Genomic DNA, 72,089 nt, shown 5'->3' with positions numbered 1-72,089 from the left:
TGAGTGAGGGTGATGTGTTGAGGGTGAGTGTGGGTGAGTGAGGGTGAGGTGTTGAGGGTGAGTGAGGGTGAGTGTGAGTGAGGGTGAGTGAGGGTGAGGGTGAGTGATGGTGAGGGTGAGTGAGGGTGAGTGAGGGTGAGGGGTTGAGGGTGAGTGAGGGTGAGGGTGAGTGAGGGTGAGTGAGGGTGAGTGAGAGTGAGGGTGAGTGAGGGGTTGAGGGTGAGGGGTTGAGGGTGAGTGAGGGTGAGGTGTTGAGGGTGAGTGAGGGTGAGGTGTTGAGGGTGAGGGTGTTTGAGGGGGAGTGAGGGTGAGAGGTTGAGGGTGAGTGAGGGTGAGGGGTTGAGGGTGAGTGAGGGTGAGGGGTTGAGTGTGAGTGAGGGTGAGGGTGAGTGAGGGTGATGTGTTGAGGGTGAGTGAGGGTGAGGTGTTGAGGGTGAGTGAGAGTGAGGGTGAGTGAAGTGTTGAGGGTGAGGAGTTGAGGGTGAGGAGTTGAGGGTGAGTGAGGGTGAGGTGTTGAGGGTGAGTGAGGGTGAGGGTGAGTGAGGGTGAGGTGTTGAGGGTGAGTGAGGGTGAGGGTGAGTGAGGGTGAGGGGTCGAGGGTGAGTGAGGGTGAGGCATTGAGGGTGAGTGAGGGTGAGTGTGAGTGAGGGTGAGGGTGAGTGAGGGTGAGGGTGAGTGATGTTGAGGGTGAGTGATGTTGAGGGTGAGTGAGGGTGAGGGTGACTGAGGAGTTGAGGGTGAGTGAGGGTGAGTGAGGGTGAGGGTGACTGAGGAGTTGAGGGTGAGTGAGGGTGAGGGGTTGAGGGTGAGTGAGGGTGAGTGAGGGTGAGGTGTTGAGGGTGAGTGAGGGTGAGGGTAACGTATTATGTATGCACTGTTTATGTTCTCTTTGTGTGTTGTTTTTTTATTTTCTACATTTCAGTGAATGAGCTGCTACGATCGACAGGTAATTACTATTTTATTTTCATATTATTAAAGAGTGCCTTTGTGAGTTGTTACACTTTTGTCTATGAATTTGCTTTTTGTGATATGAATCTAATTATTGTTTGGGGTCTTGCTTTGCTCGCACTTTGTTTCTGTCCGGCTCCTTTCTTAAGAGTGTGTTTTTTCATGTTATCAATGGCTGCTATTTAGTTCGTTTTTTTGCCATGCATTGAGTTATGTTTGCGCGTGTCGTTTTGGTATGCGGGTCCTGTAGTGTACTTCCGTCTGAACTCGCCTCCTGTAAAAAAATATTTTTATGTTGCTGTTGGCTATTTTTGTTTTGCGTTTCGCCGTACGTGTTTTGTTTCGCCGCTTTGCATTGTCCTTTTGTTGTTCACATTGAAGTATTTTTATTGGTAGTATGTATGCACTGTTTATGTTCTGTTTCTGTGACGTTTGTCTGGTGAGTAATGTTGTAGTGCTGATGAGTGTTGGGGATGAGTGGTGCAGTGTCGTGGACTGATGCCTGTTTGTGTGGGTGTATGCCTGGTGAAAGGATGCACTGATGACTGTTGTGTATGTACGCCTGGTGAAAGCGTCCATTGATAGCTGTTGGTGTGTGTGCCTGTTAAAAGCGTACATGTTTTGATTGTATGACGTTTGTCTGCTGAGTAATGCTGTAGTGGTGATGAGTGGTGCTGTGGTGGTAAGTGTTTGTGTCTGGTTGTAGTGTGATAGTGTGTTGTTGTTGAATGATGCTGTTGTGGTGGTGTAGAGTGATGTTTGTGTGTTGCTGAGTGATGTTAGTGTGGCGCTTAGTAATGCTGTTGTTGTGATGTGTTGTTCTGTGCTGGTGATGAGTGGTGCTGTGTTGGTGTTCAATGATTACCACCACAGCATAACTCAGCACCACAACAGTTGCACTTCTCCCAACAACGGCATCACTGATGTCCACCAATGCAACACGCAGCAATACCACCTTATCATTCTGCACCCCCACAGTACCATTGAGCAACAACACAGCATCACTCTGCACCACCACAGCCGTATTTAGCACACCAACAGTCTCATTCATACATACTACTGCAGTACTGATGACTGTTGTGTGTGTACGCCTGGTGAAAGCGTCCATTGATAGCTGTTGGTGTGTGTGCCTGTTAAAAGCGTACATGTTTTGATTGTATGATGTTTGTCTGCTGAGTAATGCTGTAGTGGTGATGAGTGGTGCTGTGGTGGTAAGTGTTTGTGTGTGGTTGTAGTGTGATAGTGTGTTGTTGTTGAATGATGCTGTTGTGGTGGCGTAGAGTGATGTTTGTGTGTTGCTGAGTGATGTTAGTGTGGCGCTTAGTAATGCTGTTGTTGTGATGTGTTGTTCTGTGCTGGTGATGAGTGGTGCTGTGTTGGTGTTTAATGATTACCACCACAGCATAACTCAGCACCACAACAGTTGCACTTCTCCCAACAACGTCATCACTGATGTCCACCAATGCAACACGCAGCAATACCACTTTATCATTCTGCACTCCCACAGTACCATTGAGCAACAACACAGCATCACTCTGCACCACCACATCCGTATTTCGCACACCAACAGTCTCATTTATACATACTACTGCAGTACTGATGACTGTTGTGTGTGTATGCCTGGTGAAAGCGTCCATTGATAGCTGTTGGTGTGTGTGCCTGTTAAAAGCGTACATGTTTTGATTGTATGACCTTTGTCTGCTGAGTAATGCTGTAGTGGTGATGAGTGGTGCTGTGGTGGTAAGTGTTTGTGTGTTGTTGTAGTGTGATAGTGTGTTGAGGGTGAGTGAGGGTGAGTGAGGGTGAGGGTGAGGGGTTGAGGGTGAGTGAGGGTGAGGGTGAGTGAGGGTGAGGGGTTGAGGGTGAGGGGGTGAGTGAGGGTGAGGGGTTGAGGGTGAGTGAGGGTGAGGGGTTGAGGGTGAGTGAGGGTGGGGTGAGGGGTTGAGGGTGAGTGAGGGTGAGTGAGGGTGAGTGAGGGTGATGCTGAGGGGTTGAGGGTGAGTGAGGGTGAGTGAGAGTGAGGGTGAGTGAGGGGTTGAGGGTGAAGGGTTGAGGGTAAGTGAGGGTGAGGGTGAGTGAGGGTGAGGGGTTGAGGATGAGTGAGGCTTTGAGGGTGAGTGAGGGTGAGTGAGGGTGAGGGTGAGTGAGGGTGAGGGGTTGAGGGTGAGTGAGGGTGAGTGAGGGTGAGTGAGTGTGGGTGAGGGTGAGTGAGGGTGAGGGTGAGTGAGGGTGAGGCTGAGGTGTTGAGGGTGAGTGAGGGTGAGTGAGAGTGAGGGTGAGTGAGGGGTTGAGGGTGAAGGGTTGAGGGTGTGAGGGTGAGGGTGAGGGGTTGAGGGTGAGTGAGGGTGAGGGTGAGTGAGGGTGATGCTGAGGGGTTGAGGGTGAGTGAGGGTGAGTGAGAGTGAGGGTGAGTGAGGGGTTGAGGGTGAGTGTGGGTGAGGGTGAGTGAGGGTGAGGGTGAGTGAGGGTGAGGGGTTGAGGGTGTGAAGGTGTGTGAGTGAGGGTGGTGGTGGGTGAGGGTGTGTGAGTGTGAGGGTGTGTGAGGGTGTGTGTGTGAGGGTTAGTGAGGGTGCGTGTGTTCTAAGGGTGGGGGGGTGAGGGTGGGTGTGAGTGAGGGTGTGTGAGGGTGTTTAAGTGTTGTGTATTTGTGTGATTGTGGTGTGTGTGCTTGTGTGACTGTCCCATAATTATATTAAACGTGTGTCAATGCAGTTATGAAGACGATCGAGCATACACCTTCCAGATGCCAGCACAGAAGCTGTTAGACCACTTACCCTGTGAATAATTCCCGTGGGGATATGAAAAATCCTATTGATTATGTAACCATTGATCACGTTGTCTGGCTTCTGGCTTTAAGTGAAAGGACCCTAAGGGAACAGGTCATGAACGACACACTTGCATGATCGCTATTTAAATGCTGCCACTTAAGGCAATCCTTCATTTATTGAAATATTCTGTCAGTTTATAATCCTGGTTTTCCAGCACCTGAGATCCAAAATGACAAGGCATGTTTTAAAAAAAATCCACTCGGGTCAGTGATGGTAAAGATTTGTGACTCTGTGCAGACAGTTGCATCCTCAATGTGCAGCCACGGCTCTCTCCGCGTGATTGGATTTGCCAGCTTGTCAACATTTTTCAAACCATTACATTGATAGTGCGGGGTGAGAGAGGGGAGGTGCTGGCGGCTGGGGAGGGGGAACAGATGGCGATGGCAGGAGATTACACAGACGGCGGCCTATAGTTTAGCCCTGGACTGCACAGTATTACTCTCCCGCACAGCGGAAGGTGTCAGAGCGATCTACATGAGAACTGGTTGCAAAGTATAAGGATTTAGGATTACGAGCGTTACAAAACAGATACAACAGGAGGAGGCAGCGAGTCAAAACGGAGGGCATTGCTGTGGGGAGGGGGGAGGAGAAATGCGACGCGACATGGCAGGCAGGGGAGGGGGCGGAGCGGGGGGGAGTCAGGCCAAGAAACATCTACCCCATCCGCCAGCCAACAACAATGCCAGGGAATAGCCAGCCGTCTGAGGCCTCAAGAGCGGGCAGATCCGCAACAGGCGCCTTGCACTGTGGAGGGATATCCTGAAGTGGCTGCTCGCAGAAATTTTTATTTTATTTATATTTTTTTAATTATACGAGTTTATATAGCGCAAATTTTAACGGAAGGTGTCAGAGTGATCTACATGAGAACTGGTTGCAAAGTATAAGGATTTAGGATTACGAGCGTTCCAAAACAGAAACAACAAGGAGGAGGCAGCGAGTCAAAACGGAGGGCATTGCTGTGGGGAGGGGGGAGGAGAAATGCGACGCGACATGGCAGGCAGGGGAGGGGGCGGAGCGGGGGTGTGGGAGGAGTGCGGGAACAGACGGCGAGGGGAGGAGAGTAGGAGGAGGAGAGTAGGGGAGGCACGGCCTAGCGGCCGTGCAATCAAGAAGTGAGGGGGCGGAGCTGGGGGAGGCTGTGAGAGAGAGAGTAGGCAAGGCAGGCGGCTGGGGGCATGTGCACGCGCTTTTAAGCTCAATGCGCATGCGCATTGAGCTTAAATTTCTCGTGCACTGCAAGGAATCGCCACGATTCCTTGCAAGTTGGTTAAAGAGTGGATAAGCCCCCATAGTCTCGCAAGCTCGATGCGCATGCGCATCGACAGGCGAGACCTAACCATTGAAATTCACTGAAAAAACCATAGGTTATAGACCATATATAGTTAGGAATTAGCATTTACCAAACCTTGAAAATTCACTGAAATAACCATAGGCTATAGAGCATATATAGTTAGGAATTAGCATTTACAAAACCTTATTTTACTCACACAAAACCATTGAAATTCGCATATATAGTAGTTGCACTAACTATATATCGCGCACCCGCAATCCACTGCTGATCATGTCACATATTACATCATTCATGACAAGGTCAGTGACATCACTGATGACATCACTGATGACATCTCAAATGACATCACTGATGACAACATCCAGTGACTGTATGTTTCTGTAAAGTTAAAATATGTCTTACATATTGAAGAATGAGTGGATGTATAAGTGTCTGGATAAAGGATTTAGTAGGTGCATGACTGACTGTATGAGTGAGTGATTAAATGTGTCTCACTGAGTGCATGGGTTAGTGACTAAACTGTCTTAATTTGTGCATCATTATGTCTGTTGTTCTGTAAACTGCTGCATGTGTTGATCAGTAGCTATATGAGTAACCATATGGGTTATTGATTGGTTGCCCAAGTATTTGTATGGGAGACTGAGTGTGTGTGTGGGTGGCTGGGAGGTGTATGACTCTGTGCATAGATGTGTGAGCAGTTGATTCACTAGATGTTGGGTTCAAACGTGCATGTGGAAACAGCTGTATGGGCGGTTGACTGTGTGCATGAGTGTATTGGTGAGTGAATGGATATCTCAGTGCTACATGTCAAAGTAAGTACATATGTAAAACACAGTATATGTGAGAGTTGACATATATAAATAACTGTGCATAAGAGCCAGTGAATGTGTGAGTGGCTGTATGGATCATTGTGAACTTGTATCAGGGATTGTATAAGAGAGTAAATATGTGTTAGTATATGTTTGAATATGTAAGGTGTGTATAACTGTATAGTTGAGGAAATGGAGGTGTGATTGATTCTTTGCATGACTGACTAGGTGTGTGAGTAACTCCATGGATGAGTGACAGTCTGTGAGTGTCTGTTTACACTGAGTGTATCTAAGGTTATATTAGAGTCTGAAGAGGTTCATCATATTATCACATGAATGATGTCATCAGTGATGTGATCAGTAATGTCAAATGAGATGTCATCAGTGATGTCATTTGAGATGTCATCAGTGATGTCATCAGTGATGCCATTTGAGATGTCATCAGTGATGTCACTGACCATGTCATGAATGATGTAATATGTGACATGATCAGCAGTGGATTGCCGGTGCGCGATATATAGTTAGTGCAACTAACTATATATGCGAATTTCAATGGTTTTGTGTGAGTAAAATAAGGTTTTGTAAATGCTAATTCCTAACTATATATGGTCTATAGCCTATGGTTTTTTCAGTGAATATATATATATATACACACACATATATATATATATATATATATATATATATATATATATATATATATATATATATATATATATATATATATATATATATATATATATATATATATATATATATATATATATATATATATATATATATATATCTTGAGGAACTTTTCTGAAGAGTATACATATTGACTACTGTGTGCAATGAGGGCTTCCCATATATCTATGTGGTTGATTATTAATGTACAGTAGGCCATCCATGAAATGTGTCGTATAGGGTCAATGTTGCACACAACACATGCTTGCTACACCTAAGGGAGTTGTATCTGTAATGGCATTAATTCAGTTTTATATTATTCTGAGCTATTTTGTACTTACTTTCAGGCCTCCTATGCCGTACCAGTTTATAGTGAAATGTGTACAAACGAAGCTTGGAGAAAGTCATCAGTGATGTCATCAGTGATTTCATAAATGATGTAAAAGAGCATGTCATGAGTGATGTAACATGTTAGCAATTCTAGCTATAACTGGTGAAATTGCACCTCTCCCGCAACTTCTTTACTTTTGGGGAAAGTCCATAGTGGACCATGGCTGACTGGTGGCAGTGTAGGGTCTTTGGTCCAGCGAATCCTTATTTACTGCACCTTCCCTGTGGTGGTGTTTGGTAATTATGTTGTTTAATCCAGGGACCAATCAGATAGCAACGACAAATCAAGCTATTGAGCTGTACATGGTAAGTCTATTTGTAGGAAAAGACACAAAGTGCCACACAAATATTTTACCTTTCTAATACAAAGTACATTTTGACGCTTTTCCCCAGAGTTGTCACAATTCTGCATTTAGTAGTGCATTTTTGTTACATTTGGAATATGTTCTCATGCTGAAATAGAACAGTCCTTCTCAAAAGCTAGATGAGCTGCAGAATGTACACTGTCTGATGTTTTATTAAACAAAGCCTATCCATGTCTTAACATAATTATAATATCATGCCTCATGGTTCTAACCACACAACCACAATAAACTGAAAGTTTCCTTGCACATTTTCCATGAATCAAATATTGCAGACTTAAAAAGAGTACAGATGATGAGCAATTGTCCAATTGTTTATGTCTTTGCTTTGAGAGAGTTAAGGATAAAAAACTCTTACTATTAAGTGGTTTGCTGAAGACCCGAGGGCAATGCTTAATTTGTGCTGGTGGTTGCATGTGGTGGGGGGCTGGGCTTATTTTCCACTGTCAGACTTTGACCCAGAGCTGGGATGAGAAATGGAGAAAGGAGGAAGAAGATAGAGGGAGAGACAGGAACAAAGAGACAAAGACTTAATGTAGGGTTAAAAAATAACCCGCTACAGTAAGTTAAAGAAGCAGGAAGTGTAGAGTGGGGCAACAAAAAGGCATGAGGCGGAATCAGGACCCGGCAGTCTTGCTTCTTCTGAATTCCGACATTCAGCAACAATGGTGGCAGACTTCTAAGAAACATTTTGGACTCCTGCACTTGACTTACCATTTAAGAAATGTCTGAGAATGGTGGAAACACTGATTTATCTGGGATATTGAGCCAGCTTTGAAGCTGGTATGTTGCAAAGGGGTCTGGTGCATTATCTTACATAGGGGCAGATGTATCATCACCATCATTTGCGATTCTCAAATAGCGATTTTTTAGAAATCGCTATTTGATAATTGCAATTTGGGATGTATGTAGAAAATCGCTATTTTTTAGCGATTTCTTAAAATTCCTTAATTGCGATTAGCAAATTGCTAATCGCAACTTAAGAATAATTTCAAGGATGCAAGGGTGGCTTAAGGACACCCTGCTGCATCCCTGAAATTTACATGTGTGCGCATATGGCACACATACATGCCCTAAGGGCATGTATGAGCACCACATGGCACCTTTACAAATGCCAAAAAGTGCATTTGTAAAAGTATTCGCAAATTACCACCAACTACAAGTTGGTGGTAATTTGCGATTTCTTAGTGTGAAATCGCAAAACATTATTGTTTCTTACATAGCATTTAAGGAATCGCTTTTTGCGATTCCTTAAATGCTTGTGCAAAATTAAGGTCTCGCAAATTTGGCGATTCCTTAAGTTTGCGATGCGATTTTCTTCATACATCGCATTTGCTGGTTTTTTTACGCAAACACTGCTTTTTTGCGAATCACAGGGTTTGCGACAAAAAAACGGTTGATACATCTGCCCCATAGTGTCTCCTGTATTGCGACCTTTGTGTGTTGTTTTGCTGATTCTCTCTGTCTCTATTCCCTACCACTGAAGAGGTTCACTACAAAGTTTCCAGTGTGACCGAAACAGTCACACAAGAATCAAACCGTAACCCATGGACAGCTTTATTTATTTTGGCATAGATGCATCAAGGTAAAATCCGCTCGCAAAGGGGCAGATTTTCAGAATCTGCCCCTTTGCGACCAGTATTTTTGCATTTGGGATGCATCATCCAAAATGCAAAAATCGCAAATTAAGAAATCGCAAAATTGCGATTACTTGCATTTAAGGAATCTCAAATTGAGATTCCTTAAATGCAATGCATTAGAGTTTAAAAAATAGCGATTTCGCTAAAGGGGCTTGCAAATTACCATGAAGTTGAACTTCATGGTCATTTGCAAAAACTTTGAAAAACGCACTAAAGTGCATTTTTCAAAGTTTCATGTTGCGCACAGATCAATTTCAGGTGGTGCAACAGGGTGTCCTTTGGACACCCCTGCACCCTTGAAATCGCATTCTCAATTTGCGATTTGCTAATTGCGGTTCGCAAATTGAGAATGTCTTCCCATTCATTCCTATGAGCCTGTAGGCCCATAGGAATGAATGGGGAGGTATTCCTTAATTGCGACTCGCAATTTGCGAGTCGCAATTAAGGAATTTTAAGAAATCGCTATTTTTTAAGTGATTTCTTCATGCATTGCATTTTGCTATTCCTTAATAGTGAATCGTTATTTTTCGCTATTAAGGAATAGCAAAATGGGTTCTTGATGCATCTGGGGGTATATGTTTTCTTTGTTGTCAACGGGTGGGAAGGTGACGCGAAAAGCTGCTAAAATATACTATGCTATAACCAAACATCTAGAATGAGGCTTGTCACATACTTGTTTTAGACAGCATTATTTCCAGTCATGATTGAATATATCTAACTTCAATTTTGTTGTTTATGTGGTAACTGTGAACCCCGTTGGTGACTAACCCTGGTATTAACCCATTCGGTGCTCATGACTTAATGGTTCCGTCTTGAGCGTCGGTTGGCCTGTGCTCATGACGGAACCGTTCCGTCATGAGTCCATAGGTTCTTTAGAACCTTCAGCACCGCAGCGGAATTCGCGCAGCACTGAAGGGGTCTTAATACTCTTTTGCTCGATATTTGATAATTATTGAAAACTATCCAGACTCTCACCGATGACTATCATGGCTCGATTTAAAAAAGTTCTCCCATGTTTCCGAAATACCACTTTCTCTTCACGAGGCGTAAGCCCAATTTCTTAGTTGCATGATGTGTAATTTGGTTTTGTGCAGAGGTTAAGACTCTACTGCTTCTCCTCTACAGCAGTGCACCTGTTCTTTCTTCTCTGGAGACCACAAACACCACTCATCTACTTCCAAAACCTACCACTAGTCTAGGTCCTACAAATAATTGAGGTAGGTTGTGAGCAATATAAGTCAGCGTTATTATCTTGTTATGGAATAATGACAACTTACCCTTGAGGAGAAAGGATTGTAGGAACCAGTTAGAATGATCTTACTTCAATGAGAACCCGTCCGCTTCCTGATATTGAATCAATGTAATTATCTCAGATGATATGGATAGCCTATCAGGGCCAAGCACCTAGTACTTTTTTTCCTCACATGAAATATGAAATGGAGTTGCGTACCAAGGCTGAGGGTAGCCAAGAAGTTGTGTCCTGGATAAATAGTTCAGACAGGTGAAGAGGCCGCCCTGGAAGGGGGAGGGGGGGTGGGATGTTCTCTTGACTTGAGGGGCACATGAAACCGTCACTAAACACCTCTGCCTCCCGGAATATTCTGTGATGTAAAGTCATTGTGTTCAACCCCTTGGGCGCGGCCGCTATTCTGCGCCTGTGCGGCACTTCTGAAGAGTGGGCGGGATCATGACGGCCCCCAGCCGTCATCAGCACACGCCCACCGTGTTGCATGACGGACGGGGGTCGTCATCAGCATGGATGGGGTTAAAAATGAGCTGACTTCCTAAGCCCTAGACCAGGGGTACTCATAGTACAGCCCGCGGGCCGCCAGCGGCCCCCCAAGCCTTCCTGGGCGGCCCGCGGACCTTGCAGACACTTGTGTTTAAAAATGAATACATTAAATAGTGTTCGTAATATAGCCGCAGCAGCGCAGACTCAGACTCTGCTCTGTGGGGGCCGGGGGATTCCAGGGATTGTCAGAGGGGAGCTGCAGGGGCCTAAGAGGGGAAATTCAACAAAGCCTCATTAACATGTAAATGGTCTTTTAAAGACCATGTACTTGGTGGGGCTGTGTGTGCGCGAGCTGAGGAACCTGTCGCTGCCGGGCTGACACACACACACAGGTGAGAGGACAGAGAGGGAGGGAGGGAAACAGAGAGTGGGAGGGAGACACAGAGGGAGGGAGACACAGAAGGGAGGGAGGGAGGGAGGCACAGAGGGAAGGAGGGAGACACAGAGGGAGGGAGACACAGAGGGAGGGAGACACAGAGGGAGGGAGGGAAACGGAGAGGGAGGGAGGGAAAAAGAGAGTGGCAGACAGGGAGGGAGACACAGAGGGAGACACAGAGAAAGGGAGGGGGACACAGAGGGAGGGAGGCACAGAGGGAGGGAGGGAGACACAGAGTGATGGCGGGAGGGAGACACAGAGAGATGGAGGGAGGGAGACACGGAGGGAGGGAGGGAGGGAGGGAGCCACAGAGGGAGGGAGGGAAACAGAGAGGGAGGGAGGGAAACAGAGAGTGAGAGACATGGAGGGAGCCACAGAGGGATGGAGGGAAACAGAGAGGGAGGGAGGGAAACAGAGAGTGGGAGACAGGGAGGGAGACACAGGGAGGGAGGTAGACACAGAGGGAGGGACGGAAACAGAGAGTGGGAAACACAGAGGGAGGGAGGGAGACAGAGAGGGACTGAGGGAGGCACAGAGGGAGGGGGGCAGGGAAACAGAGTGGGAGAAAGGGAGGGAGACACAGAGGGAGAGTGGGAGACATGGAGGGAGACAGAGTGGGAGACAGGGAAGGAGGGAGGCACAGAGGGGAGTGGGAGACAGGGAGGAAGACAGGGAGGGAGATACAGAGGGAGAGTGGGAGACAGGGAGGGAGACACAGAGGGAGGGAGGGAGGGAGACACGGAGGGAGACACATAGGGAGGGAGACAGAGTGGGAGACAGGGAGGGAGACACAGAGGGAGGGAGGGAAACAGAGGGAGGGTGGGAGACACAGAGGGAGACAGGGAGGGAGACATTGAAGGAGGGAGGGAAACAGAGTGAGAAACAGGGAGGGAGACACAGGGAGGGAGGTAGACACAGAGGGAGGGAGGCAGGGAAACAGAGTGGGAGACAGGGAGGGAGACACAGAGGGAGAGTGAGAGACATGGAGGGAGACACAGAGGGAGGGAGACACAGAGGAAGGGAGGGAAACAGAGAGTGGGAGACAGAGGAAGGGTTGGAGGGAGTTAGACACAGAGGGAGGGAGGCTGGGAAACAGAGTGGGAGACAGGAAGGGAGAGTGGGAGACAGGGAGGGAGATAGGGAGGGAGACAATGAGAGAGTGGGAGACAGGGAGAGTGGGAGACAGGGAGGGAGGGAGACACAGAGGGAGAGTGGGAGACAGGGAGGAAGACAGGGAGGGAAACACAGGGAGAGTGGGAGACAGGGAGGAAGACACAGAGGGAGAGTGGGAGACAGGGAGGGAGACACAGAGGGAGGGAGGGAGACACGGAGGGAGACACAGAGGGAGGGAGGGAGGGAGGGAGACACGGAGGGAGACACAGAGGGAGAGAGGGAGACAGAGAATGGAGACAGGGAGGGAGACATTGAGGGAGGGAGGAAAACAGAGAGTGGGAAACAGGGAGGGAGACACGGAGGGAGGGAGATACAGATTGAGGGAGATACAGAGGAAGGGAGGGAAACAGAGTGGGAGACACAGAGGGAGGAAGACACAGAGGGAGGGAAACAGAGAGTGGGAGACAGGGAGGGAGACACGGAGGGAGAGTGGGAGACAGGGAGTGAGACAGGGAGGGAAACACAGAGGGAGAGTGGGAGACAGGGAGTGAGACAGGGAGGGAGACACAGAGGGAGAGTGGGAGTCAGGGAGTGAGACAGGGAGGGAGACACAGAGGGAGACAAGGAGGGAGACAGGGAGAGAGTGGGAGACAGGGAGGGAGGGAGACACAGAGGGGGAGTGGGAGACCGGGACGTAGACACAGAGGGAGAGTGGGAGACAGGGAGGGAGACACAGAGGGAGAGTGGGAGACAGAGAGGGAGACAGGAAGGGAGACACAGAGGGAGGGAGAGAGGGAAGGAGGAAGAGAGAGAAAGATGTGTGTATGCTGGGTCTGGTGGCTCAGTGGATGACGGCGTCTGCTGCAGGGACCTGTGTTTAACCTCATGGTCGCAATTGTTTTTTGCTTTAGCCCTGCCCCCTCCCCTACTGACCCCACCCCCACTGCCCCCATCGGTGCGGCCCTCGGACACAAATCATACTGTAAATTTGGCCCCCGAGAGAAAGTTTGTGAGTACCCATGCCCTAGACTGACACCACCTACTTCCATGGCTGTGCATGTTTGATGGAATTGATCCCAATGATTGTGCAGTGTGGGCCGCTACCATCTGGCCGAAACAGCTACTCCCAACCTCAAGGGGTAAACGGCACCTGGGAAAGGTAAGTGCCAGCCAACTCAACACCCTGGTCCTCTCAGCAGCTCTTTCTTTGACTTGATGAACCTTACAAAGGGCCTATAACTCATTGTCAACCCCAACCATTGATATGGACATGTCTCCCTGTAGCCAGTCTGAGCCACTGCCTTGTCCCTTGAGAATGTAGAAGATATACTATACGCAGTCTCTGCTCCTGCTTTACGGGGCTCTCCTCTTGTGTGACACTGGAGGGGTACACAATGCAACTCATCAATGGGCCCCGTCAATGAGTGTGAAGCAAAGTCATGAGCGGGTTGCCAAAGATGCGTGGTACTCCCCTTGCTTGGAGTGCCCCTGCTCACCTGTATTGAATATTTAAATGAAACCTTTCGCTATCCCCACATCATGTTTGTCTGCATTATGTTGTGATACTTTGCCTGAGCTAAATGAAACCTACGTACATCAGAAGAATACACACTGATCACAAATTACTTTGAAATGATTTTGTCTATCTTTCACGCCTATCCACTAGCCCATTTAAGATTGTAAATTATAAAGGGCTCATCAATATCCCATTTACAGTACACTGTTCAGTTAGAGGCACATACAAGCCCCGTGAAAAATGTATTCCGCCACATATCGTCTCATGACGTCAAAAACTCAAAATAAAGAAAATGTGGAAATCAAATACACTAGAGTAAAACACCTGGGTGAGGATTACAGTTAAGAGTTAGTGTTGGAGTTAGAGTTAGAATAGGACCAAATAAAGGAACCCTAGAAAAATAGGGTTAATGTTAGACGTAGGAGAGTGGTGAGATTATCATTAACGATACATTTAGGACCAGAAGTGGTGAAGGACAAACTATAAGGCTAGCAATAGGATTAAGTTAAGGATTATGGTGAAAAATTAGATTCTCTTGTAGAAGCACAGGGCACCGCATCGGTTCCAGCAGCTCTGCTTGGTCATGAAGTCAACTTTGAAGTAATTCATGACCTGCCGTGTTCATCACCTCTTGCAGCCAGTCGGTTCATGTGGATGCCTCTTCTATCTTCTGTCTCTGCAGGATCCACAAATTTGCATCCACTAGCAATGTCGCCAACCATCTTCTACAATGGACGTTGAGGCCACGACATTGGCAAAGTTGCGTAGAAGGGAGGGACAGACATCTGGAACAGCAGTCCATTAGAAACTCAGAGCTTCCCTCAAACCCTATGAACACAAATATGTGGCTACTGCAACAGAGACCCCTCCGGGGCAACACATTACTAGAGGTCAGGTGATAAAGGGTATTTAAAGTAACATATTCAATTTAATGAATAGAGATAGTAACCATCCCAAATAATTGTTCAGTTTGTAAGTATTTTGCTTGAGGTCAGATGTCAATTTCTGTAATGCACTAATCAGGTGACGGGCTGGATTGTTGCATACCAGTCCATTGAAGAACTACTCACAGGTCCACATTCCTAGAACCAACAACAGATGTGCTAATTACAGACAAGACTCAAGATGGTCACACAACCTGCCTTTAATTTTGTTTGAGACAACACAAATAGCAAAATGCTTCAGGGCGCATATGCAAATAACAACAATAAATCACTTATTTCAGTCCCAGTACCTACAATATATAAGATACAAATGAGAATATAAAATTATATAAAATATCTTAAAAGCTAAACTATGTCCCCATATAGACTCTGTTTTAAAAAAAATATTATTTGAGGTTTTGGATGCCCAGAGAATGATGAATCTTCAAAACACGGATTAAAGAAATAATTTCTCACAGGATATTTGCATGCCACACACATGCAATTTTTATCTTGGCCAATCTTGAATGCTGAAAGTAATCAGAAACCCATGCTGTGTATTATGGATGTCTAATTCAGTGCTCAATTTGTAAACTAATAAGTGCAGGGCCCAAACAATGAGTTCTGATGGGCACCACTGGCAACCCCTGGCTCCAATTAAGGGCTGGCCTGGTGCCTCTGGAAGAGACAACAGATAGAAAGTCTTCCACGGTAGATTTTCAAGTTGAGCAGCTCCAGATGTTTTCTACTGGATGCAACTGGAAACATATGGGGCCTCTGCGTAAGCTGTTTTGTGTACACGTCATTTGAATTTGTCAGTGGTTTAGGCTGGATCAAATAAGAGTTTTGAGTGGAGCAGAATGTTGTTTATTGAAATTTGACTATCAACAATGAAAATTACATGATATTGCCCAACATGGCGCTAACATTACGATCTGTGCTGTTTACTGTCAACAAACTCACATACACCCTAGAACCACCTGCAAACTCAAATAACGCCAATAAATCGGGTTGCCTGATCCAGTCAATATGAGAGATAAATCAACAATAAAGTGGCCAGGGGTGTTGAACCTGCAATGAACTGTAATGGAAACATATTCATATATTTTCAGTTACATACTGGAGCTGATTGCTGATGGCCAAGTTGCTCATGGGTTTCGGTTGGTATTTACGTCTTGCTCTTTGAGGAACTCTTGGAACAGCTCAGGGGCATAATACCAAGGAGGCGATATGAAATTATCGCCGCTTTTGCGGCCGTTTCCGTCCGAAAAGCAGCGATAATTTCATCGCCTTATCAGCAAAGACACGCTATTGCGTGTTTTGATGATTTAGCGAGCCTTTCAACAACGCCCAGCTTTGCATCTCTAATGAGATGCAAAGTGGGCGTTCCAGAGCAAAATAATAGGAGAAATGTCGCTAAGCGACATTTCTCCTATTATCAAGCTGCACGCTAACAAGCAGAGCGTTCGGAAAAGTAGCACTAACCACAGTTAACGCTACTTTCCTAACACCTGCTCGTGACCTGATTTAGCCATGTAATCCAATGGAAGGTGGATTACATGGCTAAGATTACCTTGCCCTATCAACAAGGTTATCGCCATTTTCAATGGAATATCACTGGAAAACCAGCGATATTCCATTGAAAACGGCGATAATCCCCGCTATCGCTGGGATTTTTATCTCGATGGTGTTAAGCGTTGTTAATACAACGCTAATATGGAGATTATCGCCAGCGATAGCCGGCGATAGATTTACTCGCGCTAACAGCGGTCAGCGATAATTATCGCTGCCGCTTGTTAATATGCCCCGTAGTCCTTAAATATATTCTTCAGTGTGTTCTTAACGCAGTCCACTAACACACTCATGAATCAACCCAACACAGCAGAGACCCATCACATAATTACCTAAACCCGCCCATATGGCACTTTGCATCAATTAGAACATGACACACAGAGCTACACCAAAACACAAAAAGATAGAACTCTGAATACACCCCCAAAAAACTACCTGCCTACGTAGCAAAGCCCCAACTTGGGCACCCAAATGGTCGATGTCTGTGCTAGCTACCAACCAAACAGCATTTTGACATCTGTTTGCAAATAACAGGGTCATATTAGAAAAGCTTTGTTCTGGAGCAAAAAAAACAGGGAAAATCCACTTCATCAGTTTTGCTTCTTCAGTAATGGGGTAGCAAACGGTATTTGTCCAAAACCAGGGGCCTTATTTATGAGGCCTTGCGGCAGTTTTGCGCCGCCGGTGCGTCCCTTTTTGTGACGCACCAGCGGCGTAAAATATGCGCCTTGTTGCGCCATATTTAAAAAGTGACGCATCTAGGTAGATGCGTCACCTTTTAAACCCCTGCGCCACATTATACCTGCGTCAGGTATAATGTATGCAGAGGGGGCGTTCCCCCGCAAAAAGCCTCGTAATAGTGACGCAGTGAAATCTATGAGATTTCACTGCGTCACTTTTAGGATGCTGTTGCGTCAAAATCTTGCGCCTGCCTTACAGCAGGCGTAAGACTGACGCAAGCCCTTTCACATGGGGCTTGCCCCATGTGAAAGGACGCATTGCTGGAGTTGCGTCACTTTTGTGACACCCTCCAGCAATGCGTCCCTTTTGCGCTTACAGATACGTCAGAAATACTGACGTATCTGTAAGTCCTTGCGACATGATGCGTCATACATTAAATATGACGCATCATTGGTGTCGCAAGGAGTGCGCAGTGAAAAGTGACGCATCGCTGTTTTCACGCAGCTATGCGTCACTTTACATAAATGAGGCCCCCGAGATTTAGATGAGTGCAAAAATAGGGGCAAAGCTGACTTCAAACACTTTTGCTGGTTTCGTTTAATAATAAATGTCGAGAAAACACTACTAATTTTAAAAGTCAATGGGACTATGCTTGAGGCAAAATTGTCCTTTTAAAAAAAAAATCATTGATTAGTGAAAAAGAGAGCAAAATCAGCGTGTCTATATATTTTTGGTTATAAATAGTTTAATCGTTTGTTAATATCCCTAAAACACATACACCTTTTATGAGCCACAACCATACAGCATGTGTCCAACAATAATTCGGTGCAACAGCCCAAAATCCTCTGCAATATGAACTGAATCCAAATGTGTTTGCTCCATTCCATATGATATAAATAGCAAAATAGTGCAAATTGGATTTTCCGTCCTTTTTTTCACCCCTGAAATGTTTCTGTTACATGGCCTGTTCCTCTGGCTTCCCGCTGCAGTCGCCGCGCTGTCGATGATGGACTGCGCTGTCCCCCAGGGCAGGAAAAGTCCTGCTAATTCGCCATTGTGTGCTGGACGTCTCTTTGTGTGTTTTGGACAGGCTGGGGAGACAAGAATACCTCTGGCAGGGACTGTCCTGCGAATAACCCCGAGCCCTGCTGCTGCCCCAGCGTACCGGGGGAGCGCGCTGCTGCTATCTTCAGAGACGATGCTTACTCAGATCTGGTCCTTGTAGCCTTTACCACCGGAAGTCATTACTCTCCTGCTGCTTCAGCTTTGCAAGCATCATCTGGGCTGTGACCTGCCTTTAAAGGGCTTTAAAGGAGCAGGTACTGGCAGGCCTTATGGGTTGCTACCAAGGGCTGGATGTCAAAGTGGCACCACTGACACTTCCAACATCTCTCCCAAGTACCACCCCTCTTCTTCTCCTCACCTATCTTGTAACACACTATGGGGCATATTACCAACAACTAGCGATAATTATCGCTATGTTGGTTTAGCGGCGATTTTTTTATCGCCGAGCTGCGGCGATTTTTATCGCTTAGGAGCCTTGCTATTATCAAGGTTAATCTCCTAAGCGATAAAAATCGGCCGCAATGCATGAATATCGCTGTAAAGTCAGCGATATTCATGCATTACCGAGCTAATGCTCTTAGCCATGTTATCCACCTCCCATTGGATAACATGGCTAAGAACTGCTCAGGGGCAGGTGTTAGCTTTAGGAGATATTCGCGCTTAGCGCGAATATCTCCAAAAGTTGGTAATAGGAGATAGCGATGTTAGCGACTGTTTCCAGTCGCTAACATCTTGGCACGCCCACTTTGCATGTCATTAGTGATAAATATCACTGACATGCAAAGCGGGGCCCAAGATGGTCGCTATCTCCTACTAGCTGTCGCTAACTGGTGTTAGCGACAGCTAGGTAATAGGGAGATAATTTTATCTCCGCTTTCTTGGCTTTTAAAGCCAAAAAAGCGGAGATAAACCCCCTTGATAATATGCCCCTATTTTTGGTCTGGCTTTAGCCAGAGTTTTTGATTTTACTAAAACGACATGCATAATACTTATAAGGGCTTCCTGCCAGCCATCCATTGGTCTGTTATTGTGTCATTCACATTTTCTTCCGCCCGCTACAGCATACACTATGGGGCAATGGGTCAGCCCACTCCATTGGCTAACTTCACTGTGAGTGACACCATTCTGCTCTATTCTGCGTATTTATATTCAGTGCTAGGGTCTACTGCCAAAATGTATGCTTCTTGAGACCAAAAATTATTTTTGCTTTTAATCAGTCTTCTTTTTTATATTGGGGAGGGCCCAGCCGCTTCCCTAATAAAAATGTTTTACAAAAACTATGAAAAAAAGGTATTGAAAAAGGTAAAAAGCTGGTAGCCAGCACCTGACCTATTGGCTTTGCCAGTTCTTGTTTGACTATAGTATGCTACTTGCCATGGAGCCCCAGACCTATTGCCTCTGGCAATGTTTGTTTGACATTAGTATGCCACTGGCCACTGAGGCCTCATGCCTACCACAGTAATGGCCAAATATTTGGACCGTTAGGCCATTATTACTAGTCGGACGAAATAGGATGTGGCATTGACACCTTACCATAACCCCGTTGTGCGGCATTTACAGGAATGGTAAGTACCTCCTATTACAAGTTTTCAACTTGAAAATTGGGCAGTTCATGCAGAATTGGTATTTAACACAAAACTGTGCAGGTTTTGCCTTTAATTCACACCTTTGTCCCCAAAAAACATTTTGGCAGGTTTAACCGGCTGAAGTCAATCAGGGAATCTGTGGGTTATACAATTATTAGACCACTCCTAATTTGGATTCTTGTGCAGACTGCTGTGAGGGTGGACATTTATCTTGGCCCTTCTGCTAACGAGTGAATCTGTCTCAACACCATGAGTAGTTTTATTCCCAAATCCTAGTGGGATCTGGTTGGAGTCCAGAGCATGTCCCCAGCGGCTGTGACTCTGTGTCCTGATGAAAACCATTGGGATGTATGTCACACTGTAGAAAGTCTGAATACCAATGTTGAATGGAGTTGCTGAATATGTTTTTTGGACACTGGATTTTTTTAAGTGCAGAGGAAAAAACAAGGGAAATTCACCTAGTTGAATAAAACTACCAAGTAAATCCATAAGATAACATTAGACCCACAAGTCAGTAGACGTGACAACCAAACAATTGAACAAGTGGGTCCAGCAAACTATACACTATTTGTAGCTGGTTTACTGGAGTTCCAAACTGGGACAGGCCTGGAGGACATATCACAATGATGCCTGGACTGGACATGGTGAATTTAGTGATAGTAGTCCAGAGTAGTGCCCTGAAGCCGCAAAGGTTGCGACGTAGCAAAGAAATACTTATTATTTAAATGAGGGAGGATGCAAGCAGAATATATGGATTTCAAACTGGGATCCATCATCCGAAGGTTTACACATTGATAATGTGTTTTTTGCAAAAATCCGAGAGGCAACTAACAAAACATGCAATAGATTTCTATCCAAATTGCTAAATACAGAAAGATTAATCGAGAGACGTAATATCTTGAATTATTAAATCCTTTATTCAATGTTCATTAGAAAGAGGGAAACTTCTGTACAGCCAAGACGTTTCGCCCGTATATGGGCTTCTTCAAGGCATCCAAGAAGAAAAGTTGATAACTTCTTTGGCTACCCCCAGTGCGGAATGTGCTGAGTCAAGAGCTGTGCGACCTGTCTTCGCTCCGCGCATATACTATTAAAGTTTGCGACGATCTATATCCTAAGCGCCTGCTGTGCGACCTAAAATATCTGTGCACGCTTAAATTTTTGGAAAAGAGTTTTCTGCATCACCAGTGCAAGCCGTGTCCGGATCCAATGTATGGCATGTGCAAATTGAGTCTTCTGATTGAGCAGCGTCAAGATATTGATAATGTGTTGCTTGGGGTGAATTCTTCATTTCCTTCCTGAAGAGTTGACCCATCAGTAGTGGGAAGCAGAGGCGGTCTTTTCATGCGAGGCCCCACACATTTTTGAGGGCCCAGGGCTTGTGCTGCAACATATCTACAGATTTTAAAGCAAAGCTGCCTTATTTATTACTGACGAGGCAGGTAATATGGCTAAAACCACTAGATATGCCTGATACTAGAATTGCCTTTCCCTATAGGACATCCTTTAAAACATTCAAACAGGTCCTTGTCCTATGAAGGGCCTAGATTCAGTTTATTTTGTCCGGTTCTCTCAAAAACTCCTGTTGTGCCTGCTGAAGATCAGTACAGAGGGACCTTGACAGATCGGGGTAGTGATGGTGTTTCAGATCCTAGATAGGCGGCAAGGGGAGGCTTGGAATCTTGTCTGCATAGCGACCGGATATCAGGATGTTGCCTGCCGGATACAGCGTGGTGATAGCATCATCGTAGGTGATGTAGCAGATTTAGAAGGTGATGTGGGCTAGTAAAGGGAGCCGGTGGTGTCCTTTGAGGGATTCTGCCCTTTGGAACTAAGAATGGCGGTATGGGGGTCACAGGTCCAGCGGCGGCTCCTCTGTTTTGGCAGAGGAGCGTCACCCTCCTGCTGATGGCTAGCAGAGGCAAACATGAAAAATAAAATGACAATAAAACAATTTTACTTTTCGCTGCGCCAGAGCCAGCTGAGTCTTAGGGAGGGGCGGGGCCATCCTGACAGAGAATGAGCAGCAGGGAGGAGGAGTGGTGGGCACCATAAGTGCGCATGTGGTCTCTAAGGACGGCCAAACCGACATGCGCACTTAGCATTTCTCCAACCCGAGCTGTGTTGCACAGCCCGGTGGAGAACAGACACAGGCTCATATGCCCTGTCTGAGCACCAAACGAGGCCGCTCAGACCAATCCCGGAGCTTCTCTCACGCTGGATAAAAGTATTCCCGGCAAGAGAGCAGTGTCTGGATTGGCAAATGTGAGCCTGGGCAGTGTGAACCAGTCCGTGGACTGTCATTGGGAATCGGGACAGGAGCAGTCAGCGACTGGCAGTGGAAGGTAAGTACTGTTTTATTTTTATTTTTCATTATTTCGTCCATATCCTGCGCTGCCTCACCACTTGCCACTGAAATCAGCCGCCACTGCACAGGTCACAGTCCAAGGGGCACTGAAGGGTCACCGCCAGTCCTGAGGGAAGCAGACTTCAGCAGCTGTCACAGGAAGTCAGTACCATCCCCTCACTCTATACAGAAAGAGTGAGATACCATTGATCCTTGCACCTCAGCATTTCAACTATTGACTGAAGTATGAAATGCGGAGCTGGTTCTCCGTAGGAAGCCCGTACTGCCCGAGAGAGTACTACGCCCATGCTACACCGTTTTCATTCAACAACAGCTCCTTGAGGGCCCAGCCCAGGTCCTGCAGCTAACTGAAAGCTAAAGCTTGTGCCAACAAGGCACCCCATCTCAGGGGCAAATCCGCACGCCAGTCTTCTGTTTACCTTTGCCTTATTTGCAAAATAATAACAGAACTACACCCAGCTGCCGAGCCCCGAACACAGCACAAGCTGTCGCAATGTTGATATCTGCAACCCACGGGCCATTGTTGGGCGCTTGGCAGTTGCACAAATGCGAAAGGGACTGTTTGTTTTGAGAATTTGTATGCAAAACATGTTATGGGGGTTGCCCGCCAATAAGGACACAAAGACGGTTATTAAAGTAGAAATTGTTGAAGTCAAAGTGTGAGTCATATCTTCAAGCCTTTGAGGATACAACTCAAAATTAAACAGCGCGCTCTGGAGAGACTCAGTGCCCGGAGCGTGGGTGTGGCGGCACGCCGTACACACAGGTGTGAAGCGTGACGTGCGTGACCGCCATGCTGTGGCAGAGTTAGGGCCAACCAAGCTTACGTTGCCAGTCCAGAACGTCCTGGAAGCACTTCCGGTCTCTGTAAGATTCCGTATGAACTGCAACACCTCACGTTAGAGATGAAAAGGCTTTAAAGTGACATGGATCCATTAAATGAATTGCAATTTATTTTAAAGTAACAGTGTCCAATTGATTATATTTTAGAATAAATCATTTGAAATGGATTCAGCATAGCTGGTAGTCCTAAAGCGTATTCACAGCTGACCCTAACCAGTGGCTCTCCTGCTTTTACCCACCATGTTGTTCCTTTTGTTCTTTACTTGCCAACTAGTCAATTTCATTATATTATTTAACACTGAGGCATGTGAAAAAACACACCAGGGGCCTAATTTTTACCTTGGTGGACGGGCCGCCTTACCACCATGGGGATGGAGTAAATATCTCTATACCCATGATGGAGGGACCACCCACCAAATTTATAAATAACCACCACGCAGATAGTTATTTATAAAGCATTGGCGGTGATGGAATGCAAAAAAATGGCTCTTGTCCGCCTGTCCTGATTGGGCGAGCAGACTTGCAGCCATTTCTCTGATGGCCCGTAGTCCGCCGGGACGTATAAGAGTTTTGGCTATGGCAGTGAAGGAGTAGTTGCCGTCGTAACCAAACCGAAGATCTGCCCGCATTTAAATCGGGTGGGCAGTTCTTCATGTTGGCACCAGATATACTCCGTTGCAGTGCAGCCAACATATAAATGAGGTCCAAAAAGTGCAGGACTTTAAGAAAAAAAAAATGTTGGCCAAAGTGTGCAGTGTTAACCCGTGCTCGCGTCAGCCAACGGCCGTCGCGAGCACTACCTCGCTAGTGCTGCGCACATCTGTTGGCCGACGCTTACCCGCCCACTCATTAGAACACCCGCACCGCGGCAGTATTCGTGCCGCGGTTAAGGAATTAAAAAACAAAAGTGTTGAAGAAAAAAACCTGATAAAGTTTGTGGTTGCGAACTCCTAGCCTCCTCTAGAATCTTTGTTTTACTAAGAGAATGATCTCACAAAAATGTTTTAGTGGGGCACTTCACCAGCAGTTGTGCGGAGTTTGCAAATTCTAGAGATGTAGATTGTTTCAACTTTGCACAATTTGAATTCCTCAAACTTCTCAAAAAGCTCTCCTTGAATCCAAGAGTGAACAAACAAGCACAATAAACTTTTTACTTTTCAAAGAAGTCACGAGTATGACAAACCAGACAAAAGTTTTATGTTACTCATGCACTGTTTTCACCAAATCACAGGCGTACTATTCAGTCACAGTATTATTGTTTTTAAATGACTTACAGTGGCGTAACCAAGAGAACTTTTTGAGTTTTTACCTTTTACATAACTCCATAAGCTCTTCAGCTGTTGCATGTTTACTAGACCTCACCGTTATTTAGTTGTATCATTCTCAACAGGTAAAGCAAACCATAATATCACACGAGTTAGGGACTGTCCTTAGAATCTTGTGAGATGAGGAAAGAACAACAAGAAAGACTGCCCTGAGAGGTGCCATCTTTGTCTGTCTTTCACTCTGCTTCTAGAAAACAACCTTGTGTTCTGGTATTATTTGTGTTATGAACATTTAGAAAAAAAATGTGTTCATAGATTTGATAACAGGTATGAAGGAACTTTACCTGTTTGTGGCCTAAATAAAGTATCGTAGTGAGAGAAACTAGGGGAGAGTACACGCTTGATGAATAGCGCAAGGATATGCATAGAAGTATATATGTCCAAAGTAACAAAGTTTCCCCAGGTTCCATATTTGCCATAGAGGACAGAGTTACTGGGATCCGTACCCAGCAATGGAGGGGCACCATGAGGGTCATCTGATTTGTCGGTAGCGATATTTAACTGAGAGTGTCAGTGGGTTATGGGTTGCAAGACCCAGGGTCTGAAGGATGGCGTGAAGGCAACCACGTGCTATGTGATTGTTGAACTGCCATGAGGGAGCATTGGACGTATTGACCCACCGAAGTGCAAATTCCACTCAGGTCAAACAAATAAAATAACAATCTCCTCTGATAAGTATAATATTCACATTTTGGTCTTATAATTAGAGGTCTACAGGGGCAATATCCGCTACTTAAGGGATCCTTCCTGGTATTATTGGCTCTACACTGCTTACCTCTGGCCTCAAGGGCCATGAAGGCAGCAACAAGATCAGGAGGCACCCAGGGCTCCAGGCGCACTGTTTACTCACTTCATTCTGTCCCCTTAGCTGCAGAGCAGTAAGTAGGGGGCGATTCAAGGGTCAAGGGCAGGACAAGGACATACATTTGCAGTTCATTCTCGGTCAATGGCTGAGTGATGTCACCTCTGCTGTACCTGGCATTTTTGTGATTTGAGGTCCATGACTGTTTCCTTGCCCTCCACCAGAAGCTTTAACCCCTCCCATGCTCGTGTCGGAACCGTTCCGTCACGAGCCTCGAGTGGGCTGTAAAGGTGACGGAACGGTTCCTTCACGGCCCGCTCAACGCGCCTGCGTGGCGCGAATTCCGCGCCTGCGCTGGGCGTTCTAAAGAGCGGGCGGGGCCGTGACGGACCTGTTCCGTCACAAGCACAGCTCACCCGAGGCTCGTGACGGAGCGGTTCTGTCACGAGCACGGGAGCGCCGCGCGACCCCGCCTCCCCCTTAGCGCTGCAGCGGAATAGCCATCGCACCGAAGGGGTTAAGTCCCTTCAACAGCAGCATGTGTCTTGATCACCTTAACTACCACTTCCGCTTTCGCTTCCTGATGTCCACAAGGCCAGGCAGGACCTTATATTTTTCTGACCCAGAACCCTGATTAATTTCCTTTTCGAAAAATCAACTGGAATACTGCATCAGCCGCCAGATACGTATCACAAACACCATATCCTACCGAGCAGATACACCATTTAATTACTCACTTCATTTCTCACTCCTTAGAAACAAAAACATTAATTATTACATACATCTACTTTTTTATGTCCTACTCTATAACACTACACAATTCACAACCCACATCTAAAATTTTAAAAATGTACTTCCCTAATTAACATAATTACCCCTATAATCCCCACAGCTAAAATTAAACTGTAAAGAAAATTAATTACATAATTAAAACCTATTTTCAACAAAAAAAAATAGTATTTAACAACTGATTATAAAGTAAGTAAAATGTATTTACTCCTCACACTGTACCCCTACAACAATACCCCCCCCCACACACAAATCGTCTGAGATTGGACGCGCCACACCACGTTACACCAGTCCACATACAATAACCTAACTTATCATAACATACCATATCCAGGATTCTCATCACACACACAAACACATGCACATATGCACACCATCACATACACACACACATCCAAACACACACACACCCAAACACACACACACACACACACCAAGAAAATAGTTAATTCAGCCCCTTCAAAAAAACAAATCCCCCAGCATGACTAATTGAGGCAACCAGCTCCACTGGTTGATAAAAACCTTGCGTGCATGATGTAAAATTGAAGGGAATCACTGGAGGCGAGTATCACTAAAGAATATATTCAGAAGCAAGACTAGCTGGCAGCCAAAACCATTGAGGTTTAGTGGTAGAGCAGTAGCAGAATTTGGGAAAACATGGTCACCATTGGTAGTAATCTGTCCAGTCATGTTTTCAACTGACTGGAGATGGAAAGGGTGAAAATAGTAGCACATGAAATTGGGGAAATAGTACCAGTGAATGTTTGAATTAGGGAAAGGTCTTGTGTCTGTGTGGGGTCACCAAGTCATGAAACTGTGTAATAGTTTAAGTTTGTAAGGAAAGAAGCATCATGACTGCTGTCATCCCTGGGACACTGGGAGAGGGTGGTGCAAACTGTACACATGATCTCAGCTATCAAATCTGTGTGGAGTTATGGGCAGAGAAAAGCCACCGGAAGACATAATTCACGTCTATTGGGTTTCTCGCAAGTTCATCTTCAGTGCAGAATTTAGTTTGTATAATAGACTCTATAAGGTTATCACATTTACATAATTCCATATGACGTCCTCTTGACTAACTTTATGGTTATTTTATGAAACTCCAGTTAAAGTGAGTAAAGGTGTTCATCATAATTCTTCGCATTTCCAATCCTTTTGGTCTCCTATAGATTCATATGTACAGTTATGACTCCTGTTCTTTCAATGTTAATATTTTATTCATTGATTACCTTACTGTTTTTAACATATTATTGGTAACTCTATTTATATAAGTTATTATGCTATGAAATGTATATCCCCCCTTTTCCCTTCTCCCCCTCCCTTCTTTCCAACCCTCCTGATTGTTTAGATATCCTTTGCTTGACGAAAGTACTTTGCGTTGTAATCTATTTATGACTGCTTATTTATGATTGTTCCTATTCGCTTCTATGTAATTTAATGAATTAATTTATCAGTTTTCTGTATGTACTTTTGTGTCTTTTCCATTGCCAAAATTCAAAAAAAACATTCTGAACTAGAAAGTGAGTAAACTTGAAGAATATACTGGCATAGGCTTGGGACCACTTTTATTAAAGACAAATGAAGGTGTTGTGAAAGGGCATGACTCTTCAGGCTCCCAATCCAACTAATATCTTCAGATATGTCACCCCTATGAATTATTTGAGAGGATGTGGTGTAACAGCCCGAGCTGCCGACTTTGGAGCTGGGTAACTAGGTTCGAGTTTCGGCATCCGTTCCACATACTGTGGTTCTGGGCAAATCACTTAATCTCCCAGCGAGTACCAACAATGAATATGCCCTTGTGTAATGTAACTGGTGTGCCAATACCTTCAGGTCGAGCTTGAGCTATATAAAACAGCAAAGAATATATTATTCTGCTTTTTTTCTTTCTCTGACACCTGTTTAACAAAACCTTTGATTAGCTGGCTTTTTTCCAGACTTGTATCATTAGGACAGTTCTGCCTAGAATCTTCTCCTAGGGTCTGAACACACAAACACAAGAAATCCGTTTTGCCTGAGAAACAGATTACAAAAACATATATATTGACAATTGGCCATAGGCACTACTGCAAGCAAGGAAAATGGCCGCTGATACTATTGTTTGGATAGTAAAATACAGCAATAACTTTGGGTCAATAGACTCTCAAGCATTTTGGCCCCGGTGCCACTACACCTGCTGCACTATTGCAAGCTAGTCCCCTGTTTGGCCCATGCTGGAAGCCTCTTAGCATGGTGTAGTTAAGTATGGATCCCACTAAAGTACAAAATGCTGTCATCTGTCATATTAATTTTCCTGCTGGGTGGGCGGGTAGTGGGTTAATTCCGAGTGAATGCTATCTATAATATCTTTTTATGGGAACTAATTCTTCGCCTGCTGCAGGCTCAAAAATAACTGTACTGGAGGGGAAAGGAACCACTCAAGATAACTATAAAAAAGTACCAGATGGCAGCACAATAAAAGTGTGTGTTTAATATTGTCATAAAGCTATTCAGAATCGGCTCAAGCTGAATTTTGAATAAGTGAGAAAATACTTTGCAGCACTTTCCCCAGTAATGGAATAGTGTGAGAACATGACAAGTGTTTTTTCAATTATAATGTTCTGAAAAAGAGTGCTTTGTCATTGTTAAACCTTAAAACATAAAACTTATTGGGAAATGGGAACAGCAACTTTGAATAGAACTAAAGAAAAAGAGATTTTGCATATGTGCATACTCATCGGTAATTAAAAGGGAGAACTGTGGACTCTGCTCTCAGACCAGGAGGGGACAAGAACAAACCCACTTGTCTTGGACAGTCACCACCGAAGAGATTGCTCTCCAATAAATCAACTATGCATTCACCTCCATCAAGGATTTCAGATCATTGTTTAACGTGGAATTGTAGAGAAAACACACTTGCTTTGCCTTGGCCAAGTGCATAACGTTAGGATGATTTGTCCTTTACAGAAGTGGAGCTTCAACTAGGGCACCTGCTATGGTCATATTTGTAAGTGTTTTCCATTGAGGATTAATTTCTGTGAAAAGAGCATCAGGGCCAGAATGGAATCTCATCTGTGTACTTATGCAAAAAGAGTCCACAGTTTTATATAAACTGTATACCCAACTAAAGGAATTTCTATTGGTTACTTAGTAAGTGCTACCTCATTGAGTGAATGTCTAGTGCATGGATACTCACTAACTTTCTCTCGGACAAATTTACAGTGCGGTTTGTGGCCGAGGGCCGCACCTGTGTAGGAGGGGACGGGGGAGGGGGCTAGATAAAATACACAGCCCTTTTCTTTCTCTGAAGGCACTCGAATAAACAAAATAAACCTTGTCTGCTCAACCTAACAGGATAAAATCAGCAGGTTAAACAGAAAGAATCTCACAATCGACAGAAACAAGAATAGTACCTGCATAAATACAATTCACATTAAAGCGGACTCCTGACCAGCAAAAATACCTCTGATTAGTCTTTTTATGCACATGCAACGAGAAGCAAATTACCCAAATCCAAATTAGACACGCAAACCCTGAAAAGAAACTTGTTATTAAGAAGAATCCCTGTTTGTGTGGATGCAACACCTCGGAAACTACACTACCCTGCAGACAGGTTCCAAAACAATATTTCAAGATCTTGGATTACAACGAATCTGATTACATAATCACCAAATAACAAAACTAAAAGTGTTTTTTACACAAATTATAAATATGACAAATACATCAAAATCACATTAATCAAACCATGAACCAGCAACGCTAGTGTCAATCACTGATGATATTATATTAGATTACTGCAAAGGTATGACTAATGTGGTGCATAAACTCGTCCTAGTTGGCTTCTCTTCTGCTCCCCAAAATTGTATCTCACAGATATACATTGGCCATGGGCTGAATGGGGGTCCCTTGTAGAGTTTGGAGCCTCTTCAAGGGTCAGGCTCCCCCCACCCCATGCCACAGAGTCTTCTGGGGTCTGGGTTAAACTCCTGATCAGGCTGTGCTGCTGGGAGTCTTTCTGTCCTGTTTTAGGTCAGTGGACCATGGGGTTTCTCTGGGTTCTTCTTGGACCCCACCTCGTTCAATCTACATGATCAATCACTGGAGGGATTTATCTGGCCATTTGGATTCAAATTGGCCTGCTGCAGACATTGATCAGTTTTGGACTAGAGGCACGGAGACCCAAGAAAAACTTTCAGTGAGTGTCTGGTGGCTGTGGCTAGTTGGATAAATAGGAACTACTTAACCTCTTCGCCGCAGAGGACATTCTGCCTCGGTGCTGAAAAAAAAAAAAGCATGCGCGGTTCGGACGGCCCCCGGCCGTCCTCCGCACACGCCCACTGTGATGTCAGACGGGCGGGGGCCGTCCGATGCATCAAGAGGTTAAAAGTTAAACTCTAAGAAAACAGAGATTCGGGTGATTGGCAGTAAAAACTTCCCAAAAACCCTTCCACATGAGCTTTGACCTGCTTAGTTGGGGTCGCTGCCCATTCCTTTCCCTGTGGTCCAAGATCTGAGGATCCAAAAAGACTGAGGGCCTCATTTATGAGAAATGACGCATCGCTACGTGAAATCAGCGATGCGTCACTTCTCAGTGCGCACTCCTTGCGACATGATTGATGCGTCATATTTATAATATGACGCATCATGTCGCAAGGAGTTACAGAAACGTCCGTATTTCTGACGTATCTGTAGGCGCAAAAGTGACTCATTGCTGGAGTGTGTCACAAAAGTGACGCAACTCCAGCAATGTGTACTTTCACATGGGCAAGTCCCATGTTGTTACTGCCCTCGTCAGTCTTACGCCTGCCTTGAAGCAGGCGTAAGATTTTAACGAATTACCGGTCAAGAAATGGCGCAGTGAAATCCTACAGATTTTAAGGCGTCACTTCCATGATCCTTTCTTGCATCAATACGCCCGCCCTTGCATACATTATACCTGGCGCAGGTATAATGTGGCGCAGGGGTTTACAAAGTGACGCATCTACCTAGATGCGTAACTTTGTAAATATGGCGCAGCAAGGAGCATTTTTTACGCCACTGGTGCGTCACAAAAAAGTGACGCACCGGCAGCGTAAAAGTGACGCACAGCCTCATAAATCAGGCCCTAAGACCTTACTTAATCAAGGCATGTTAGTAGGATGTTGGCTAGGTGTATTAATCTTATGAGAGTGCTGTGTAAGGTCTTAACTTTCGAGCACAAACTAGAGCCCTGGTTGTCAAAGCCACCATCCTAAGCCAGCTCGCCTATTGCAATGCTTGATCTTGGTTCATCTTCCACCATTGCACTGTGTTTACAGCTAACTGGAAATGCTGTGACTCGACTAGCTTTGGCTTCCCCAAAATGTTCCACTGCTTCGCAAGCACTTAGAACCCTGCATTGTCTTCCCATATCCAAACGGCCTGAATTTTAGACTTTGTGAATGTTTTTTTCGGGCCCTTCATGGCACGGGTTTCTTATATTTGTGCACAAAATATCAGTTCATTGTGTTTCTTGAGTTCCTGATTGTAGGTGCATTCCTGGAGAAATCTTGATTCCTGTTTTTTTAAATCTGGTTAGGTTGAGGTCTAACGAGGCTTTACCCAGGGCTTTAAGTGGGCCAGGTTCTGCCGGTGCTCAGCACCGCCAGTTAAGACTGCAGATGCCTAGATGGGTCCCTATCGGGCTCGCCATTTTTGTCCTCATCTGCTTATTTGTCTTACGCAATAAACAACCATTGAGAATGCCAATAGTCTTGACTTGTTGTAGGTGCAATGTTACTTGTTGTATTATTTATCTGGTTGCAGAAGCAGCAAAATACCAGTCGGGTGGCGCACTATGCTAAGCACATACTGTTAGCTTATGTGTTTTAAGCCACACCTTTAGTTACATTGACCACGCCCCTTTGAGAGACCCTTAGTTTATTCATCCCACTTAAAGCTCTGGGATTACCTCCCAGGTTCCTGATCTCTCAAGACTGAGCCACTTTGGTAACCAGGTATTCACATTTTTTATATAACAACTTATGATATGCTTTTTTTATGAGGCTGCTCCTTGGACGTTTCGCGTCAAGAGTGACATCCAGGGGTTTTGCTGAAAAGTCTGGAGTGGGAAGACCACACCTTTCAGTTTCTTCAGACATCAGGTGGGAATCTAACGGCCAGCGTTAGAAGTGAGAATAAGGAATTTTGGGGGATATGTACAAGGTAGTAGAGAAAGGTGTTAGCCTTCCTAGCTTACAAATCTCTCCTCCACTTCTGAAACGCAGGCTGGACCATATTTACAAGAAGGTGGTGCAGCCTTGTGTTTTCCCCTGCGATGGCGCTAAGTTTATCAACTTAGTGCCAACGCAGGCCCCCTTGCACCAGAGTGCAAGGGTGTCTGCGTGGAGGGAAGGATTGTCTATCTGTAGGAAGGTGTCCCTTCCTGCACATAAGCAAGCCTCGAAATGCCATCCTGTCACTTTCATGCATGCCTCTTCATGCAGCACACATGAAAGTGACAAAATGGCTTTTTTTTAAAGTTTTTTTATGTACAGGAAGGGACACATTCCTACACAAAAACAAACAATGGCATTTTCTTTTTCCAAAGCAAAAACGAGGAGAAATAATGCATTTCTCCTCGTTTTGCCATCTTAAGATCAGTTTTTACCTGGTCTTAATTTTGGCGCTGCCTCCTATGTACGCCGCCCTTGTACAAAGGGGGCAGCGTTAAAATGAATGGGTGTTTTCGGTGGAAGGCCCACTGCAACACCCACTGCCCACCCCTTTCACGCTAACCATAGAGTGAAATGGGGCCTTATGTACAAGACGGCGTTAAGCCACGTTAAGTGCCTTAAGGCTGCCTCGTACATAAGACGCAGCCTATAGGTGACGTTGTGGTGGAGAAGGGGGCTTGTACATATGCCAGTTTGTGTTCGGGGCATTAAGTTTTATTTTCATGTTATTCAACCATTTTTGATGGAACACAAACATTACACAACACTATGATGTAACATTCCTGTGCTTACTGTTGGGCACACAATTACTAATGATGCGTGTGTGTGGTTTTCTGGCGGCATTTAATGTTCATAAACAAAAGAATTCAGATAGAAATAATGGTATGCTGAAAGCACGTCAGATTAATGGCAGACCTGCACAAAATCGGCACACACTCTGACAACGCGCCAAGGAAGGCCGAGGGAGGGCGGGGGCTGAACGGCAGCTGCCTGCGCACACAGCTGGCTCGGAAAGATGCCCAGCCCTGCCCCGAGGGCCCGTTTTTTGCAACGGAAGAGCCAGCCGGGTGCTCCCAGCCTCTTCATCCGTTAGCTCCCTGCTGCTGCCGACTCCCTGGATGAACCGTTTCCCCCAGGGCCCAAACCGCCTACCTGAGCCCGGGGACTGCCGCCTGGATCCCGGCGCACCCCAGGTGGCGCACTGTGCTGCCGTGGGCCGGCTCCCTCAGGAGGCTCCCATTTCCAGCCGTGTCCCGGCCTCGAGGGCCTTGCTTTACATCTTGTGCACGAATGTGTTATTAACCACAGCTCTGGCGCGAGACCAGGCGACGAGATCAGATTCAACTTGAAAGGGAGAGAGGAAGTAAGAAACAAATCCTCCTTAGCTATGGCGCGGTTATGTTCCCGCGCTCCATTATTACCGTGAGTTGGGATTTCCAGAACTGGCCCCTGGAACACAGGAGCCCTGCGAAACAATTGTGCTGTGTGTGGGGCGAGGCATGCCAATCTGTTCTGCGTGCCTAGCGCGCGCCGGGGATCATGCCAGGAAGCGGTGCCATGGGCATACCGGGGTGAGGTGAGAAGGTGTGTGTGGAAATCACCCTTACAAACTGAAGATGGTTTAAGGAACTTATTACCTTCCAATACAAAAACTAAGCGTCAATACTGTTCCCACTCTGAGTGTGTGCTGTTCAATGCAGCATACATGCAAAGTTAGAGGTATGTGGTCAGGGCTTCAAGTGGCCCGGGTCTCACTGGTGCTGAGCACCGGGAGTTTTTTAGGTTTAAAGCATTTTTATTAAGACAAAAAAAACATGGGGGAGGGGAATAGGAGGTCAAGGTTACATACAGCACAATAAAGGAAGAAGTGCATCTCGGGAGCGTTGGCGAAAAGTAGTCCGGTGGTCCAGAAGAAAAATACAGCAAATGTAAGGCAAATAAGCAATCTGTGTGACCCTCGCGTGCACCTCAACACCCCATCTAGAGCCGAGCGCGGATAGCCATCAGTGACTCATCAAAGCACAACCCAGTCCCTCCGATCCCCCACCCCCAATAAAAGAAAGAGAAGGAAAACAACACCCCAACTCCCCCGTCCAATGGCCCTGTACTAGGATAACCCGCCCCAATCAGCCCACACCCCAACCCCTAAAATCCTGTCCCCCGTGCAGTCTAAACCACCGGGGTCGTCGGTGGCGTCAGCCTAAGAAGTCGAAGGTACCTCGGGCAGGTGAGCTCCCGGAATTCCGTGGACAGTAATGCTAGGAAGGGTTGCCATAGCTCCTCAAATTGATCTACATCCCCAGCCACTGTAAGCGACATCTTCTCCATTCCCAACACCTGCCAGAGCCTTTGCAACCAACCTGTAATGGAGGGGACAGTGGTGGTGCGCCAGTGGACAAGAATGTTCTGGACCGCTGAGCCCAGCGCAATTGCAATCTGTCTACCCCTGCGGGACTTCAACGGATACATTAGATCATTGGGAAGGCCTAACAAAACATACGCTGGGAAGCGCGGCAGCTCAATCTCAAAGTGCTTATCCACCTCATCCAAAACCTCCTTCCAATAAGCGGTCAGCACCGGGCAAGCCCAAAGAATGTGTGAGAGGGTTCCCTCCTGTCCGCATCCCCGCCAGCACCCCTTGTCAGTGTGTCTATGCATTTCATACAGCCTCTCCGGGGTGTAGTACCAGTAAGTAGACACCTTAGTAAAGGTCTCCGTAAGTCCCGTGTGATATGCGGAGTGCCGTGCCCGATATGCAATTTTGTCCCACTCCTTATGGCTGAGTGTCCTACCCAATTCTCTGTGCCAGCGCTCCCTCCCCGGGTTATAATAGTGGAACGTCGGGGGCTGAAGGAATTTATACAAATCGGCAATCAGCTTGGCATCCGAGGTCCGAGTCACCAACCACCGCTCATACGGTGTGATTTGGCGAGCAGCGGTGTCGCGCACCTGGGGTTGGAGAGCCCAGTGTCGGACCTGCATATAGCGCAGTCTGTCCATCTCCGTCAGGCCGAAATCCTGCCGAAGTTGTTGAAAAGGAATCACGCCTTCCGGCCCGTAGATCTGAAAGAGCGCCCTACAGCCCGCGCTCACCCAGTGGGAGAAGGCTCCCGGCTCCATCCCTGGGGAGAAGTCCGGGTTACCCACTATGGGTGTGAACGGCGAGGGGCCGGGAGTTTTTTAAAGGGGGCCTCGGAACGGGTCTCTCTCGGGCTCTGGTTTGTGCCCTGGCACAGGCGGTCCGTTTTTTTTTCCGGATGTGCGGGTGCTCACACTGCTCACTTCTCACTAGTGGAGAAGTTACGGCATGACGTCATGCCAGGTGAGCGTTGTAGGGGAAGGGAAATCTTTGAAAGAGAGTCATTTTCCCTCTGGATTTCCCTTCTCTTTTTGACTCTTAGGCGCAGCAACGTTGTCGTGACGTCCCTTAGGGCTTTAAGTGGAAGCTTTTTCAATACTATATACAAGCCATAGTTGCTGCTTATTTGTCTAACGCAACTAACAACTATTGACAAAGCTAATAGGCCTGACTTGTTGTAGGTATGGTATTACTTATTGTATCATATCTATGGATGCAATGACAGAAACAGCAAAATACAAGTCGGTAGCATAACATGCTAAGCAGACATTTTTAGCATATGTGTTTTAAGCCACGCCCTTAATTACATTGGCCACACCCCTTTGAGAGACCCCCTCTGTTTTTTCATCCCCCGTAAAGCCCTGTATGTTGAGACTTCTAATAGTTGGTTCATTGCAGGTCCGGACTGGCCGTAGCGGGCATCAGGCATCTTCCCAAGAGGCTGGAAGGGTGGTGGCTGGTTTTGCAGCAGTGGGGGCTCTTTTTTGGTTACTGGGGGCCAGTTTTGCAGAAGTGCAGCGATATCGGTCCCCAGTAACAAAAGCAGCAGTGCTTCACACTTGACACACCCCCTGCACCCCCCTCTCTGGGGAACGGGGGTGGGGGGGGGATAGGCTGGTTCTACAAAATTGCCAGTGCAACTTTGAGGTCCCAGTCTGGCCCTGGTCCACTGTTAAACCTGTCTCAAAGACAGTTTATGAATAAATCCATGTCTACTAATACCAGTTGATAGGGATTTGCATCAAAACCCATGGGTGCTTGTCTGGGAACGACTATGTGCCACCCGATACATCCCAGTAATGCTCCTTTAGACAACAATTTGCAACGGGCAAGAGCACCTTCTGTCATGCAGACTGCACCAGCACTAGATTTGCATAAGGTTGACCTTTAGTAGGCAATGCCCGTTTGCATGTGTGCCTAGCCCCATTTAAATGCGGCAACACTTTGGGTTTGTGCCAGCACCTGATTACAGATATTGGCATAGAAGGAAAGGAGCATTTAGGAGGGGCACTGACTGTGTGCCACATTGAGGTGTTACACAGTCAGTGTGTGCTCCAATAGTATCCCTTGAAAGGGGAGGTAAGGGGGGACCCATGGACTCCCCAGGCATGCCCCAGCAGGCCACTGCAGTCACTCACTGAAACCCGTCAGCGTGGGGATTGCTGCACTGAACTCAAATGCTGGCTGGGTTGCCACTTGTACAGTGAAAGTCAGATTGGCAACTTCAAACAACCAGACCAACTTTCACTGACGCGCTGCCACCAGGGCAGATGCGAGCTTGCTTCTGCTCTGTTGGGAGCACATTTACTGTAATATGGCACACTGTCCCAGTGCGTGCCCGGCACACCGTGGCACAGAGTGGAACCATGTACCCTAAACATTATATGGCTGCTAGTGCTCACTGACCGTACAAACCCAGGAGGGAGCATAGTTTGTGCTGCTCTCAGGGTGGGCGGTAGTTTCAAAAACTCACTGGTGTTAACCAGTGGTGTAGTTAAGTTGCTCTGTGCCCTAGTGCAAGCAAAGTAATTTGGCCACCTCACTAGAGTGACATCTCAGTCTGTCAGCTGCCCCAGCCCTTCTGAGCTTCCTTCCACAGAGTTTGCATTTGACATATCAAAACTCACTGCCATTCTCCTACACAGTCTATTTTATTTGCACTTCCTGCACTGCATTTCTGCACGTCAAAGCCATAACCATAAAAAGCATTAACAAAGCTAATCGGGTGGGCCCTTGTAAAGTGCATGCACTCAAAGGCATTAACAAGCAGAGACCCCACATTTACACTGCTACCCTCACATAGGCACATCCCTCACGCTGTACTCACGCAGGAATATGCCTCACTCTGCACTCATACAGGCACAACTTTCAACCTGTAGGCCACTTTCCCTGCACCCACAAAAGACAATGTTATTCCTGCAATCACGCAGACAAACCCCTCACAATGTACGAACAAAACACGGGAGCATATGTACACGGAAATGTCGGAGCGTGTAGCTGCGCCAAATGTGGCTGCACCACTCTCTGACATTTCCAAAATGTAAGGATGTGCTGCATTTACAACAATACAGTGCACCCCTGTGTTTTCCCTGGTGCTGGCAGTAAAATTAGCTGCCTAGCGCCAACGCAGGCGCCCGTGCACAATAGTGCAAGGGGGAGTCGTTGTCTATGTGCAGGAAGGCGTCCCTTCCTGCACATAAACAATCCATAATGGCGATTTGTTACTTCTATAGAAGTAGCACATTGTCATTATTTAATGATTGTTTATGTGCAGGAAGGGACACCTTCCTAAAAAAAAGACATTCATGGTGTTTTGCTCTTTCTATCTGTGCTGCAGAATGCGGCACATATAGAAAAAAAAAAACAAGTAGAGTAAAGGTATTTCTTCTCGTACCGTCATTCTGACGCCTGCTATTGCATGGCATTCATTTTTGGCACTTCCTCAGATTAACACATCCTTGTAAATCTGGGGCAGCATCATAAGGCATGGGTGTTGCGCTGGATCGCCCACTACAGCATCCAATGCATGCCACTTTCAAGCAGATACCTGTGTGAAAAGGAACCATATTTACAAAGAGGCATTAAGCCACAAAAAGTGGCTTAATGCCACTTTGTATATATGGAGCAGGTCATTGCGCCACAGGATGCTGTTAAAATTGATGTTCCTGTGGTGCAATGCCCTTGTAAATATGCCCCGTGGTGTCTTACCCACAGGTACACCAGTTACTAGGAAGGAGCAGAGTTTTGACACACAAGCTACACTGAAGCCTGAATGTACACCGAGGTTATCTTATCTCCCATCAGCCACACTTGGACCCATACTGCAGAATATGTGAGTCTGATCTTTGTGGACTTTTGTGCGGAAGAGCCTTGGCAACAAAAAAAGCAAGGTGGTGGTTTTCTTTGCAGTGCAAGCATAGGGTAAAATAAAGAAAGAATAAAAATATACCCACTAAACTTTGAGGAACATTGACAAGTCTGATCTCTTGCCTAGGGATGAATGCATGATTTATTCAGCATTCCATCCATCATTTGTTTGGGTTGCACCTTTCACCCTCAGTTGGATGCTTATGCCCAGAAGTGCGTCCCTTGCTCTCTGTGCCACTGGATTCAATCTAGCCTAGCTGATGAGGGGTAATACCCCAAAACCGGTCCCAGGATGCTTGTTTCCAGTCCTGGGAGGACCTGGCTTGGCAGTTCGGGCTGGACTGTTCCCATGGGGCACAGGGTCAAGACTGATTTGCATATAGCTGGGTCTAAACTGGGGTGGCACGGTGAGCAAAAGAACAATGGATTTAAGCCAGATCTCTTAAATGGGGGTGAATGCATGATTTATTCAGCATTCCATCCATTATTTGTTCGCATTGCACTACATTTTGAGGGCATGTGCTTCAATACAAAATAAAAAAGTAGAGCTTCACATTGGTCTGCCATCTTGGAACAGTAAATAATATATGCAGACTATGCATAACACTGTTTCAAGATGGTTGTATGGTTTTGAAGCTTGCAGCAGTGATGCCTGGTGTTCTGCATAAAAAAGTTGCGGTCCAGTAGGAATGGCAGCGCAGCTGCTGTTACTCTCATTACTCAATTAGCACTAGTCTGCATTTGCAGGTGAGATGCTGGAGGATGAACTAAAGGAAATATTTTCAGAGGTCACCTCCTGTGGATGTGGAGTAACACAGTGTAAGACTGCAAAACAATGTTATTCAGTTGGCCTGGCATCCTAAAGATCAGCGGTTGTCCACTAGGCAGAGAAATACATTGGCACCAAGGCCAATGGCTGAAGAATGATGATTCACTGTCGAATTGTAAGTATGCTGTTCTGAAAAGCTGAACTAATATGTGAATGACACTGTCTGATGAATAACTGAACTTAGCTGTAGCCCATTTTCTCTAAGCAAGATTATGTATTATTTTAGAGAAAACATGAGGCTGGTGAGACAGCTTAACAGATGTTTGGTCAGACCTAAAACACACAGAAACAGCACGGGGGCAGGAGCGCAGGGAGAGCACCACAGTCTTCCCTGATAGACATGGAACAAGTGTGGTACTGCAGGACCAGTGCAACGTTCCTTTAAAGACATGGAACAAAAGTGGTCATGCACTGCCAGCCAGTGCAAGGCTCCTTCAAAGACATTGAACAAGCATGCTATTGCAGGGCCAGTCAATGCAAGCTACCTGCAAAGACTCGGAACTAATAAGGCACTATAAGGCCGGTGCAAGCTTCCTGCAAAGACATGGAACAAGTGTGGTACTCAGGGCCACTGCAAGCTTGCTTCAAAGACATGGAACCATGGAACAAGTGTGGTACTCAGGGCCACTGCAGGCTTGCTTAAAAGACTTGGAACAATTGTGGTACTGCAGGACAAGCAAGTGCAAGCTTCGTTCAAAGACACAGAACACGTGTGATACTGCAGGACCACTGCAAGCTTCCCTCGAAGACATGAAACAGCTGTGGCACAGGGCGGCATCTTTTAACACCTTAAATACAATGAACAACCAGCATTTCAGGTTAAGTACAAGTGTAAGCAACAGCACTGGAGTGTATGAGTGTGAGCTTGGCTCACGCATAGCAAGCTTTTCCCAAACAAAGCAGGTTCAGTGCAGGATAGGAGTAAACACTTCCCCCACATCCATAGAACACACGCTGATCTGGTCAGAAACAATTTAAGCATCCCTTGCATGCACATAACATGGACAGCATCTGCAGCAGCAGTCCAAGCCTGTGTGTAAACACACACACAGAATGATCAGCATTTGGCAGCAGTGTAAGCTCCCCTCACACACATCACTGGTACAAGTTGGTCACCAATAGTGGAAACTAAGAGATCCTCTCACACAAAACAGGCATCACACTGGCAGCAGCATCTGAGCTTATGTCAGGCACAGAATACTCAGAGTAAAGTATAGAGATGATGACCTACTGTAGGCTCGAGGCTGATGCTAGACTCTCGTTCGGCTTCAGAACCCCTTGAACCTTCTGCCTGCTACCCAAAGCTCTATCCATACTCATGCACCAAGAATGAAAGACAAACCATTACCTTTTGATGTTAAACATGAGCAAGAAAGGGATATTGATCAACTTGCTGAATTCCACAATGTGAACACAGAAAACTGTGATGAACCCAGGGTTGGCAATTTGATCAAATTGTGTAATCCTGGGCATTTATTTTATTTTGTTGTGCCTCTTATTTTTTCATTGCTGCATATGCTAAAACCTTGAAATATATGAGGATATGTCCTGTATAAAAATCTCTCTTGTGTTTGACTTAATGGACTATAATGTTGCTCGGCATAAAATTAGAATATAGCCCACATAAAGGGTGCACAAGACAATTAACTTGCTTCTCAGTTCACTAATGACATTGTTGTCGGAGTGAAGGATGGGAACATGAATGTTTCTAAGTTCATGTTTAAAAACTATCCTTTTTAATAAATGCCTCTCAATGCAGTGATATTATCTGATGCACTGAAATGCGTGTTGAAGAAATATATAACATTTTGAAGTCATTTCATCATTATGTTTATATATTATCTGTGACATGATTTCCATGCCAAAGGTTCACATAGCTCAGCTCTTGCCTGGGCCATTAGAGCCAAGACGGGCTTTTGCAGCCAATGCAGACCCTTGACTCGGCTTTCCCTGTTAATTTGTTGGCATGCCCATCTCTGCTTTAGTACTGTATATAACAGTTAATCAAGTCTCCAGTCTCTCAGTATCTTGCTCTGGGGAACAACATCTTGTTTTCTGAGATTCTGGCTGGTTTCCACAGGTCTCAGAAGAATAACTATTCCTAAATCTGGTATTAATAAGAAGAATTTTGCATTAGCAACACCAACAACTTGTTTTAAAGATATCTGTGCAATTGTTTAGTATAAAATGAAATGAACAACAATCAAATCATTCATTTTCCCAGTTCCAGCAGACTGCCCTAAGTTTATTTTCTTTTACTAGCTGCCAAGGTTTGCCATCCACCCGTCAGGCTGAATGTAATGATTACTATGACTGTTGTTTCAGGAGCCACCCAACAGCATGGGCAAAACGTCTTCTTTGACCTCTGCTGGCGTAAGGCAGCTAGGGCCAAATGGGGCACTCTTCATTTACAAAAGTGAGCATGCGCAGTGTTCGGCAATTCAGTACATGTGCAGTGCCCCCGGAGATGCTTTAGTAGATTCTGTTGCAGAACTGAGGGAATCGGACAGGATTAACAGCAGAGCTCCTGTGTTCCGAGTAGCAATAGTGTTGGAACAAGTTTCAGTCTGGTGACGCTGCCATCAAAGTTACGTCACTGAACTCACAGGGATTCTGAAAGATCCAAGAATCACACAAAGAACAAGTGTCACAAATGAGCCGTGCCCAATCGGCAGTATTTCGGTGGTTTAACGCACCAAAATCCCCATGGTACGTAAATACTGTATCAATCAATCAATTTAAGCTCATAAAGCGCCTGGTTGCACAGCCTGGGCGTCCCCGTGCTGCGACAAGGTCCCACCTGAAGAAAATAAAAAATAAAAATCAGACAATGGAATGTATGACATTTCCCCATAAAATTTCGGCAGTTTGACCTACCGAAATTTAACAACATTTGAGGTATTTAATACATCTGCTAATTATTGGATGCATTAGATACCAACCAATTTGTAGTTCCGATCCATGCATAAACATGTGTTTACTCATGGGTCGGAATATACCGACCATCTTGTAATCAGGGCTTAAGAAGGCTTCTAAGATGTATGTCCATAATTACAGCTCGAAAGGTGATACTGCCTTTTTCAGCATGCACAGTGCTGTTGACTGAAAAACTAGGACCGGATGAAATGAAAATGGATTTTATAAAGTGCAGATAGCTGCCCAGGGGCGTCCCAGCGCTGAATGCTAACAAGTGTTCTCAGTGGGGCTGAAATGAAAAAAGAGAACAAACTATTTATTGAACAGAAAAGTTTTTAGGTGTTTCCTAAAAGAGGTAAGGTCCGAGTTGGACCTAAGATGGAAAGGTAAACTGTTCCACAATTTGTCCGCATTCAGGGAGAAGGAACGACCACCTGATCTAGACCGTTTGACCTTTGGCACAACAGCAAGTAAAGCGTTGGTAGACCGTAGCTGTCTGCTGGGTAAATAAGGAGTAATTAAAGGGCGACTAATCAATGGGCCGGATGAAAGTCATCTATTATGATATCTTGTGGTGGAGATGATAGTATTAATAAAACTAGTGTACATGTGCTGTCGTACAAGGCTAAATTATTAATTGATGAAAAATATTTTCTATTGGATCTACTGAATGTGTATATTTTTTTCTTAAGAAACCCATGTGTTTTTATAGCACTCAAATTCATTTTGTACCAGTATGTTGAAATGACAAAATATGTGGAAAGAAATGTCACACATTTTGTTGTACAATTTGTTTCTAATCATATAAATATAAAAATATATATATAACGTAGTCATAGTGGGTGCCCAATTGAAAATTGAAATATACTATTTGCAATTATTACAATGATAGCATTGTACTGTTTCAACCTAGTGTTCGAAGACATTAACAAAGACTTTTTGGGGGAAACAATGTTATCCCAAGGCAGAGGGTCTGACTACCACTGCTCCCGCCAATACTTACGCCTGTACAGTTTGCGAGCAACTCAGAAATTGTAAAACACTGTTCAGAATGCGCGGACCACAATCCTTCTTATAAAAAGCAATTAACTAAAGTTATCTTATGACAATGGATCTGAATACACTGTCCGCTCACCAAAATCATGTGGCCCTACTTATCATGTTTGTAGTCATCGGACAAATTAAGGACCAAAACACTTTGAGTGGCATGTGAGAAGAACTCCAGCAAGACATTATTACATAATGTCAAGCGTTTCAGTGTCTGTATTTGAAGGTCTTTGACCGAGAAGCGCGCTTTGTCTCCCAGTTGCGGACTTGGGTATCAATTCACCTAAAAAAATGTCCAACTCTATATTGGTATGAGCAAGAACCAGTGGTGCAGAGTCCAGAACTGACTTGTTTTGCAAATGATGAGGGTAGAGGGGTTCAGATAACACCATGACCCTCAGTGGAGATTGGCATGTGTGGCCGCAAAGAGCACAAAAGATCCACTAAGCAACTACCTTCAACTCTGGATCAGGCTAGTGTTCATGTCATTGCTGCACAATCAGGCAAGGCCTACGTGTGACCAAGAGCCTAGCATTCCCAAAACTAATGGCAGCAGTGCTTAATTTGAGCTGGTGGTTTCCGGTGCTCAGCACCGGCACTTAGTTGTCAACACTGAACTTATGACAGTCTGCCACATGGTGGTGCTACTCATCTGATTTAGAGATGAGCAAAACAATGGTTGATTATGAATGCAACGTAGATTATAAATTACTAATACATACCTCCCAGCCATTCCTTTAGCTTTGGGGATGTGGAATATTCTGAACTGTCACACTTGCAGGTGAAAGAAATGGTTAGTAGATCTTTTGGCAGTTGTGACGGGGTGCTGGGTGGTGCAAGCTGCAGTGGCCTCCTGGTCACGGCCCTGGCACTTATTATTTTACAAATTAAGCACTGGCCACGGCAGGAATGTGTTCAATGTCTTGCTGAATGGAGGCTTGTAATGACAGGGAATGAGGCACGGTAGAGGGTGTGTCTCAGACGAGCAAAGTATGTGCAGGCACAAGGAGTCAGCACTCACTACACTCACCATCCAGCTCATCTTAAATTATTCGTAATCATTAGGCAACCTAGTTCTAGTCCTTGGCGAGGGGCTTAGAAGGCTTTTTGGGGCTCGGGGTACGCTGCTGAAGGTATCTCTTCTGGTAAGGTCAGCACTCACATGAGGACAGGCCAGCAGAGCTTCTGACCAGACCTTTTACAGAAAAACAAGGCTCCCAACCTTCTGTTTTTACAGATTTTAGCAAAATCACTATTTCGCGGATTACCTTAAGACCGCTTTCCTGAGAGTGAGTATATATATATATGGACATCTCGAGCCTCTACACGAGCATCAGACATCATGATGGAGTTGCAGCAGTTAAGACTTTTCTGAATCTACGACCCGCCCGATACCTGGAGCATAGCAAAATGATTTTGGATTTTATATTCTTTTGTTTGAATAATAACATCTTTATTTTCCAGAATCAGAGATACAGGCAAGTGAGGGGGACTGCGATGGGCACCTGCTTCGCCCCCAGCTACGCGAACCTTTTCGTGGGCTGGTGGGAGAAGCAGGTGGCCTGGGCAGACGACAAAACCCCCTGGGTGGATAATGTGATATGCTGGAGAAGGTATATCGACGACCTCTTCCTAATTTGGAGGGGGTCTGCGCTCTCAGCACAAGAGTACATTACGATTCTCAATCAAAACGATCTCAACCTGCAATTCACATACTCAATGAGTAAAAGAGAGGTTAACTTTTTAGATCTAAGGGTATTCGTTGATTCAGGCAAGATCCAAACCGCCCTCTATAGGAAAGAGACGGCGGGTAATTCTGTCCTCCACGGACGCAGTAGCCATCCGACCTCCCTGGTAAAAAGCATCCCCTACGGGGAACTGTTGAGGATCAAGCGCAACAGCTCCCTGGAGAGAGATTACGCAGAGGCCGCACAAAAAAGCGTGAAACGCTTTAGATCTCGCGGCTATTCTGCATTTACCCTCCAACAAGCTGAGAAGAAAGCAAAGCAAGTTGAGAGACATACCCTCTTACAGGACAAGAAGATTGATATTCCCAAAGGTGGGAGTGGCATTATAAGACTCATCACAAACTACTCGGTGGCAGCGAACAAAGTGCGAGCCATCATGCGAGCCATCATGTCAAAAAATTGGGGGATCCTCCAATCAGACACTGTAATTGGAAAGGACCTACAGAAACATCCTATGATAACTTTTAGAAAAATAAGATCACTAAAAGACAGACTGGTCACTAGCCACCTATCGAAGGGAAAGTCCAAAGGAGAACTGCAGGCTATGCATGGCTCATATCCATGCGGGAAATGCAAGGCCTGCAGCAACAGCCAGAGGGTATTGAGCTATCAGGTACCACACAAGGAATCCAAGATCAGAATTAACAAGTTTATTACTTGTTCAACCACATTTGTGGTATACTGCTTGAAGTGCCCCTGCGGACGGATGTACGTAGGGAGCACCACGAAAGCAGTTAAGCTCAGGATCTTAGAGCACCAACGGGCCATTGCTAACAAGGATGAAAGCTATCCGATGGCCCGGCACTTCGCAAGTCACCACAATAGTGATAGGACTCAACTTAGCTTCTTCAGCTTAGACTGCATCCCTCAAGACATCAGAGGTGGAGATCTGAAACAGAGACTCAGACGTTTGGAGTCACAATATATTATCGACCTCCAAACTAAGTCACCAGGAGGACTTAACGCAGGGGAAGAGCTATTATCACACCTATAAACACGATCCTCGAACCATGAACCGTGTCACTGTCTGTAGAAGATCTACACTTACATCTAAATGCTTTTAGGAATCATTTTGGTTTACAGTTCAACCCCTTTCATTAATTAACATGGGATCTGATTAATATGGTTATGTAAGTTTTGGTTAATCTAAATTGGAGTTTGATTAACATGGCCATCCAGGCCTTAATCATTGCCAACTATTCGAAGATGTATGGGGAACAGAACTTTTGAATTGTTGACCAGCGCAGGAATGTTTAGTCGAGCAATGGAATTGATGCTGGTCTATGATTTTGGGTTGCAATTTGAACTGAATAATTGCCCATCCAGGGCTTAATGTTTGGAAACAGATATTTTATTAATTCAATCGATTGAGAAATGATCAATTGTATAGCTATATATGCATTGCTCGAGAAAATTAACTTTTGCACTGTAAATGGCGTTATTTCACCACTCCAAGATGGCGCTTTAATTTGTATTATGGCCCGTTTTTACTTTTAATTGTAATGCCTTTATTTACTTCCGCCTTCCCTTCGCCAGCTGACACTGACGAAGGCAAGTGCTGAAACGCGTCTGGGTTTTGATTGTTTGCGCAAAATAAACCATATCTGGTTTAATCTCTGCTGTGAGTGCCGATTTGTTGCTGGTTGCAGACCTGCGGAGCTTTAATGTATATATATATATATATATATATATATATATATATATATATATATATATATATATATATAATGTTTTCCTACAAGTGTATTGATGCAATGTATAAGGCTCTGTGTAGTCCTAATACTTAAAAAGACTTTCAAATGTGGGTGCTCTATTGCCAGTTAAATTAATGTGGGAATACTCCAAATCCAACTTTGTTTTTACAGAACGAAAAATAAATATGAATAGATACAGACATAATAAGTAAAGAAAATAAATTTGAATAAATACATACAGAAATATTAAAACAAACACTGTTCTAATTTGGGCCCTAGATAAATTGCAGGCTGCACATTTACCTAGTCTCCCTTACTAAAATGTATGTTTTTCTTAATTGATCAAGCCATATAATTTGTATCATGGTGACAGCCATTCTTCGTGCCATGTGGGGTACATGAGAGAGTGCTACTTCACAGCTTTTGCCATGCATTTCAGCAGTTTTACGTTAGGTGAATATGGTGTGGCTGGAATTCTAGAGCTGTTTTGCCAAAACAAAGAGAGGGCAACTTAGTGAAATGTTGAAGGCTTGAAATGACGCCTCGAGGCTGAGACTGAAGTCAGGGTTATTTAGAAAAATGACTCCATTGGTGTAGAGCTTGTAAGCCAGGTAGGAAGGCTATTGCCAATAAACTGATCTTTACGTTTCGACAGTGGCGTTGCATCGGGGGCCACAGGGGCGGTTGCCCCGGGTGCAAAATTCTTAGGAGGTGGAAACAAAAAATCGTACTATCTGTTTTTTTTTCTTTAACATTTTGCACCAGGTAGTGCTGATGGTCCACTGATTAGGGGGTGCAATACTTGTGTTGACCTGGGTGCTGGCAACCCACGCTTCGCCGCTGCGTGTCTATGTAGTACTGCTCAGTAGTGCGGATCTTGCATGAGAGTAGTGAATCTCTGAACTGAGGGTGTGAATCCTAGGATAGGATTCTGATCATTTACTGTGGTGTAGTACAAGAATACCATAATCAGAATATTTTCAGACATAAATATTGTGTCCTAAATAATGTTTACAAAAAGAAGGCCCATTGGAGTTAACAATAGAAAATATACACCCAGTGGGATGATATTTTTTGTATGCGATTTTTAAGACACAATATTTATGTCAAACTAAAATTCTGAAGACAAAATTCTGACATACAACCTTTACAATAGCGAGTCTGTGTATTGTGCATAGGAATTTCACTTCATTTTGAGGTTTCACAGCCAGCCAGTGCAGGGGCACAAATATGTGGAGATATTTTCCCATATCTTGGTGTGTATAATTAGTATCATTTAATACTGCCATATGTTTTTGAATTGGAGTTCCTAGGTCCCTTTAAATTGAATAGATGGGTGTAGGAGGTCTCATTCTCTTAATAGATTCATGACCCATGTTCAGGTCTGGATGGGACCTGAGTTCCTCCCATCCATGACTAGAGGCCTGGTTTAGAGTTCAGCGGATGGGTTATTCCGTCAGAAACGTGATGGTTATCCCGCCCGCCGTATTATAAATGCCATTAGACATCATGCTGGTTTGTGATTGAGTAGCCCTTCTACTGAACAATAAATCAGGCCTTAAATCAATGCCTAGATTTCTAATACTGTAGCAAAATTTGTTTGTGTATTGTAGGATGCTTTGTACTCTGTAATGAAAGTAATATTCCATTTTTTGTCATCCCCAAAATCATTCCCAAACTCTGGTTTGGAATATCTCAACCATTCAATAATACAAGAAAATGTGAACTGCAGATGGAAAATAATTAAGGGCACCAGTCATAATAACCACAAAATGAGACTGAACCAACAAGGTTTCCATAAATCTCTAGGAAGTACCATATTTCAGGCATTTTAAGAGCTATTGTGTCAGATAACCCATCCTACAAAAAGACTCTTGCAAGATGTATATTTCAGTTACAGTTCTTGTGCATCCACCAGTTTTCAGAAAGTCCATTGAAGCCTTAGACAATCAAGGTAGAGTGCAAATGTATTACATAATTATATTTATAAAGTACAGACAAAGTCCAAGAAGGTACCATAATTGTACAAGGACAGACAGGAGACAGAGTAAGCAGCGACATGAAATAAACAGAGAAAGTAGATAGTTTGTGGCCACTTCTTAACTTCTTGACTTCTTAACTTCTTAACTTCAGTCTTACTGAGATATTAAATATACAAAGTAGTAGGAAAAAGATATAAATGGTCAGGTTGGGTAATGTGCTGGAAGGATGATGTTGGCAGACAAGATGTTGAGATAGTTGTGGGACTTTATCAATGCAAATTCTAATGCCCAGTCACGAGGGTTGAAAAATGCAGAAAGATGCGATGTGGCGAGGAACTCTAAAAGGAGGGGTTGGACGGTGATGACTATAAAATGTAGGGAGATCCACTATGAACATCAATACACTAGAATAGGGGGATCCAACCTTTGCCTAATGAAAATTATCTTGACTACTAATATTATGAGGGGGAGATTTAATAAATCTCCACACAATCCAGCGCAGCCTCCCCGAGGCTGCACTGCGTTGCGCGACAGTGAAGGAGCAGGAGAGCGCAATAAATTCAAAGATATGGAACACTCCTCCCCTTTCTCTTGTGCTGGAGCTGATTAAAGCAGCTTTGCAGCACACGCCACCTTAGCGCCATAGCGCTAGTGTGTGTTTGGTCTAGCATAGGTTTTGTATAGGAAGGGTACCCTTTCTGTACAAAATACTATGCCTAGACATGAGGGAAAGCTTTTCCCACTTTGTATGCGTGCTGCACAGTGCAGCGCGCATGCAAAGTGAGAAAAGGAAGGAGACATGAAAGCCTTTCTCAGTCCTTGCGCCTAGTTTAAAAGGGCGCCGTTTTCTAATGCTAAATCTAATCTACTGTATTTAGTAAATTGGGTTTAGTGTGAAAAACCTTGGGTGGTTGCAGTGGAATGCCCACCCTTGGTACACCCCATGGCACAAAGTATGCGAAGCAGCGCTACTTTTACGTTATTTCCAGCGCTAAACAAGTTTAGCACTGGAAATTAAACTAGGTAAAAAAGATCTTGCGCCGTTTTGAATCACTTTTGTGATGCAAACACAGTGCAAAATCTTATTAAATCTCCCACTCAGTATCTTAAAAGTGACCACATCAGATTATATTGGCTCCCCCGATATGCAAAATTACTAGCATTGACCACCTTGAAGCAGGTTTGGCAACAGTAATGTAAGAAAGGATTTCTCAATTTGGAATGCCTCTATGTGGGGAATACATAACAGCTATAGCTGTAATGCCCCTGGCACCAAGGTAATAAAACTGATAATACGTCTCATCAAACACTGCATAATTTATTACTCACTCAAATATTAGCTAATATATTTTTTCTAGAAATTCAAACCTTTTCTCCAAACATCAGCTCATGAGTTCTGAAAATGCATACATTTTTGTCTTGAATACACACTTTTTAATTTTAATATACATATATTAATTCAACCAAGCAGAATTTCTAATTTAGTAGGCCAGGCTGCACAGAGTATAGCTACTTATAAGTAGCTGAAGAGCTAACAGTAGTTCACAAGCTATTCATTGGAGAAGCCTGAACTAGAAAGTGGTGTGTAATTGTAGCATCCTCGGCAGCCCGGGTACTCGCCAATGACTACTCCACACATGGAGCTTAGTATAACACATCTTTATTCTTCTGATTGTAACTGCCTAACTCAACATCCTAAATCAGCCTTCATTGCATTCAGCTCTATCACTTACGTCACAGCTCTATGGAGTCCATAGGGAGCTAAAAGGTTCCATCTTTGCTAACTCGCAGGACACTACATCTCCCCTTCTGTTCAATGAAAATTTTTTTTTTTTAATATATATTATATGAACATGGTGGCGCTGACCACCGAAACGTGTTATCTTCGCTGCTTTGCTATACAATAAACTGAATACATACCAACTTTGGCAGTGTTGGTGCCTGTATCCACTATTGGTGAGGAAGAAAGCAGGAGTGGACTGGAATATATATATATATATATATATATATATATATATATATATATATATATATATATATATATATATATATATATATACATCACAACGTAGTTTTGGCAGAAAACCAAGCCACAGTCACGGCGGGCAACACGGCAGGGAACGCAACTCCCACAAATTCCAACTCAGCCCAGTTTAAGGAAAATAAATGAATCCACTGGTGCCGTGGCCACGTTTCATAAACGGTCTTTAATTCAGGCTTTCGGGCAAACCCGACGCGTTTCGCAGTTACCTCACTGCTTTGTCAAGGGCGATTGAATAAAGTGCAAATCACACATTTAAAGGTACAGGGTTCCAACTTAATAAACATAGTAAAAATACTTACGTTTTTAGTTTTCGAGCAGAGTAAACATAATTGATTTTCCAAGTTGCCCTGAAATACATTATAACCCTTCATAAACCATGCCATTCCACAGTCATTTAGCCCAAGTGGGCTGGTATTGTTAACACTATTGATAACAAATTAAAGTCATAGAAAAAATTAATAACATATTGGTAACACATTTCAAAATTATATCAGTTGGGCTTTCAAATATAGTCTCTTTGTGATGTAGCTCAAGTGAGCAAATGTTCACAGCCTCATGGCAAACATCTTTGGAAGTTACGTCTTTTGTCTGCAAAGGAACAAACGGAAAACTGACTTTAAAACTTGTTCGAACCCTGAGTGTCCAAAAAAATACAAAACTTAAGACTTTAAAATCAAAAAAGATATGCAGTAAGAAGGAGGTTAGGATACAGAAGATGATTCATCTCAGGTGTATAGAAATCTCATTATCCACATTCAGACCATAAGGAATCACGGTGTTGTATTTTATAATTATTTTTGACTCCAATTTCCTTAATTCTAGTGTGCGATTCCCTCCTCTCTCTCTCAGGGGTATTGTATCAAGCACACAGAATTTGAGCAGGTTTGGGTTTTGATTGTGTTTCTCAAAAAAGTGTCGAGCAACCGGGTATTGCTTATCATTTTTAGTAATTGCCCGCAGATGCTCTAAGGTGCGCAGTTTGGCTTTTTTGATCGTGCTACCTATATAAAACAGGTCACATGGGCACCTCAGGGCATAAATAGCAAATTCTGTGTCACAGGATAGGTGTTTCAATATTTGAAATGCAGCAAAATCTTTGTTCAGTTTCATTGTTTTACAGTTCTGACTATAACGGCAAGCTTTGCACTTAGAACATATGAAGAATCCTTGTACTGGGTTTCTTTTCTTAGGTTCTCTAATCTCTCTTGTCATAAGTATATCCTTCAATGATTTGTTACGCCTGAATGTTATAGATGGCTGATCAGACAAGTTCTCTTTCAAATCTTCATCAGTTCTAAGAACCTCCCAGAACTTTCTCAAACTCCTACGTACCTCCCATGCCTGGTTATGGTATGTAGTAATGAATCTTATCTTGTTATCACTAGACAGTTCTTCTCCATTTTCTTTGTGACCGAGCAAGTCCTCTCTTTTCACTAGGGCAACTTTATCAACTGCTGTTTGAATAGTTGAACAGCTGTATCCCCTATCCTTAAATCTAGATATCATCAGTTGCTGTTCTATTTCAAAATCCCCGGAAGAGCTGCAATTGCGTTTGGCACGCAGCAATTCCCCATAGGGAATACTATTGATAAGGTTTTTAGGATGACAACTCTGAGCTAGCAATAAACTTTTTTCTGTACAATTTACTACAAATCGTGTTATTGACAATACTGAGTTCTAAATCAAGGAATTCAATTTTCTTCTTGCTCATTTCACAAGTAAATTGCAAATTACATTCATTTTGATTCAGTTTTCTTACAAGTTCTTCTGCCTGTTGTTGGTCACCATCCCAGATACAGAATACATCGTCAATGTACCTTGCCCAGAGGACGACATGATCTTGGTACTGATCGATCTTCCGGGCAACCTGCTCCTCCCACCAGCCGAGGTAAAGACCTGCAAAGCTGGGGGCGAAGCAGGTTCCCATTGCCGTCCCCTGGGTCTGTTTGTACAAAACTTTATTGAAAATGAAGAAGTTGTTCTTCAGACATAGTGCAATCATTTCCAGTACCATGTCTGTATGTAACAGAAATGATAATGTCCTTTCTCTTAGAAAATATCTACACGCATCTACACCTGCTGCCTGAGGGATGCTGGTGTAGAGACTGCATACATCCAAACTCATAAGGAGATAACTGTCTTTCCATTCAATTCCATTAATTTTTCTCAGAAAATCTCCCGTATCTTTCACATATGCCGGTAGACCCTGTACGTAAGGTTGGAGAAAATAATCCACGTACTTCGATACATTCTCCAATGCACTATCCCTTGAAGATACTATAGGTCTCCCTGGCGGTATAGTGGCATGTTTATGGATTTTCGGCAGGAGATACAGAATTGGGATTTTTGGATCTTTACATTGCAAAAACAAATATTCATTTTGTTCTAAAATACCATCATCCCTCCAACTCATCAATTTTTTAGACACTTCATCGACGGTGTTATCATATTCTCTTCTAGTTACCACACTATATTTGGTGCAATCTGATAGTTGTTTCAAGCCTTCATCCAAATACATTCGTAGAGGCCAGACAACCACGTTGCCCCCTTTGTCCGCCTTTTTAATTACTATGTCTCTGCGATCTTCCAATGATTTAATTGCTGGTCTCTGATTTTTAGACAAATTTTGTTTGCTCTTACAGCCCTTCTTCTCAATGTTCCCGAGGTCCGCAATCATACCTCTCTCAAAACAATTTATCGCATCATTGTTAATTTGGGGAATAAAAGTGGATTTGGGTTTGAAATTAGTTCCACCACTCATCCCGATGTCAATGTCTGAATTTATAAGGTTCAAAAAGGGATAATCAATAAAATTTTCTGTATTCCCCAATTCATGTATTACATGTAATGTTTCTATGTCTGATACATTGAGATTGATTGGAGTTTGGTTAGAGTTATTTGCTTGCCTATTTTTATGATTAGCAAACCATTTTTTTAGCTTCAACTTTCTAGTAAAATTAAAAAGGTAAATTCTAGTTTCTGTATAGTTAAATTTGGAGGATGGGCAAAATGACATATATATATATATATATATATATATTACTCAGGAAGTCAGCCTCACGTTCTGTAGAAGAATGACAGCGGACCCAGGAATTTCCAGGTGCAATCTTTATTATGTGCAAAAGCGCCCCGCACCATAGCCATGACGCGTTTCGGGTCTTCCTCGACCCTTGATCACATGACCAAATATATATATGTGTGTGTGTGTGTGTGTGTGTGTGTGTGTGTATGTGTATATATATATTACCTACTGGTGATCACCAGTAGGTAGTTATAGTTAGGTCCTAGTTTCCATAGGAAGAGAGTTTTTTGATTTGCCAATAACTTTGGTGAGGATTGACGAATCTTGCAAAATTTTAAAAACGAATGGGTCAGTCACCTCAGCTGCTGTCTTGAAACTTACAGGGTGATCCGTCAAGCAGGGGCCAAGAAAAATGGGGGGTCCTTAAATTGTTTTTCTCCATGTTAATTTCAATAGAAAACTTTTGACGCAGCTACAACCCGAACTGCTGAACGGAATTTCACTAAATGTGGCAAAACGTTAGCTCGTGGTCCAGAAAGCACTCTTTTTGTTAAATGCTGTAAATCTGTTCAGAAGTTCCTGAGAATTGTAAAGATTTCTCAGATATACATCTGTGGTCGCGAAGGATCCTCAAACCCTCCTAATCTCATGCCTGAGATCTGATTGGATGCTAACACTTCAAACCAGGAAATCCCGCGTTTGCATAATGGAGGAGAAAGAAGGCATGGCCACCAAAAACCTCTGAGCAAGCCACTGTGTGGGACTTGCTGGAGGTAACAGGAGGGGTAGTTGGCCCCTAAGGACCCTCAATAGCCAAGGGGACTTCATCCCACTACGAGTAGTGCGTCAGGATGTGCATCTGCGGAGTGGTGGAGAAAGGGGGCATGGCCTGCTATCAGATCTCAGCAATCCTGCTGTATGGGACTTATTGGAGGTAATTGGAGGGGTAGTTGGACCCAAGGCCTTCCTTGGTGACCAACTACCTCTCCTGTTACCTCCAGTAAGTCCCACACAGCAGGATTGCTGAGAAGTTGCCAGAGTCCACACCCCCTTTCTCCACCACTGCAAATGTGCCTTCTGGGGCACTACTAGTTGGGGGATGAAGTCCCCTCAGCTCCAGAGGGACCTTGGGGACCAAGAAGCCCTGCTGGTACCTCCTGAAAGTCCTACGCAGCGGAATTCCTGAGAGCATGGCAGATGCCAAGCTCCCTTTCTCCACCACCCTGCAAACGCCACTGCTAGTTAAAAATCCTTTGAAATTCACTAAAAAACAAAGGTTACAGGGATGTTGTAGTTAGGAATTCGCATTTAAAAAACCTTAGAAATTCACCAGAAAAAACTAAAGTTACACGGACGTTAGAGTTAGCAAATAGAATTAAAGAAACCTTAGGAATTAACTAAAAAAAACAAAGGTTTCAAGGACGTTTTAGTTAGTGTCAGATTTTAATCATACAAAACCAGAGAAATTCAGCCGTTATAGTTAACTTAGTTAAATATAACTCGCGTCCCGCCAATGCACTGCTTATTTATTTATTTTTTTAATTTGTTTTTATTGCAGAATTATCAACAAAAATATCAAAACAATACGACCATCCTCACCACCTCAATATAAGGCGATATACATTCTCAAGGTTGTACACGGCCCTTCAGCCCACACCCCGGAGGCTGGGCGGCGCAGCAACGAGTTCCAACATGAGATCGTCATGAGTGTTACAGAGTGGTTTCCGGCCATCAGCACAATGTAGTATCTTCTTTTTTGCCCCCCAACCACTCCCCCCCTTCCCCAGTCACCCATAGTCAGTAACGTGTATCCCCTGTCTGCACCACTCGGACCCACTGGATCCATGTAGCCGGTCTCCGCTAATACCTTCCCAAGTTGACCACCTGGTGGCGCCTACCAATCAGTTTCTCCTGAGGATCCCTGCAGTGAGCCCGCAACCTCCTCCCGCGGGCGCTAACTACATTACTTGTAGTCGGTGTCTGGCCCATTCCTATCTGGGTGATTGTAACAACTTCCCTATACCCCTCCCTCCCCCCTGCTGCTGCTGATGCGGGTTATAACTGTGGGTTCCGGACAGAATGGATCGCTGTCAATAAGGATTACACATACACACCATCCAGGTTTCATGGAAGTCCATGCGCAAGAAGTCTCTCATCCTCATCCTCCGTCAAGTAGTCATAACAACGCCTGCACAATCATCTCCCAAGCTCTAGCCATCTCCAGGCTCTTCTCATTACCCGTAGTGGTGGCTTGTTGCATTCTCAGCACACTTTCACACCTAGACCATTTCAACAACTCGTTCGTCCATCTCCTAATAGAAGGGCCCTTCTTGGACTTCCAACGCCATGTAATCTCTCTCTGGGCCAGCATAAGCCCTAGATCGATAAACTTGCTTGTAATTTTCGTTTTCGCCGTGTGGGGAAACCAAAGTAGCAGGCATGCTGCCATATCAAACTCCACCTCCCTGTCTGTGATCGCCTTCAGAAGGTCACCTACCTTCGGCCAGTATGTACCCAACCCCGGGCAGCTCCACAACATATGATCTAGCTCAGCCCCGGGCGCTGAGCACCTCGGGCATGCCGCCTCCTGCGCCCGAAAATGCCGTCGGAGTTTCCCTGGGGTCAAGCGCCAATGCACTGCTTATGACCTCACATATTACATCACTAATGACGTCAGTGACATCACTGATGACATCACTGACATCTCGTCAGGTACATCTTCAGCACAGGCAGAAAGTGCATCCTCGAGACCATTGATTTACAATAGGAACAGTATAGGGGTCAATACACACCCTTGATGTACCCCCTTCACCAGCAGAAAGCTACTGGTGCGCTCACCAGCAGGACCATGTCTTACAGGCGTTGAGAGATCGCAAGAATTGGACAAGACCTGGTTGCACCCTTAGACTCTCCAGCAAGGCCCACAGTTTGGATCTTAACATGCTGTCAGAGGCACTCCACAGATCCATGAAGGCTAGGCAGATGGAGCTCAGCTTTGCAGTGGTATATGTGCTAATAAGCAAGGGCAGATTTAAGCATTGCTACACCATACCCAGCCCCTCCTGGAACCCATATTGCACCTCCAACAGCATGTTTGTCTCACTTACCCAGGGCAACAAGTGCTTCACCACCACACTCTCTGCAATTTTTACAGCAGAATCCAGCAGGGAGATCGAGCATTAACAACTTGGATACTGCAAGTCGCCTTTTGAGGTCGAGCATAGCAGCTCGGATGCGTCGCCCTGCAAGGCATAGTGTATTCAGTACATGGGCTTCAATCCGGCTCATTGCTTGTCATTGGTTGTTCTGGGTGCCTTTCTAAATTCCTTACTTTTGAATGTTAAATCGTGGCCATTTGTCCCTCCGTATGGCCTGCCTTCCCCTCCCATACTGACAGGACCTGTTACAGGACTCATTTTGCTTCTGCCCATTTCAGTTTGTTTTGCACACAATATTTTCTGATTGCCCGCCTTGTGTTCTGGAAATGTTGGAAATGTGTGCAGCTGACCTGTGTTACTTCTTCCCCTCCCACCTACCATTTCTTCATGTGTTTGCCCCTTCGCACCTTCACTTTCACTTTTGAGCTACAGAGTCTGGGTCACTAAAGACCGAGTTGAGCAGTCACAAAGTTAGCTTGTTAGAAATGTGACTTAACTCGCTAGCTCCCTTTCACCCAATTTTTCATTTTTAGCATTAATTGTTTCACTCTCTTGGTGCTCCATTTATGTTAACAGGACTGTAAGTCTTGTTCTGTATCTGATCACAAATGTGGGAGCTGTGTCTCTGGTTACAATGTTAATTCCTCACTCTAAGTCCTCTAGGCAGTGCTAAAGCTGTGTCTCTGTTCCCAGCGGTCATTCCTAATTTTTAGTCCTCCAGACAGAGCTGCAGCTGCTTCTCTAGTACCAGTGGTAGTTCCTTATTCTAAGTCTTCTAGGCAGTGCTGCGTCTCTGTTCCCAGTGATAATTCATCATTCTATGTCCTCCAGACAGTGCTACTATCTGCTTCTCTAGTCCCGTCAGTAACTCCCCGTTCTAAATCCTCTAGACAGTGCTGCAGCTGTGTTTCTGGTCACAGTGGTAATTCCTCATTCTTAGTCCTCTAGGCAGTGCTGCTAGCTGCTTCTCTGGCTCCGTTGGTAATTCCTCATTCTTAGTCCTCTAGAAAGTGCTGCTAGCTGCTTCTCTGGACTCATCTGTGATTCCTCATTCTACATCCTCTAGGCAGTGCTGCAGCTGCATTTTTGGTCCTGTCAGTAATTCCTCAATCTAAGTCCTCTAGCCATTGCTGCTAGTTGCGTCTCAGGTCCTGTCAGTAATCTTAATTCTAAATTCTCTACATAGTGCTACAGCTGCTTCTGTGGTCCCATCTGTAATTCCTACATTTTGAGTCCAGGTGATAGTGCTGCAGCTGTGTCTCTGTTCCCAGTGGTATTTCCTCATTCTTAGTCCTCTGGGCAGTGCTGGTAGCTGCTTCTCTGGTCCCGTCCGTAATTCCTCATTCTAAATCCTCTAGACAGTGCTGCTAGCTGCTTCTCTGGTCTCATTGGTAATTCCTCATTCCTAGTCCTCTAGGCAGTTCTGCAGCACATCTTTGGTCCTGTCAGTAATTCTTCATTCTCAGTCCTCTAGTCAGTGCTGCTACCTGCTTCTCTGGTCCCGTCTGTAATTCCTCATTCTAAGTCCTCTACACAGTGCTGCTACCTGCTTCTCTGGTCTTATCGGTAATTCCTCTTTCTAAGTCCTCTAGTCAGTTTGTCTCTGTACATACTATCACTGCACTCCAAACCAAAACACATATAAAAAAGACATTGCCACTTACAACGCCAATAGCTCTAACTCTGACAAATGCGAGACCTACTGCATTCTAAATGCTTGTTAAAATTAGCACAATGATGGAGAGTGCCATGAGTTGGGGAAAAAATTGCAAAAAACACAGTTGATGGACAGAATTCAAAACAACGTCTTACATTCACCCCAGTACAAAGATCTGGGCCTAAATCCATCGTTTTTTTGCACTACACACCACCCTAAGTCAGACAATGGCTATATGCAAATCAGCCTTGACCCTGTGCCTCATGGGAACAGTCCAGCCCGAACTACCAAGCCATGTCTTTCCTAGACCGGAATCAAGCATCCAAGGACCGGTTTCTGGCTATCAGCCTTCTTCAGCCTGGATAGCTTGACTCCAGTGATGTGGAGAGCCAGGGACTCACGTCTGAGCATACCCAGCCCACTCGGGTGAAAATTGCAAAAAACACAGTTGATGGACAGAATGCAGAACAATGTCTTACATTCACCCCAGTACAAAGATCTGGGCCTAAATCCATTGTTTTTTTGCACTCCACACCACCCTAGGTCAGACAATGGCTGTATGTAAATCAGCCTTGACCCTGTGCCTCATGGGAACAGTCCAGCCCGAACTACCAAGCCATGTCTTTCCTAGACCGGAATCAAGCCTCCAAGGACCGGTTTCTGGCTATCAGCCTTCTTCAGCCTGGATAGCTTGACTCCAGTGATGTGGAGAGCCTGTCACTCACGTCTGAACAACCGGTCCTTGGATGCTTGATTCCGATCTAGGAAAGACATGGCTTCTGTCCATCAACTGTGTTTTTTGCAATGAGTTGGGGAGGTCAGCACTAGTAACGACATTGGAACAATTGCATAATAATGGGTCCCACAATTCTGGGACTGATTTATATTTGTCCCAGGGATTTCCATCTGGACCTGGGGCCTTGTTGGATGGGGACTTCATGATAGCATCCCAAATCTCTTCTAAGGAAAAGCTCAGGGTAATTGGCAACTCCACGTCTGCCTCCGGGCCGATTCAAAACAAGTCAGAGCGGTATATGGCACTATAAGGGGCCGCCCATGCCTCCGAGCTAATAGTAATGATAACAGAGTCATCACTAGAACACACGGAGCCACTGACATTAGCCACTTTCAAGAACGTCGGGACATTCTTCAAGCTGCAAGACTGAACCAGCCTCTCCGAATACTCTGCTTTGATCTCCTTTTGCCTCCTACACAGGGTCCGTTTATACTCAACTCTAAGCACTTGAATCATCTGGCTGTCTCTAGGGTTCTCCTTCAATGCCCTGAGCAGGTTGTAGGAGGCCTTCCTACAGGAGGAATCAAACCACCTAGCCCCTGGGGTGACGGATCTAGCTGGCTTCATGAGAAGATTACTAATGGCTACCCCCACATGACCAAAACAGTTACCCTCATCCTGCAGGTCGACCATGGGGCTTGGAAATTCAAAGAGTGAATCAGGGTGGTTGGCACAAAGATTGTTCAACATTGCAACCAGGACAGCATGCCTCCAAGCTAACCGAAGGCCCTGCGACTTCTCCTGTGGATGCTAAGGCCCAGCCATAAGGGATTATGGTTACTCAACGCCGTTACAATGGTGCCGCCCGCTTGAACCCTCTGCATTAGGGGCCGGGATACAAATTTTTTATCAATAATCGACTCATATTACCCCTTCACATAAAGGGCAATCAAGAGATAAGCGGGGTCAACCTCATGGTGAGCATTCATGTAGTTTACACGAATTAGACCCATATCAGCAGCTAGCTATGCTGAAGAATAGTAGACAGGGACGTGACGCTGTATCTTGAGGCACATGGATGTTGCTTGCACCTTCAGTTTCATTGTTCCTACAAATGAAGCTTGACCTTTTTATTGGCATCGAAAAAGCTCATGTATATATTTTGGTGTTTTGATGGCGTAAGTTGCAGTAATGGTGACAATTCATGATATTTCTCCTCAGGGATAATATTTCTTGAAGTATCACTGTTGATGATGCAAGGTATTGAACAACCATTTACTTCAGTGTAATCTTAGGACAATGTTTGAATGACTTTGGTGTTTTAGCATCTCTGCTTTTCTTTAATTGACATTTTTCTTCACTTGAGGCCAGTCCAACATGTGCACACTTTTCTGAGGTAAACATCACCATTGCACAACCATCTTCTTCACTTTCACTTGATACTGATATAGAAGAACTGCTTGATGATTTATATGACAATCGACTTTCTTCGGTGTTGATTTGTTTCAACTGATGTCGCCACTTTTTCTTGTGGGTGGGTTTCAATCGTTGCCTCTGGAACGTTCCTGTAGCCGTTTTGTCTTCAGACCGTGAAACAATTGCTTTTTCCTTGACTTTGCAAACCATCACAAAATGGTTCTCCTTCCCACAGCCACATCTGTCCAGTGGTGGGACATTTACCTATGTGTGCAAATGAAAATCTTCATCCAAGCCTCAATTTCTTTTTTGCGTGTAGACATCACCTTGCGTACTTCAGTCTCTGGCTTTGGCTTACTTTTCACACTCATGACTGATTGAATCTGGGCACCTCCGGCCTCCATATCAGCAGTTTGTCCATCTGCACGCTTTTCAGCTTTGGCAGCCATAAACACTCGCTCCCGACAAAGAGTGTCTCTCAGCATACATCATTTGAATGAATCTGACAAGCATCCATCAATAACTCTAAGACGTGGAGCTTCTTCGTCATTAAATTAATTGACCTTACAGTGTTTGATAAGTGTGTCTAGTTTTTCCACAAAATCATGGATAGGTTCACCAGATTTTTGTCATTATTGACTGAAAATATATCTTTAATAATCTACATTGGATTGAATTTGAGATTCAAAGTTTCTATAATCTGACGGTATGTAATTTCTTTGTCAGTTGGCGGCATCTATTTATGACTTTATATCTCCAACAAGTTGCATATCTCCAGCAATATCTCCAGCAAGTTGCTTGAGGTATTTGATAATCTTTTGTTATCAGTCTCTTCAAGTGCATCAATTAAATCTTCAAATGTCTCTATGCAGAAAATCCATCTATCTCTAATATTTGGTTTTTGACTGTATTAAAACGCGTTGATAGTTTCACGAACGCTGAAGACCAGTGCGGAACTTAATGACACCGCTGGTTGATCACTGTGACTTGGTTTAGGCAACTCATCTGTTAGACCTTGAGACATGCTGGCCTCTGCATCATCTTTAATGATAGCTACAAATGTATATTTCTTCGCTATCATCTGAAAATTGTCACTATCCAGAAAGTTGCCCTCAGCTGTTTCGTTTATCAAGACCTGTGAAGCAGTTGTGGGCCTCACTCAGCGGTTTTGGTGGCTTACCACTTCACCTAGTGCAGTGGTACAATGAATTTCTTTAATGGTTTCGGTAAGTTAATTATTCCCTCTTTTCTAAATGTTAAGCTGCTCTTTCTGACACCTATTTATCTTCACCTTGTAGCACTTCTGTGCACAGTGTCATTTTGAAAAATTCTAATATCAATGACAGCTCTTTGAAAGCGTTAACACTCCGTATAATATTATCTGGCGTCGCAGCGAGGTACCTTTATGTATAGCCTGACCAGCAGGCTCTCAGCCACCGAAGTGTATATTCTCTGCAATGCTTTGTTGGTCTTCAACTGCTTCACAGTGGCTGGAGCTGCGCTTTGACTCCACATGCATGAAGTGCTAATTCCAAACTTCAACGACAGCACACGTGGCAACCACAAGCAGTTTGCTTGGACCACTGCAAACTCTCATTGAGAGCATTGCTAATCTTCGGGTTACTTATCTCCTATCTCGTCGCCATTTGTAGCATCCTCCCCAGCCCAGGTCCTTGCCAATGACCATGCCACAAAAGGAGCTTAGTATAATGTGTCTTTATTCTTCTGCTTGTAACTGCAAACTCAACATACTAAATCAGACTTCATTGCATTCTGCTCTCACACTTAGTCTATCAGGAGCCAAAAGGGTTCCGTCATTGCTAATTCGCAAGACTCTATAGTAAGGAGGAGAAATAAGGGAATGGAGGGTGAAAGAGTTCAACTATGATGTGTACAGTCAGTTTATATCTAAGAAAGAAAAGTTTGGCTAGAGGGCTTTTCTGGCTGGTTCTGCTGAGATTTGTGTGGGTAGCTTTTTTACATCTTATGCATTGGAAGGTTGGAAGAGGGATATGCACTGAATGACTTCTAGAGACTTGCCAACCTTTTAAAAAATAAATTCACGCTGTTGGAAAGACGAGGGGACTTTGAGGGGCTGGAGCATGACTAGGGAGATTGGCTTTTAGACCGTACCTTCCTGAGCAGCCTTAGATGTATCAGGGACATTCGAAGGAGGTGGGACTTTTTGCTCAACACTGCATGAGCAGCCAATCCTAACCTCCCCAGAAACTCTCACACAGTCTTCTCACTCCGCCGCCCATGTCCTGAGAAGGTAGCAAAGCCTGTGGTGAAATTCTACCACACAGAGCCTGCATACACAAGCTCGAAAGATACTCTGTGGAGATGTTTCCAGCTCACTTTGCGATGACCATGTGATGTGAGCTCTTCGGTGTGAGTCTGTGTGAAGAGTGATGCTATTGTGTGACATATGATGGGACCATGTACGTTGACAGGACTCATTGAGCAATGTAATAGTAAAATCCACTTGGGTTTGCAGGATTACCACATTGAAAACTAGGCTAATTTGCAGATTATTTCAGTGGGGATTATTTGCATGTTTGATGAATATTCTGAAACCATATTAAATGTTATTCTTTGGTGGGTCTCAACCAACCCTGCCATAATGACTTCATCACTGAAATCACAAGCCAATATTGGTCATATGTATAACCACATTTTATAACTAAGGACCTGATTTAGAATTTGGCAGATCGGTGACTCCATCACAGCTGTGATGGATATGCTATCTGCCGAAATATAAATTCCATAAGATATTAAGGGATTTATATTTCAGGGGGGGTTATATTTCGGGGGACAGGATACCCGTCACCGTTGTGACTCAATAACCTGTCGAAATCTAAATCAGGCCCTCGGTTCTTTTTGGGCGATCAATGAAATTACATATTTCGGTGCCACTCATTTATTTATCTTTAAGTATGCAAGCCAGTAACCTTTCGGCTACAGTTACAGCAGGCGCTCAACCCACCAAGCTATTTACTTTACAGAATTGGTTCACAGTAGCTGCCCTTTCTCTGAAAGAAATGTGATTGTAGAGGTAGGACAATTTTGAAAAGTAGGCTTGCATTTTGAGGAGGGGGCACTGAATTTCAAAGGCTGCATGAGTGTTGGGAAGAAGGGTGGTTGAGGAATGAAAGGGCAAGGAGAGAAATGGCCGGATTTGCCTGAAAAGAAAGCTGTGAATGGGGATGAATCCATGGCAACCAGAGATGCCGGCGATGGACCCCAGGAGGGGCTTTTTTTGTCAGGTTCTGCCTGTCTGCTCTCCTATAGAGCTAGCTGTACTAAATCATGTAAAGACAGACATCTGCATGCCCACACCACCTCCCAATGTTTTACTCCCTTAATTGGCACACCATCAACAGGTCGGGAAACTTGAACGTTTGGGCTTTGTGGCTAAATCCTATTAGCTCTTGCTTGGTTAATCCAGAGATTAAGAATATGGATTATTAGTAGATATTACAGATAACCAGCTGCATATGGTGGCTAAAGGACAAAGATGTTCCGCACAATGTGTCAGATATTAGACTACAGGAAATCATAAGAAAAAAATCTAGAGACTTTCTACTAATTTAATAAATATTAATTTGAACCAAATAACCACTTGCAGCTGAAATGTTCCTAGTTGGTATTCAAATTATATAAAAAAAACCTGCTCCAAATTGCATCACTTAGAAAGGACCAGTAACGATTTCACTAGAATGTCTCCACTTGCCCGCTGGTGGCTAATAATAAGAGTATATACATCACAAACTGAGCTGTCTTTCTCTACAAACCAGTCGCAATTGGTCAAATGGAATTTCCGTAAGGGAATTTAAGTTATAATTAAAAAATATATATTTTATGGCTTTTTGACAAGTGTAGATGCACCAACCCCTCTGTCACTATCCAGGCTACTGCGGCCATCTTGGAGCATACCAACGAGGCGTGGGGGCAAACACAAATCTTTGATAATCAGATGCCTGCTTTGTAAGACCCGATTAAGCCTATCCCGTTTTTCCAGCACTTCGTTCTCATGGGGGGCTCCGGGCTCAGTTAAGCCCCTCGGCCTTATTCAGCCGTCCGCCATCTTAGAGAAAGAGGACTGGGGCGGGGGAGCAAATCCTGTTAAACAAGCCCCGGCTAAACAGGTTGCATTCAGGCCTCTCGGCGGCAATGCTCGCCCCCCTCCCCCATTGATATTGAAATGAGGGATCATCCATCTGTACTTGAAAGAACCCCCTGACAGGGGGCATAGAGGGAGTTTTGGGGGGACCTGTCAAGGGGCCGGCCGGGCGGAGGCGGGCAGCAGATGTGTTAAGGGGCAGGGACGCGGCCTGAATGGCAGGGGGTGATTCAGCCCTAGTCCGGGGGCTGAAAGCGGGGCCCCGGGCGGTTGCCAGGGAGCTGTCACGCCTTAGGAGTGGGGATGAGAAGCCATTGGGCCTGCAGACAAAGCCACAGACAGGGGACAACCCGGAATACCAGCCGCCATGTCTTCTGGCAGCCAAGCCAATAAGTGGGATAATAGGGAGTGGAGTGGAGCTTGGGAGGGGTGTAATGGGCGACGGAGGGGGTAACAATAGGTTTACATATGTATTGGAACCATAGCAACCAGGTATTTGACCTTACCTGACATGTCTTGGCATTGGAATAGAGAGAGAGAGAGAGAGAGAGAGAGAGAGAGAGAGAGAGAGAGAGAGAAACAGAGAGAGAGAGAGAGATGGACAGAGAAAGAGATAAAGATAGATAGATAGATAGATAGATAGATAGATAGATAGATAGATAGATAGATAGATAGATAGATAGATAGATAGATAGATAGATAGATAGATAGATAGATAGATAGATAGATAGATAGATAGATAGATAGATCATACATGCCAATAGACCCGATTCAGGCGGGAGACTACAGATTTTTCAAGTCAAAAATTGCTTTATTTTAGCTGTCTCCCGCCTGAAATTGCATTTTCTACAATAGAAGTCAATGGGGAATTTTCATTCTCCCGATATTTTATTTTAAGTCTCCCACGTCCCTGTCCTAAAATGCTGGTATGTATGGATAGATGGATAGATAGATAGATAGACAGACAGACAGACAGACAGACAGACAGACAGACAGACAGACAGACAGATAGATAGATAGATAGATAGATAGATAGATAGATAGATAGATAGATAGATAGATAGATAGATAGATAGATAGATAGATAGATAGATAGATAAAGAGACAGAGAGAGATAGAGATATAAAGATTAGGGTGTTATGGCTTTGCGAATAACTACTCACTAATTCGTGGGTACTCATTTTACAGCCCTTAAAATGCTGAAAGGCAGAGTCGGCCCTTCAGTGATTGCAACCTTTGAGCTGCAGGTCGCATTAGCTACTTTTCGTAGTATACAAACACGTGATTGGGTAGCGGATGAGTTATTGTATTCTGGAAAGATCGAACGGGCGTGCTGGAGAAAAAAAGAATAGACATGAGGGAGATATGCAAAGAAAAGACAAAATGATATACGAGGAGAGAAAGAATTAAGAGACATGGAATACAAAAAAGAAGGTCCCTAGACACAAGAAGGAAGGCTGGGGACAACTAGAGCACGTGAGAATGAGGGCCTGGGGAACTAGGACAGGGGAGAATATGAACATGGGAGAATGAGGGTAGAGGGAGAATGAGGACCTGGGGAACTAGGACAGGGGAGGATATGAACATGGGAGAATGAGGGTAGAGGGAGAATGAGGGCCTGGGGAACTAGGACAGGGGAGGATATGAACATGGGAGAATGAGGGTAGAGGGAGAATGAGGACCTGGGGAACTAGGACAGGGGAGGATATGAACATGGGAGAATGAGGGTAGAGTGAGAATGAGGGCCTGGGGAACTAGGACAGGGGAGGATATGAACATGGGAGAATGAGGGTAGAGGGAGAATGAGGACCTGTGGAACTAGGGCAGGGGAGAATATGAACATGGGAGAATGAGGGTAGAGGGAGAATGAGGACCTGGGGAATTAGGACAGGGGAGGATATGAACATGGGAGAATGAGGGTAGAGGGAGAATGAGGACCTGGGGAACTAGGACAGGGGAGGATATGAACATGGGAGAATGAGGGTAGAGGGAGAATGAGGGCCTGGGGAATTAGGACAGGGAAGGATATGAACATGGGAGAATGAGGGTAGAGGGAGAAGGAGGACCTGGGGAACTAGGACAGGGGAGGATACGAACATGGGAGAATGAGGGTAGAGTGAGAATGAGGGCCTGGGGAACTAGGACAGGGGAGGATATGAACATGGGAGAATGAGGGTAGAGGGAGAATGAGGACCTGTGGAACTAGGGCAGGGGAGAATATGAACATGGGAGAATGAGGGTAGAGGGAGAATGAGGACCTGGGGAATTAGGACAGGGGAGGATATGAACATGGGAGAATGAGGGTAGAGGGAGAATGAGGACCTGGGGAACTAGGACAGGGGAGGATATGAACATGGGAGAATGAGGGTAGAGGGAGAATGAGGGCCTGGGGAATTAGGACAGGGAAGGATATGAACATGGGAGAATGAGGGTAGAGGGAGAAGGAGGACCTGGGGAACTAGGACAGGGGAGGATATGAACATGGGAGAATGAGGGTAGAGGGAGAAGGAGGACCTGGGGAACTAGGACAGGGGAGGATATGAACATGGGAGAATGAGGGTAGAGTGAGAATGAGGGCCTGGGGAACTAGGACAGGGGAGGATATGAACATGGGAGAATGAGGGTAGAGGGAGAATGAGGACCTGGGGAACTAGGACAGGGGAGGATATGAACATGGGAGAATGAGGGTAGAGTGAGAATGAGGGCCTGGGGAACTAGGACAGGGGAGGATATGAACATGGGAGAATGAGGGTAGAGGGAGAATGAGGACCTGTGGAACTAGGGCAGGGGAGAATATGAACATGGGAGAATGAGGGTAGAGGGAGAATGAGGACCTGGGGAAGTAGGACAGGGGAGGATATGAACATGGGAGAATGAGGGTAGAGGGAGAATGAGGACCTGGGGAACTAGGACAGGGGAGGATATGAACATGGGAGAATGAGGGTAGAGGGAGAATGAGGGCCTGGGGAATTAGGACAGGGAAGGATATGAACATGGGAGAATGAGGGTAGAGGGAGAAGGAGGACCTGGGGAACTAGGACAGGGGAGGATACGAACATGGGAGAATGAGGGTAGAGTGAGAATGAGGGCCTGGGGAACTAGGACAGGGGAGGATATGAACATGGGAGAATGAGGGTAGAGGGAGAATGAGGACCTGTGGAACTAGGGCAGGGGAGAATATGAACATGGGAGAATGAGGGTAGAGGGAGAATGAGGACCTGGGGAATTAGGACAGGGGAGGATATGAACATGGGAGAATGAGGGTAGAGGGAGAATGAGGACCTGGGGAACTAGGACAGGGGAGGATATGAACATGGGAGAATGAGGGTAGAGGGAGAATGAGGGCCTGGGGAATTAGGACAGGGAAGGATATGAACATGGGAGAATGAGGGTAGAGGGAGAAGGAGGACCTGGGGAACTAGGACAGGGGAGGATATGAACATGGGAGAATGAGGGTGGAGGGAGAATGAGGACCTGGGGAACTAGGACAGGGGAGGATATGAACATGGGAAAATGAGGGTAGAGGGAGAATGAGGGCCTGGGGAATTAGGACAGGGGAGGATATGAACATGGGAGAATGAGGGTAGAGGGAGAATGAGGACCTGGGGAACTAGGACAGGGGAGGATATGAACATGGGAGAATGAGGGTAGAGGAAAAATGAGGGTAGACAGAGAAGGAGGGCCTGGGAAACTAGGACAGGGGCGAATATGAACATGGTAGAATGAGGGTAGAGGGAGAATGAGGGCCTGGAGAACTAGGACAGGGGAGGATATGAACATGGGAGAATGAGGGTAGAGGGAGAATGAGGACCTGGGGAACTAGGACAGGGGAGGATATGAACATGGGAGAATGAGGGTAGAGGGAGAATGAGGACCTGGGGAACTAGGACAGGGGAGGATATGAACATGGGAGAATGAGGGTAGAGTGAGAATGAGGGCCTGGGGAACTAGGACAGGGGAGGATATGAACATGGGAGAATGAGGGTAGAGGGAGAATGAGGACCTGGGGAACTAGGACAGGGGAGGATATGAACATGGGAGAATGAGGGTAGAGTGAGAATGAGGGCCTGGGGAACTAGGACAGGGGAGGATATGAACATGGGAGAATGAGGGTAGAGGGAGAATGAGGACCTGTGGAACTAGGGCAGGGGAGAATATGAACATGGGAGAATGAGGGTAGAGGGAGAATGAGGACCTGGGAAACTAGGACAGGGGAGGATATGAACATGGGAGAATGAGGGTAGAGGGAGAATGAGGGCCTGGGGAATTAGGACAGGGAAGGATATGAACATGGGAGAATGAGGGTAGAGGGAGAAGGAGGACCTGGGGAACTAGGACAGGGGAGGATATGAACATGGGAGAATGAGGGTGGAGGGAGAATGAGGACCTGGGGAACTAGGACAGGGGAGGATATGAACATGGGAGAATGAGGGTAGAGGGAGAATGAGGGCCTGGGGAATTAGGACAGGGGAGGATATGAACATGGGAGAATGAGGGTAGAGGGAGAATGAGGACCTGGGGAACTAGGACAGGGGAGGATATGAACATGGGAGAATGAGGGTAGAGGAAGAATGAGGGTAGACAGAGAAGGAGGGCCTGGGAAACTAGGACAGGGGCGAATATGAACATGGTAGAATGAGGGTAGAGGGAGAATGAGGGCCTGGGGAACTAGGACAGGGGAGGATATGAACATGGGAGAATGAGGGTAGAGGGAGAATGAGGGCCTGGGGAATTAGGACAGGGGAGGATATGAACATGGGAGAATGAGGGTAGAGGGAGAATGAGGACCTGGGGAACTAGGACAGGGGCGAATATGAACATGGTAGAATGAGGGTAGAGGGAGAATGAGGGCCTGGGGAACTAGGACAGGGGAGGATATGAACATGGGAGAATGAGGGTAGAGGGAGAATGAGGACCTGGGGAACTAGGACAGGGGAGGATATGAACATGGGAGAATGAGGGTAGAGGGAGAATGAGGACCTGGGGAACTAGGACAGGGGAGGATATGAACATGGGAGAATGAGGGTACAGGGAGAATGAGGACCTGGGGAACTAGGACAGGGGAGGATATGAACAGGGGAGAATGAGGGTAGAGGGAGAATGAGGACCTGGGGAACTAGGACAGGGGAGGATATGAACATGGGAGAATGAGGGTAGAGGGAGAATGAGGACCTGGGGAACTAGGACAGGGGAGGATATGAACATGGGAGAATGAGGGTAGAGGGAGAATGAGGGTAGACAGAGAAGGAGGGCCTGGGAAACTAGGACAGGGGCGAATATGAACATGATAGAATGAGGGTAGAGGGAGAATGAGAGCCTGGGGAACTAGGACAGGGGAGTATATGAACATGGGAGAATGAGGGCAGAGGGAGAATGAGGGTAGGCGGAGAATGAGGGCCTGGGGAACTAGGACAGGGGAGTATATGAACATGGGAGAATGAGGGTAGAGGGAGAAAGAGGGCCTGGGGAACTAGGATAGGGGAGTATATGAACATGGGAGAATGAGGGAAGAGGGAGAATGAGGGTAGACGAAGAATGAGGGCCAGGGAAACTAGGACAGGGGTGAATATGAACATGGGAGAATGGGGGTAGAGGGAGAATGAGGGCATGGGGAACTAGGACAAGGGTGAATATGAACATGGGAGAATGAGGGTAGAGGGAGAATGGGGGCCTGGGGAAGTAGGACAGGGGTGAATATGAACATGGGAGAATCAGGGCAGAGGGAGAATGAGGGTAGGCGGAGAATGAGGGCCTGGGGAACTAGGACAGGGGAGTATATGAACATGGGAGAATGAGGGTAGAGGGAGAATGAGGGCCTGGGGAACTAGGACAGGGGAGTATATGAACATGGGCGAATGAGGGTAGAGGGAGAAAGATGGCCTGGGGAACTAGGACAGGGAACAACAAGAGCATGAGGAAATAAGGACAGAGGGAAAATAAGGGCATGGGGAACCAGGACAGAGAACATTTGGGAACAAGGATAAGGGTCAATGAATGCGTAGGAGAATGAGGGTACAGAGAGAATGAGGGCCAAGGTAAGTAGGACAGGAGAGAATGAAGGCATGGGAAAAAAGGTGAGAATGAATTCACTGAAGTGTGTGGAATGGAAAACGAGGGCAAGGAGTTTGAGAGTGTGGGGGACGGGAGTCAATAAGCCATATTTTAGAGTTTAGAGGATGCTCAAATTTCTAGAGAAAAGTCCAAATTCAGATTGGAATCCTCCCTCTGACTGATTGTCCTCCACATACTATCCCTACAGTACAGGGAATTCAGCCGGTGGATTCGGCTACCTATTTGGTGTTTCCACAAGAAATGGGGATGATATTCAGTTGTCCACAAATTATAAAAGGCTCTCACAGTTGGGCAAAAATGAGGCCATTGGGGGAAGGTAGTGGGAGGATGAAGGTATGAGGAGATGTACCTAGAGGCGAAAGAAGGCCTTGGAGAATTAGGGTTGGTGAATGAGCTAGGCCATGATGACAGAATGAGGGCACCGAAAAGGTGGAGAGTGAAGAAAGACTAACGGGTAAATGGTTGAGGCCACGGGAGCATGGGAGACTGAAGACATGGGGAATGAGGGGAGGTAAGGGTGGGCGTGTGGGAGAATGAGTGCATTGGAGATTGAGAACATGGAGAAAAAAAGGGAAGGGTGAAGGTAGCAGGAGGGTACACCAGGCCATAGTTGTAAAACATGGGAGATTGAGCCCAGGGGAGTTTGAGGGCATGGGAGAATCAGAGCTTGGAACAAAGGGAAATGGGAGGGTTTGATGAATAACAGAACGCGGAGAGTGGCGGAGCATGACAATTAATAGTGCAGCAGGTGCAGTAGCACCAGGGGCCAAGGGATCAAGGGGGCCCACGGCACCCCAGCATTGGCTTTTGTTTGACTACCACACCTAGGTATGGGGTTCCATTTTTTTTAAGCTTACTTTAGGGCCCATGGACCCCTTGCTACGTCACTCGGCTGGAGTGGACTACACAGAAACCAGGGTGCACGAGGAGGTCGTAAAGCGACCAGGAAAGGAGCCAGAGAGACCTGTTGTGGTTTGTTTCTGGTCTAGTGCGCTTGTGGAGCTGATATCCACAGAGCCGCAGGCAGGGTCTGTTAATGGGCCTCTGAGCCGACGTTTGCACTGTGCCCTTCCGCCTTCGCAGGGTAGGTGTCAGAGCCAGGGCACATGCTCTAGGCTCCACAGTAGAGTGTGTGGGGTCTGGAGCGCGCCTGCCCTGAGGGACTCCGGCATCTGCGTGTGTGTAGGAGTTCAGGCAGCTCCGGTGTCCGTGGTGGGCGTGGGCGGAAGGCACCGGAAGTGTGAAGAAGCACAGCACCGGAGGATGGGAGGGAGCGAAGTCAGACTGTCTTAGTTTGTGGAGGGAAAATCCAGTCTTAGAATGAAGTGGCAGATATGGACATCCTGTGGTGAATATTTTCTTTAATGCACTTTCAAGGTCAGTGATACCCTTCCCAGCCCCATGTTCAGGAAGTGAGGTACCACTGAATACCTGGTGCTGCAAAACGTATTAATCCAGCATGTCACAGGTTAGTATCCCAACAGGGCTGACTCGGCCTTTCATTCTTCTGAAGATGATAAACAGTACACTAGAGAGCTTGGTAATGCAGCCTTCTGGTTAG

Source organism: Lissotriton vulgaris, chromosome 10 (genome assembly GCF_964263255.1).
Source record: "Lissotriton vulgaris chromosome 10, aLisVul1.2, whole genome shotgun sequence".
Lineage (NCBI taxonomy): Eukaryota > Metazoa > Chordata > Amphibia > Caudata > Salamandridae > Lissotriton > Lissotriton vulgaris.
Note: the sequence above shows the minus strand (reverse complement) of the source record.